Here is a 72,089-nt window from a genome sequence, read left to right as displayed (position 1 = left end):
GAACCTTCACCCAGCTGATACTGTGTTCTTAAAGATATCTGTACTCCCCCTGAACACCTATGCTCCTGTGTTATTCCCTTCCCCACATCCTGCATTTTCGTGTTTATAACCTCTGTGTTAAAAAGTAAAAATTATGGTTTGACAATAAGAAAAAAAAAAAAAAAGAAATAACACACAGTGTTCCCCTGGTTCTGCTGACTTAGCTCCTGACAATCTATTTTCTTGTTCTCAGAAATACTTTGAATTATAAAACGTTATTGTGGTTTTTGTTAGTATGCTGGGTAAAATGATTTTTATTGATTTCATTTTAAACTTGAAAGTTTGTAGTGAGTTAAAATGTCCTTCAACATAATTATAGGTCATATTTATTTTCATATTGTAAAATTCTAGTTAATCTGTTGAACATTTTTAAAAACTGGATTCATTTTGAGAATTTCATATATGAGCAGTATATTTACATAATTTTTCCCATTCTCTTCTTCCTCCCACTCTTCCCAACCCCCATACTTTTCAAATGCATCTTATTATTTAATAATTGTTCATATATGCATGTATATATATACATGTATAAGTATATACGTATATACAAATACTGATAAAGTGTTTTGAGTTAAAAAAATAGTAAAGCTTTTTTAAAAAATAGTAAAGATAAATAAAAAAAGTTTTTCAGTGGGTTAACTACACTTTGCCACAAAGTCTGAAGACCTGAGTTGGATCCCTGGGACCCACATGGTAGAAGGAGAGAACTGACTCATGCAAGTTGACCTCTGACCTCCACAGGTGCACTGTGACAGGCACATGCTCCCTCCAAGACAAAAATAAGTAAATAAATATAAAAAGAGTGAATACTGTGGTATACAATCTAAATCTCACAATTAAAAAACAGTGTATCATAGTGGATGACAGTGGACAGCTACAAATTTAATGAAGGCTAGTCCTGATTGCAGAGCCTGTGTTTCATGGACCATCTGTGCCCTTCCCCCAGGCCTGAGAAGGCCTGCAACTTATTTACCACAATAGACCAAGCAATAGTAGGACCTGAGATGCATTACATTACCAGCCTTGGCACCTTGGAGCCTGCTACCTGAGCTAAGAATGGACTGCCTGCTGAGCTAGCCTTGACAACTTCTGGACTGCTATCCCCTTACCCAGCCCCTGGGCTGAACAAAGAAGAGACTCTGGGGGGTGGGGTTTCCCCTCCACTCCAAGCTTGGTGGCCACTGTTTCCTGGCCCAAGCTGTAGCTCTGGTCTGCAGGTCAGGGTCTAGCGAGATTGAAAGACAGACAGAGAGAGAGAGAGAGAGAGAGAGAGAGAGAGAGAGAGAGAGAGAGAGAGAGGGAGGGAGGGAGGGAGGATAGAGGGGAAGAGACTCGAAGAATGGAGACAAGACAGAGGTTCTGATCAAATCTCAAGTCTCATTTATTGAAGGGAAATCTGGGGTATTTATACGCTTTTGCCACGTGCCTTGTAGGTGTTGATATGACGTAAGCCTTACAGGAGTGGATACCACTTGCACCTTATAGGCATGTATGGCATGGATAGCACATGGACAGCACGTGAACTGCATGCCTTGCAGCTGGGGGCAGTAAACAGCAAAACAAAATATGTGGGATATCAGAGTGTGCTTCAGCTGTTGTAGGCTGTTGAAAAACAAGTCTCATGTCAGGGTATATGGCTCAAGACGGCTGCAAAGCTGATAGCCGCTTTCTGCTAAAAGTCGGCTCCCAACAATCTAGCGCCCTCTTCTGGCTTGTAAGTGTACATGCAAAAAGAAAATGGTTTGCTTTTGAATTGATTTGAGTTTAATAATTTTCAAAAGTTGTTAAGAGATATTAAGTGGCTAAAATCTCATCTTAAGTTTACCATAGGAGGATTTAAACCTCTGTTTGATATTTTCAAAGGCATACAAGTCCTAATTCCCCTTGACAATTAACTAATAAAGGAGAGATAGCTTTACTAAAAATAGAGTAAGCTGTTAGTTATCAACAGATAAATTATATAGATAGCTTTGCTGAAAATAGAGTGAGCTGTTGGTTGTCAACAGATAGATTATATAGACTGATAAATTGTTGGCTGTTTGTGTTATTACTACTCATATGTCCAGAGCAGCCCTTTGACAAAAGAAACCATTAATGTGGATTTATTTTTCTATATCTACAAATAAAATTTAAACATCCTATTATAAAATTATAATTGTGTCACTACAAGATTATATGATAAAGTCCTAAAAGCATTTTGGATAAAAGGTTTATTCCTTATTCCAAAAAAACAATTAAATTGGTTATTGAATTATTAAATTTGGCCTATTACATGGCCAACATTTTAGGGAAATTTGAAAATCATTCGTTACAACTTTTCTCTATGCATGCCTTTATATTTTCTAAAATTTACTATGCATGAAGCCCATAGAAAAGATGTTTGCTATATTTACTATTTTTACAGATGCCTCATCTATTGAGAAGACAGTATATATAATTAAATCACATATTTTCTCGAGTTTCCCCTGCTTCAACACAAATAATTAAATTATATGTTGTAGTCACTATTTGAAATTCCCCCAAAAATCAAGCTTTCAATTGATATACTCATAGCCAGTATATGGCTCATTATTTATAATTGCTTAAAATTGTTCCTTTTTTAGATATAGCTAATTCTCAATTTTTATTTATAAAAATACAGCTTAATTTATGAAACATGTACTGTTTCTTAACTTTATAAGACATTCAAAAGCTCATTGGATTGCCTGAACCCCAAGGCAATGCCAGTGCTGATTTATATACTAGACATATTCTAGGCCTTTCAAAAATAAGTGGCCATACAATCTTATTCTTTACATGTTGAGGACCGCACTAGTCCCACGTTGGGGTGGCCAAAAAATGTCTCGGCCTGAGCAAAATGTTGAGGCCCGGGCCGACCCACGTTTGGGTGGCCACTGTATCACGGCCCAAGCTGCCGCTCCGGTCTTTAGGTCCGAGGTTCAGCAAGAGCGAGGGTGAGGCCAGATTTTACCTAATGTCTGAGATTCGTCTCTGATGATCCCCTGTATTCTCTGATCTCCGTCTATATTCTCTGATCTCTGGTTCTGTCTTCTATAGTCTGACTAATGTCTTCTATCGTCTCAATTCTGATCTGTTCTGTCTCTGCCTTTTATATGTCTCACTTCTAAGCCACACCTCTAAGTTACACCTTTAATCATGCCCTTAGGTCTGGTCTCTAACTTTGATCTCTATAATCTCACACATCTTTAATCTCAAGGTATCTAAACCAAGATTATCAGAGTGTTCTCAGCTGTTGTAGGCTATTGTAATTCAAATCTCATGTCAGGGTATATGGCTCAAGATGGCTGCAAAGCTGATAGCCGCTTTCTGCTAAAAGTCGGCCCCCAACATTTACAACATCAAAATAGTAATAGCTTAAGACAATAATTTGGCATTTCTAAAAAGTGTGCAAGTTAATTTGCAAAAACTTGTTCTCAATATCTTCCATTCTATCATAATGGTGTTAAGCCTTGAGGAGTTATGTAATCAATTTTGACAAACAGATGTTACTCATTTTTTATTTTAAAAAATTAAAATATGTACATATGATTTGACACCTTTTAGACCTTTTTAGTTGCAACTACTTTAACAAGAGAGCAACTAAAAATATAATTAGTTATTGCCTTTTCCTGTGCTTGGTGTTCCATATCAGACTAAGGAAGATAATGGAACTGGCTATTACACTTATTTGGCTACAGTCAAACATTTGAGATGTTTGTTGACAATTTAATATTACTGATATTTCCTTATTATCCTCAAGGACAAGAAATTATAAAAGAGAGATTATGAAACTTTTAAATAATATCTTCATAACTCTCTGAGTGTGGAAAATGCAGCTAGCTAATGGTGCTTCTTCCCTGGCTTTACAAGTTATTCTAAAACATTGGCTTTTTTAAACTAGAAAGGGGGAATTATACCCCAAGGTCACCAAAAGCACACCTTGCTTTTGTCTTATTTTAAATTTTCTGCAAACTGATGCTAAAGGTCAGTCTGCAGTGGATCGCCACTGGCATCCAGTTACTTCCAACTTATTTGCCCTGGCCTTTCCTTGTGGAAAGGCCCCTTAACAATACTTGGTGTGGTCCTGATCCTGTTCTAAATTGGGGCCGTGGGTCAGTCTACATTTTTCAGAAAAAGAAATTGGAGCCTGATGGCTGCCTAAAAGACTGGTCTGTCAAGTGGACACAGATCTTGAGCCTAATAATTATGATTCTAATGATAAAGATGGCTCAAAATCTTTATCAATCAACTGATTTAACTTGATATATAATCTCCACTCTTACTGAAGAGTGTTTTTTTAACATTACTTAAAGCCACCCACAATATATCTGGTGGCTAGACTTTGTGTCTGATCCCTGCTAATTAGCAGTTGGATTAGATACTGAAATACTTCCACTTCCAACCTTATTTTCTACATTGCTTGGATAATCATGTTGCTTTTAACCTTTGAACCTTGTATTTTGAGCAGATTGATTGCCCTCACACAGAATCACTCTCACCAAGCTCAGATATTCATCATGGAAGTTACACATTGCTGTGAAGATTTGAATATAGTGCATGCCCACAGGTCCTTTGGTCTGAATGTGGTCTGGGTCTAAAGAGTGTGCCAATGATGGCCGATTAGTCAATGATGGGTAAGAGGGTTTTGAGCTCCTATAAACCTAAGACAGAGGCATACATCATTATGCTCTGTATGTTTTCCTCAATGACAGGTAATTATAGGAGTAATTTTTAGCTTCTATAAACCTAAGGCAGAGGCATACATCAATATGCTATGTATGATTTCCTCAATGACGGGTAATATAGGAGTAATATAAATGCCAACCTAAGTCAGGCACGGTCGTCCGGCCACTCTAGACCCTAGATGGGATAAAATATTGTGCCCCGTCCAGATATTGGCACTGCCATTTTAAAATATTAAGGGGGAATCTGTGCCCTTCCCCCAGGCCTGAGAAGACCTGCAATTTATTTACCACAATAGACCAAGCAAAAGTAGGACCTGAGATGCATTACATTACCAGCCTTGGTGCCTTGGAGCCTGCTACCTGAGCTAAGAATGGACTGCCTGCTGAGCTAGCCTTGACACCTTCTGGACTGCTATCTCCTTACCCAGGCCCTGGGCTGAACCGAGAAGAGACTCTGGGGGGTGGGGCTTCCCCTTTATATGTGAAAGCATATTATTAAACTTTGGGTCTTGATCAGAATACTTTGTCTTGGCCCCATGTTTCTCTCACCCTCCATTCCCATTAATTCCCAGGCTTTGTCTCAGGAGAACCCGGTACTCATGGCTGCAGGCAGCTACAGAATGGTGCCCACCCATTGAACCTGAGAAGGGAAGACCAGCAGAGGAAACACTGTCTTGGTGGAGCTCCACAGAAAATGGAAGAAAAAGTAGAGTATCTGGAGCACTAGGTAAACAGGGAAAGCAATTGATGCTAGATAAGTTTTGGCTGTGTTTACAGGAAGTGTGAGTAAGGTGGATATGGGTCTAGAATTGAGTGAGCATTGACCGGATGCTAAACTAATCTAGGGGGTGACAGTGAGTTGGGGAAAGGAGAGTATTTGGCAGGCCCAAGAGAGGAACTGGGTTTAAAAGAATTTGAAAAACAAAAAGGGCAGAGCACTGAGTAGTATCCATAATTCTGCCTTCTTTGTTTGTCCCTTGGCGTGCCAATGTCCATGTGTCTCATTGTGTGTTTTTGCCCACATGTCTCATTGTGTGAATGATTGGAGGTCTATGTTTTATTATTTATGTTTAATGTTCAAAAGATCATTAAAATTGCTTGATCCAACCCTTGGTCTAGTTTAACTTGGTTTTCAAAGGCAGTTTTAATATGCAGAGCAGTGGCTGATAAGTTTGCTTAACACCTGTAGCTAAGAGTCAAGCTGAGCTGGAAAAGCTACCTTTAAAGGGACCAGAAGGTTTTTTGGATTCAATAAGGGAGTTAAGAGTTGTTTGTCCTAGAAAAATCTCTGTGACGAGGTGCTTTTATCTTGAAATTACAGCTAGAAAAAGCAAGAGATTTTGTTTGGTCTAAATATATAAGATGTGTTGTCACATCATTTTGTTTCTAATTGGTTTTAAAGTATAAATATGTTCTACATGTCTTGGTTATAGCGTTATGAAATTATAAAACCCAGGGCAGATTGGACCACACTCTCACACAGCTCCTATTTTAGTGGCTATTATCATCACCTCTGGCAATCTATTCTGACTATTTACACCATTAAGATAATAAATGCTGGCTCACATCCTTCTTTGTGAGCTGAGGCTGCCACATAAGGGGTTCTATACAGCTCAAAGAACCAGACAGGCCTGGGATTACCATTAGATTAGGAGTCAACTAGAGAGTAGTGGACACAATAACCAATTGTCAGGTGGAGCCGCCTCTGGCTTGGTTTGAATTCCAAGGGGTCCAAAAGCTCATGAGTGGAGTTCAAGTGAAGGTGAAAGCTGATGAGACTGGTTACGGTTCTCTGTCCCGTGTGTGGGAAATTGGATAGTCTCGATTCTGGATGGCTTGGAGCGTCCACCATGAGGAGAAGTGAGGTGCTCGCTGAGGAGTCTATTGTGTGCCTCCAGGAAGCTCTAGTTCACCTTTGGGAAATATGAGGATTAATTGGGATTCCAGAGGAGCATAGACTACAAAGAACCAAGGTTGTAAAGAAACATATGAAGGATCTTCTGGATAGAATGGCTGCTGAAGAAGAGAGCCTGTGGGAATGGCTTCTCAGAAGCATATTCATCTGTCATAGGAGCTGAGTACCCTGTGCAGTGAGTTACCAGTGAATCCATTTCAGGAAGAAAAAGGAACAACTGTCTTGCAACTAGAACAAGATTTGCCACTCAAGTAGAATGGGTGAGAAAACAGAAAAAGGAGAGAAAAGCAGGAACTTAAGCTACTTCAAGAACAAGATCAAGAACTCTGTGAAATTCTTTGTATTCCTCCCTGTGATGTGGACAGCACCTGTGTCCCCACCTTAGAAGAGCTGAACTTATTCCAACAGTGTGAGGCAACATTGAGGGAAAGAAAGGAATCGAGGCATGACAAGTTGTCAACATTAAGAGACAAATCATATTGTGTATGGAAGAATTAGAGCTAACTCTGCATACAAGCTTTGAGTGAGATGTAGTGTGTGAACATGAAAGTGCCTTTTGTTTATCACTGGAGAATATTGCAACATTACAGAAGTTGCTAAAGCAGCTGGAAATAAAACAGTCACAAAATGAAGCAGAATGTGAGGGGCTAGGTGCTCAAACCCGAGAGCTCTGGAATAGGTTACAAACACCTGAAGAAGAGAGAGAACCTGTAGCTGCAATTATGACTGAGTCAAAAACCAAAATCAGGAATGCACTGAAATTGAAATTGGATCAGTTAGAAGAACTGAAAATGCAAGACATAAAGCAAGTGATTGGCACAATTCGAGTGGAGTTGGTTCAGTTCTGGGACCAGTAATTTCATAGCCAGGAACAGAGGCAAGCTTTGCCTCTTACTATTCTGAGGACTACACAGAAAACCTGCTCCATCTTCATGACCTTGAGATTATACAGTTAAGAAACTACTATGATGTTCACAAAGAATTGTTTGAAGGTATCCAGAAGTGGTAAGAGAGCTGGAAACTTCCTAGAGTTTGAGAGAAAAGCTTCAGATCCAAGTCAGTTAACAAACTGAGGAAGAAATCTTTTAACACAAGAAAAGGAATGAGCAAAGTTCCAGAAAACACTTTCTAACCTGGAAGAGGGATTGAAAGCAAGGATTGAGCAATGGGAACAAGAGCACTCAACAGCATTTGTGGTGAACAGGCAGAAATTCACAGAGTATGTTACAGAACAGTGGGAATTACATCGGTTGGAGAAAGAGGGAGCCAAACAGGAGAGGCAACTAAAGAACAGAAGACAGACAGAGACCAAGACGCTGTACAGTACTGCTCCTGGGACACCTAGCAAAAAGACCAGCACAGACTCCCAACAAGTCTGGCAAAGTACACAAGAGGAACACGACCACCATGTCTAGTGCTACACCCAAGAGGAGCAGCTGGCCTGTCTTTGGTGGATCAGTGTACCATTCACCTCTGTCTCGACTACTCCCTTCTAGCAGCAAGTGAGCAGTCACTCCTCTGTGTTCTGGAAAGAAAATACCTTGGGCTGTCTGGCTTAGGGCCAACAAGGAGAACTTGGACCTCAATGGCAGCCTCCTGAGCGCGAGAACTTTCAAAGGCTTCCAGATCTGATGCTACTTCTCGAATCCTCAATTCAACCATCGTCCAGTGCTGAGAATCCTTGTCCAGTAAGCCACCTGTGGCTTTCTGTGCCCATACTGCCAAATACAGGGTGTCACTTCATATGTTTTCATCAGTTCACTTGCTTGAAACAACCTTGGGCAGGTTCTGTTAACTGCACCTAACTTAGACATGAGTTCGACAGATGGAAAGCCTTCACAGGCGTAATGATTCCACAGGGACTCGTTTGGTTCAAGAGAGTCCTTACAGGCTGTGTGTCTGTGTGTATTTGTAAATATATTAAAATAACATGTATATAGTTACATTTCAAAAAAAAAAAGGAGTCAACTAGATTCACTATGAGAACATAGACTTCTGCAGAGAAGGTAATTAAATTTAGGACATTGTTATTTTGGCTTATTGAAGAGCCAAAAAGCCAAACAACAGACAAGGAGACAAAGCACAGACCAGTGTCTGTTAGGAGCCGCTGCACCTCTCCAATGGAGAGACAGCAGGTGGGTGAAGCTGCCATTAACCGTGTCACAAACTGGCATTGCTAGATATCTAGTGTTGTGCTGCAGACTCGGACCATGAAGAAAGGAGCTGTTGGTGAGAAATGGAGACAAGGAGAGAGCAGAGGGGCTACTAGACATGCTGCTGCTGCTGCTGCAGAGGGAGGTAAGAACGGAGGGAGGGAGGGAGTGATGGAGGAGGGAAGGAGGAGGGAGAGACGGAGGGAAGGAAGAAGAAAGGGAATAAGGGAGGGAGGCAGGAAGTGAAGAATGGAGGGAGGGATGGAAGGAGGGAGGGAAGGAAAGATCAAGGGAAAGAAATACTCTGAGTATTCCTTCATTCCCAAACCCGCCTGGAAGGCATTTGGAAAGGGATCCTTAAAAATGTAGTTTCTTGAGTTAAAATCAAAGGGAAAAATATTTGAGAAGCAATTCCTGAATAATGGGAAGTTAAGTCTCCTGAGCCACCCTTTTGTGATTCAAAATGTCAGATATCTACTGTCCTATAAAATGGAACTGATGGACAAATGACTTGCCCCTCAGCCTCCAAAAGGACAACTCTGAAGTTTCTTACACATTTCATGCAGGGCTCTCTGTAAGACTGTGTCTCAGTTGCCATCAATGGTCACGTCCTTGTTACCTCCTGTATCTCTGACTCCCTTTCTTCCTGTCCTGTTCACAAGGCTCATCTTCCTCACAAAACCTGAACCCAAGACCCTTTCTTCAGGTAAGAATTTAGAATGAGCCAGGGCCAAAGATCTCTAAACAACGGGAGTCTAAGGATAGTGGAGAGAGGCAATTCAGATGTTGTTTTGGTTTTAGACAGAGTCTCACTATCTATGTAGCTGTGGCTGGTCTCGCTCTGTAGTGACAAGGCTAGCCCAACTCACAAAGATCCATTTGACACTGCCCCCAGACTGCTACAATTCAAAGCCAACCTGAATTAAGTTTCCCTAGTGGGTGATCAGGCACTTGAGCTTCCAGGTTCTGAGTGTTTGTACTGTATGGGAAACAGTGCCATCTGTTGGTCACCAGTTCAAGACAGCTGCTTTATCTTGTAGGTCAGCATGTGGTCTTGTGGAGCTTCAGCTTTCTAGTGATGTTCTAGTTACAGCTCCAGCAACCATTTCACCAATCTACTAGGTAATTTGTCTCAGATAACATCGTGTGGGAAGACTAGACAATTCCAAGGGCATGAACTTGTTTCTCTTGCTCTCAAATACAATTCTTGGTGGAAATAAATATTGCATGAGACATAATGACAATGACACATAGGATCATGACATCCTTTAGGTCCACAGATGGTGATGCTACAGAATCATTGTAGATGAAGAAAGAACAGAAAGTATCCATTCCAGCAAGGGAATTCTCTGCCCTGTCACTTACGGGAGAGGCCTAACATAATCAATGTGCCCTCTATGTCCTGAGGAGTGGTACTGGATCCGGGTTTTGAACTTGGCATGCTCAGTCTTCTGCCTCAGTGAGAGATGTCCATATGTTGATACCATGTATGCTGACTAGATTTATGTCAACTTAACAGAGACTAGCGTCAAAAGAAACACTTGTGTGGGCTTTACTAGGGCCTTGCTCTTGGCAAGTGACCATTCCACTGCTGACTCATACCACCACACCCTGCAAAGGTTGAATGCACAGTATGCAGCTGGGTCTGTGGCACAGTTGCTTTGCTATGAGCTACACCTGCACCTTCCTCTTCATCTCGTCTGCTGAGTCAGGTGCATCATGAAGGAACATTCTTTGCTTCATTGTCACTGTTTCAGCATGGCTCAGGGCTGAGCTGATCATCATAGTCTTCATGGCTCCCCTTTAATGAGATGGACATGAATTCCTTAACATATGTGCTATTTCTTCTTGTATTTTCTCCTTCGCATTGAGATCCTGACATGTGAATGTACTTTCTAAATTGGTTGTATATTGAATTAACATATTTATCATGAATATATGTATATAAAATACTAGAGTACTTATATGGGGAAATGTGTATGTATATATATATATATATATATATATATATATATATTCATAAAAATTTACTTTTAAAGCAGCAGTCCTTTCACTCTCAGAGTATGCATAGGTAGAGAATTATGTTTTGTCCCTTGTACCTATTCAATTATGGCCAAATGCAATGATTGCTAGTGTTATTGTGGTACATCTATATTAACACCATAAGTTATGGATTTGGTTTTTATGGTAGAATTTTGATAAGCCCCTGAGATCAAGTCTGTATTTTTTAGACATATGCAAGATATTTTTATCAGTGGTCTTGTGTCCTTAATAGGAAATGCCAGGAAGTGGACCTTTTCAGGTTTATAAACATATGCCCTACAATTTCAGTTACATTTATTTTAGAAAAAAATTACATTTATTTTTTAGCTTGTTTTCATTAGCAGATCACATGAATGTTTGGGGTTGGATGGCCTTTATGTGAATGTATGCATGACCGGACGGATGGCCTTTGTGGCTAGGATACACAGTTAATTTTACATGTTGAAGGTTATTTGAAATATTATGTTCATCAATATAACTATTACAGTGCCCTCAGACAAAGTAGGAAGTAGAGATGTGTGGAGAGCTGCAATGTGCCGTGCCTTAAAGATGGCGCCCTGCCCGATGGCGAGTGCTCTCCGAGAAAAACAACTCCTAATGTGGATGAGGCTGATGGTCTGTGCTGCTTCCGTTTCTGTGTGCCTATCTGCTGCTGCCACACAGCTTGCTGGGGTAGGTTGCTCCAGGAGTATTTAGCGGGGGTGGGTGGGGGTGGGGGTGGGGTGGGGTGGGGCGGGTGGCCCCCAGGAGGAAAAAGAAAGAAGAAGATTGTTCAAGGTTCCTGAGTAAACTGCTAAAAGAAGAGCTCTGGAGTCGTGTCTTTCTTGCTGGTCGAGAGGGACGCACAGAGATGGTCCCTTAATAACACCCTTTCTGTTGGGCAGTGGTGGCGCACACCTTTAATCCCAGCACTTGGGAGGCAGAGGCAGGCGGATTTCTGAGCTCAAGGCCAGCCTGGTCTACAGAGTGAGTTCCAGGACAGCCAGGACTACACAGAGAAACCCTGTCTCGAAAAAAAGAAAAAAAAAAAAGAACACCCTTCCTTTTTTGCAATATTATATGTTGTGTACATACTGTAAAACACCACTGTGGCATTGTACATACTCTGTCTCTGAATCTAACTGTGGTCTCTTGCTGATTTTTCTGGCCTTTGGCAAACACCATAGAGCTCCTTTTTCAGTGCTAGTGATTTTCTTTAGGGCTTAACATTCCTTTACTCCTTCAGACTTCTTAGGTTTAATGGGAGACTTTAGGAAATTGTAGTGTTATGTAGTTTCAAGAACAGAGAAGTGAGGAATTGCCCAAGTTTCACTGTGTTCACAAGGCTCTGAAAATCATTTGGATGCTGGCCATCCTGCACACTCAGTCAAATGCTCTTCTATCCAACTCATCTCATCTCATCCACATGGATTGAAATCATAACTATACTGACCATGTCACATCGGCTTTAAGTGTTCACTGGTGTCCTTGGTCTTCCAGAAGTGACTTTGGGAATCAGACAAGTGTACATGCAAATCAGTAATGAGATCAGATGTTTCAGCACTGAGCAGTGGTCAGCCTTCCTTTCATGTGATTCAGCTAACCTGTTTTTGTTGTGACTGCATTCCAGTTTCCCCTACATTGAAAAGACTGGGTTCTGTCCAGCATCATGAAAACAATGGTCCACCTCAAACAAAGAGTGTGCATACAGCAGAGAAGGCCTGTGGTACTCAAAACGGTACTGTGAAAATTCAATAATGGTTGAATTCTTAAAATCAACACATTAACTTTAGTGTGCTTTGCCTGCATGTATGTGGGTGAACCACATGTTGCATAGTACCAGTGGGGGCAAGAAGAGGGAATACAATAGACCAGAATTGGAGTACCACATGGTTTTGAACCACCATGCTACTCTAGAAATATTTCATCTCAATCCAGGGCTTCTATGCTGCCTTTGGCCATTCAGTTCCTGGATAAAAGAAACACAACCTTTATATTTATAATAAGCCTTAATCAGCACTGAAGCTGTGCATAGATCTACCCTCTATGCTATTAGAATCCATTTCCCAATCTATAACCCCAAGTTATAACTTGCCATGTTCCATGTGGGCAGTTGTTAACTCCAATTGGCTACCCCCATGGTTATATTTTCATGGTTCACCTACACCATGGCAGCTTCCTCCTTTCTCCACCTTCTCTCTTTCCTCATGGATCTTCTCTCACCCCAAGTCTGGGGAACTCCAAGCCCTGATAAAGGAAAACCTCTTTACAAGACTGTCAGCAATCACCGGGTACCATCTCCAGCACATGCATCATGTGGGGCTTGCCACCACTGTGTTTGAGGAATAAGTTTCAGAAATGCGCCCCACATACTGCATGACACACATAGTGAAGATGCTGCCATGCTGATAACCATCTAATCAGGTTTCAAGAAGCCTGGCTCTCTGAGGCTGCAGGAGCAAGCTGCTTGCTGCAGCTGCACTTCTTTTTTAAATACAGTAAAAAGCTTGGCATCTCTAGTTCCTTTTTGCAACTATGTCCTTTGCTGTGGATAATTTTCTCCTGAAATCACCTCATATTCCACAACAGTAGGTCTGATGCATGAGCACCTTGTGACAAGCATCAAAACCAGTGCTCAGACAATGACTTTCTTATGGACAAACCCTTAGCTGTGTTGGCTAGTTTATGTCAGATTGACAGAAGCCAGAGTCATCTCAGTGGAGGGAACTTTAGCTGGGAACCTGCCTCTAGAAGGGCTGTAGGCTGGCAAGCCTGTGGGGCATGTCTATAACTAATGATTGATGAGGCAGTGCCCCCTCTGTGCTCATGATCCTCAGTTCTATAAGAAAGCAGCTGAGCAAGCTATGAGGAGCAAGGGAGTAAGCAGTGTTCCCTTATGGCTTCTGCACCTGCCCCTGCCCTCAGGTTCCTGCCCTGCTTGAGTTCCTCCCTTGACTTCCCTCTGTGATGGACTGTTGTTGCCTGAAAGTGTGAGCAGAATGAACCCTTTCCTCCCCAAGTTGCCTTTGGTCACGAGTTTCATCACAGCAATGGTGACCCTGAGACACCACCTGAGCAATCTTGCAGTAATGATCAATCAGGCCTTGTGTCAGTGCCTTAGAAGACAGGGCTGATGCTGTGCCTGAGTTCCTGAGATAGATTTATTCACTGAATGTCTCTCTGTGCTTCAAATAATCTCCCCCTTATTAAACATAGAGTTTTTTCTCATACAATATAACCTGAATTCATTTTCCTTCCTTCTGCTCCTCCCAGTTCCTCCCCACCCTGTCTTCTGTCCAGATCCAGTCTCTTTCTGTCTCTCATTACAGAAGAGGCTTCTAAGAGATAATTACAAAACATAACAAAAGAAAATATAGTAAGAAAACAAAAACCATTATACTGAAGCTGGACAACCTAAGGCAACAGGAAAATAAAAGTGTCCCCATGAGAAGGGACAAGAATAGAAACCCATTCTTCATACTTTCCGGAGTCCCATGAAAGCACTAAACTGAAAGCTGTAGTACATATGCAGAGGACCTGCTGCAGACCTGTGTGGGCCCCGTGCTTGAGGCTTCAGTCTCTGTGGATTCATGTGAACTTTGCTCAGTTGTTTCAGAGGGTCTTGTTCTCTTGGTGTCCTCCATTTTCTTCCTGTTTCCCCCATTCCTGTCTCCTCTTCCATGGGTTTCCCTGAGCTGTGAGTGCACTGACTTGATGAAGACATCTTGTTCAGAGGTATGTGTTTCAAGGCCTCTCTCTCTCTCTCTCTCTCTCTCTCTCTCTCTCTCTCTCTCTCTCTGTACTATTTGGCTGTTGTATCTATATTTGGTCCCATCTCTTTTATGAGGAAGACTTTCTGATTATGGCTGAATAAGGCACAGATATAATCATTGTTGCTGGATCACACTGTGAACCCCAAGATTGTGTTATTTACTAGAAAAATTTGTTTCTAGTTGTTGGTGTGGCTCAGCCCTAGCACACACCTTGAACTCAAGAGCCATTTATTGTAATCAGGATTAAATGAAGTCAACCTTAGGACAGGAGGTGGAGCAATCAACCAGTTACAGCGGTTGAACATATGAAAAAACCAGGGAGAGCAAGAGGAAGTCAGGAGGGCAGATAGAGAGATGCACAGGAAGTAGAAGGGAGGGACATCGAGTTGAGGGATGTATGAGACAGCATTGAGAAGAACTGCTTTTCGGGATGTCAGCTGTGGAGGAAAGTCAGCTGGGTGCTTTCTCTGCCTCTCTGAGCCAGCAGGCTTTCACCCCAGCATCTGGCTCAAGGATCTTCATTTGTAAAATGTAATGTTTGAGATTTTGTTAAAAACAAATTATTATCTTATCTATTTGGTTTTGGGGAGAGTTGTTGACTGGTTTGTTGGGATTGCCACACTGTATTCCATGGCCTTGGTTTCTGGTAATGCTGCCACAGAGATAAACCCTTCAATACTTGGGCCTTTGGGTGAACATTAAAAATTCAAACTACAGTAGGTTGTGTGGATTTGCAGTAATGAAATCCCTAGTGACGTTAAGAATGGGCAGAAACCAAACTGCAGTAAGTCCAGACCTGAAGAGGAATTGAAGTAGTGGAGAATTCTTGTAAATTACAAAGTGCAAACGGCAGACTATGAAGGGAAAGGAAGACATGTTGCAGTGAGGGCTGCTGGCTGGGAGATTCTAAGTTGAAAGAGATTGAAGAAGTGCTCATCGGATAAGAGAAGATAATTAACCAGAGAAACAAGACCCTGATCCCATTTCTGTTGCACTACATTCTTTCTGCTCCCACTTACTTCGTTACCAATAGTGCCTATCATATAACTTATGATGTTTATTATTTGTGTTCCCTCCCCCAGGGGAGGATCTATTTTGTTCATTTATTTACTCTCAGCAAGCTAGTAGAGCTAAGGTGGCAGGTCCTTCAGAACTGTTGTCAAACAACTGAACGAATGGGTTTTCTAAGAAACCAAGAGGAGGGAGGACCTCCTCTTTTAGAAGGAGCCTTTGAAACAGGGTGCACCTGCTTCCAAAGCTCTGAGGTAGAGTCCAATGACCTATTAGTTTCCCACCTGTTGTTGCAAGAAAGGAGAGCCAAGTTAGCATCCCAGAGTCATCTGGCCGAAAGGCAGCAGGGAATACTCCCTTGATATTGTACCGTGATGGTCATAGAATCTTTATCATTTAGTTCAGAACTGTGAGTTAAATATGGGCACCTCTTGTGCTTATTGCTGTCTTTGAAGTAGCTTAACCCACCTGTTAGGTCTTTATAGTTGGATCCTTCCACGCCTGGCACGCGACACTGGAAACAAGCCTTTAGGTGGAGACGCAACTCCGCGTGGCTAAGTCCCATGTGCTTTTGTGAAAGATTACCACACAGACATTTCTTGAGCGGATCCACTAAGTCTTTAGTCTGTGGCCTGTGGTGATAAGACAGGCCGGAAGAAGGCTGAATCCACAAAGGAAGCAGTGCGGTCAAAGCCGGGGTGGAAGGTCAGTCCAAGGAAAAGCACAGCACTGGAGAAACGGACTTTCCTCAGCCCAGAGCAAACTCTTACTTGACTTTCTGCTTGAGAGCCAGGAATGAGGCGAGCTGCGCCTGCAGGAATGGACTGCCTAGGGGCGAGGCTAGGCCTCGTCGGGCGTCACGTGGTGCACCGGCCATCAGGCCCTCGGGGTCCTCCGCGGTCGCCCCGCCCCTTCCGGCCGGGACACTGGCCGACACCCGGAAATACGCTAAGCCGCCCAGGTTAGTGTCCACTAGGGGCAAACGTCGCCTCTACCCGGATGGCCGCAAGAGGTGTTCGGGCAACCTGTGTTGTGGAGCTGAGGGCACAAGATGGTGGCGCAAACCCTTCCACCTCCTCCCTCACCTGGGCGTGGGACCGGGGACGGGAGCCGCGAGGCCGACTGAGGAGGCCGAGCCGGGGTGGGGAGGGTCGAGGTGGCCCCGGGGCAGTGAGGGGCCTGGGCCTGGGAGCTCGGCCGGGGGCGGGACCGTGGTCGGGCCGGGGCAGGAGGCTGTGTCTAGGGCGCAGTCCTGGCTTCTGGAAGGTCTCTACTGCGGGGTGCAGGGGCCTCAGGAGCTGCTGCTCGCCTGCATTTGGCAGTTGATCACTTTCAGCATCTTTTCCTCCAGGGCTTTACCACACTTTCCGTGAACCTGATTCTGGCTTTAGCTTTCAAAGGGAAACAAGGAGGTGAAAGAATTGTTTTCCTTCCCATTTTACAAATGTTCAGTTGAGGCCTCATGTGCGAAACGAAGGCTTCTCTCACCTGAGAGCCTCTTACCTCAGTGTCCTGCCTCTGTACTTTATTAGCGACTCCAATCTGTTCTTGTTTGCAGTCCTGCTCAAAGACATAGGTTAGAGTCAGGAGCTGACTCCAGAGAGTTTGGGGCTTCTTAGAAAGCAGCCAGAAAATTGCCCCCAAGCCGCTCCTGCTGCTGCCCCAAAGGCTCCCTCTGAGAAGGAGAGGCTGCCTCTGAGGAGGTCCCACTAGCCAGTGGGCTGCCTCCTGCTGCTGCTGGACTGTATTTCTCAGTTGTGCCGCGTTATTATTGTCTGTGGAATAGCAATTCAGTATAATCATCTTTCCCAACAGAAAATAATTCTAACACAATAACAGAAAATAAATAGGAAACCTGGGGCTCAAAGATATTATTGCTCAGCCAGATCACTTGCTGGTGCTGTAGTAGATTTTTGATTTAAGATGGATAAGCACAGCACTGTCCCACCCTGCCCTGTGTTTGTGCTTTGTATTGGTATTTTTTCTGTTAAGCACGACTTTCTGCAAAATGCTTGCAGATTGACTTACAACAAACACAGCAAAATGACTTGAGACTGTCCATTGCCATCCAAATATCTTTAATACAAGAGCCATTTTAAAATGTTAGGTGGGAGAATATGTGGGTGGGAGAAAGTGTGATGTGGCTTTTGTCCTTTGGTTTCCCTCATTTGGATACAACCTGCATCCTAAAACCAGCAGAAGTAATGTTTCCACAAGGAACTGCTTCTAGTTCATCATAAACCTTCAGCAAATGCCCCGTTCGTCCTCTTTCTTCATCCCCTTGAGCTGCATTTGTATAATTCTGTTATTCTGCTTGGGCTGCTCTAATGGAATATCTTCGACTGGAAAGTGTATAAAAGTAGGGATTGATTTCTCACAGTTCTGCTGGGGAAGTTCAGATGAAGGTGGTAGCTGATCCTGTGTTTGGGGATAACCTGCTTTCTGATTATAGATGACACCTTTTATGCCTTCACATGAGGAGAGATAGGGATTGTCCTTTCAACTCTTTTAAAAGGGCATCAATCCCATTTATGAAGACCCTTACTCTTAATTACCTCCCAAAGTATTCACCTAATACTATCACTTTGGAAAGCTAGGATTTCAGCATGAATTTTGAGAGTGGCACAAACACTGAGCACATAGCACTATGACTAAATACCTGATGTGTTTATGTTAAAACCAGGGTTGCTCTATAAATGTTTCATAAATCATTTCAGTGCCTGGGTTCCCAAGGTGTTACTGTGTTACACAGATTTTTTTCCCTTTTCCTTTGTGCTCCATAGATCTTAAGAATCACTGAAGGCTGACCTGATAATGAAACTTTATTACTGCCTTCCTGAGTCCTATGTAGGAATGTTTCAAAGATAAGGAGTGGAGTTCTAATTCTTCTTTTCTTCTTTAGGCTCCTGCCTCAACCTCTACAACCCAAAGCACTTTTAAAGGAAAAGCAGAAATCCCTTGTGAATTACATGTAAATATTCTTGAATCACTAGAAATTGCTGGTGTCAGGGTTAGGGAGATTTCTCAGTAGATAAAATGCAGTGTAAGCATAAGGACCTGAGTTCAGTTCCCCAGCACTCGTGTAAAAGTCAGGCACATGGGAGCACATCTGCATTCCCAGTGCTGGGAGGCAGCGGCAGAGGGATCTCTGGGAGGCTCTTTGGCCGGCCAGTGTAGCTTAATTCAGTGAGAGACCCTGTACCCCCATTTTCCTACCAAAAGGTAGAGGGACTGGAGAGATGGCTCAGAGGGTAAAGCGCTTGACTGGGGTTTGAGTCCCACAACCCACTTAAAAGCCAGAGGTAGCAGTATACATCTGTAGCCCCACTAGAGGAGTGATGGTGGTTTTGACAGAGACAGGTAGATCCCAGTGCTTGATGATCAGCTCATCCAGGTGAAACAGGGAGCTCCAGATCTAGTGAGACACCTTGTCTTAAAAAACACAACAAAAACAAACAAGGTTGAGGAAGATACCCAATGTCTCTCTCTGGCCTTCACATTTGCACATGCATTCACAGACATGTGTTATCCCTTACTTTCAACACAGGCAAATGAAAAGTGACTGGAAATGAGTGAATGAGTAAACATCTCACATTAACTTTTGCCATCCACACACATGCATACCAACATACATATACATACTACACGCTGCTTTCATGTGCTAGGTTATATAAGAGTTTTCTCTAATGGTACAATAGAAGTATTGTGGAATTGTTATTTCTGAAGCTGTAGACATAAATTAGAAATGGCTGGAACTTGAGAAAAGGCTAAGAGGGCCAAGAGTATAATTTCCTTTTCCAGAGGCCCCAGGTTCAGTTTCCAGCAACCATATGATGGTTCATTCCCAGTTCTAGGGGATCATTACCAGTTCTGGGGGATCCAACACCCTCTTCTGGCTTCTTGTGCTTCTGGTCTTCTCTAGATATGCAAGTCATGAATAGATATATTTGTAGGCAAGCATCCATACAGAAAGAAGAATAAAATAAATTAAAAATTAGAAAGATTGTAAATGACTTGTTCAATAAAAATTAAGTTAGTGTTAGAATAATTCTTTTTGCATTTTTTAGTTTTTTTTCTGCGTGTTGTATCTTTTTTAAACAAGTGTTTTTGGCTCCCTCTTGCTTAATAGTTAGGTTTGTTTGTTTATTCATTTATTTTTGGCCAGGTTGACTAATCATCTGGGAAGAGGGATTCTATGAGAAAACAGGGAAATCCTTGAGGCATTTTCCTAGCTGAAGATTGATGTGAGATGGTCCAGCCCCCTGTGGGTGGTCTCGTCACCTTTGGGCAGGTGTCCTAGGTAGTACAAAAAAGCAAGTAAGCCAGCCAGGAACAAACTAGTAAGTAGCATTGCTTTGTGACCTCTGCTTTTGTTCCTGGGTTCAGCTTGAGTCTTACCCTGATTTTCCTTTATGATAGATGGTAAGCTTTAAGCTGAAATATGCACCCTCTCCCAATTTGCTGTCTTAGTACAGCAATAGAAAGCTGTATGAATTCTCTGATGAACTCTCAGGTTAACTTTGTGGGTAAAAAATTTGTCACATGCCGGGCGGTGGTGGCATACGCCTTTAATCCCAGCACTTGGGAGGCAGAGGCAGGCAGACTTCTGAGTTCGAGGCCAGCCTGGTCTACAGAGTGAGTTCCAGGACAGCCAGGGCTACACAGAGAAACCCTGTCTCGAAAAACAAACAAACAAACAAGAAAACCAAAACAACAAAAAAAATTTGTCACATTCAGCACATTTGTAAGGTTTCTGTCCTGTATGAATTCTCTGATGTACTTTTAGACTAAGTGTGTGTGTAAAACACTTATCACATTCTCTGCATTTGTAAGGTTTCTCTCATGTATGAATTGTCTGAAGAATACTGAGACTGAATTTTGGGTAAATCATTTGTCACATTCACTGCATTTGTAAGGTTTGTCTTCTGTATGAATTCTCTGATCCCTTCTCAGAGTAAGTTTGTGGGAAAAACCATTTGTCACATGCATTGTATTTGTAAGGTCTCTCTCCTGTGTGAATTGTCTGATGTACTTTTAGGCTAAGTGTGTGGGTAAAACATTTGTCATATTCACTACATTTGTAAGGTTTCTCTCCTGTATGAATTCTCTGATGCCTTCTCAGACTAATGTTTTGGTAAAGCATTTGTCACATTCACTCAATTTGTTAGGTTTCTCTCCTGTATGAATTCTCTGATGAACACTCAGATGAACTTTGTGGGTAGAACATTTGTTACATTCAGCACATTTGTAAGGTCTCTCTCCTGTATGAATTGTCTGATGTACTTTTAGGCTAAGTGTGCGAGAAAAACATTTGTCACATTCACTACATTTGTAAGGTTTCTCTCCTGTATGAATTCTCTGATGAATACTAAGACTGAAGTTTTGGGTAAAGCATTTGTCACATTCACTACATTTGTGAGGTTTCTTTCCTGAATAAATTCTCTGCTGACTTTGAGGATTGTTTCTCTGCATAAAGCATTTGTCAAATTTACTACATTTGTAACAGTTTGCACATCTGTTGTTTTGCTTCAGCAAGAGTTTATGTTTAGAGACAAAATCCTTATCAAATTCTCTATTTCTATTATCTTCTTTCTTCTCTTCATGGATTCCTTGATTGAGTCTAATGGTAGAACACATTTAGACAGTTTACACAGGGTTTATATTTGCAAACTTCTTTAGTGTTCTCAGTTTTATGCCCTGTTGGTTTGAGGATTGAAGAGAAGCACCATTGTGGTTAGATTTATATGGTGTACTTTTGGTAAATTTATGAATACTATTGGTAATCTCATTATATTTAAAAGACTTCTCTTGGATATTCACATGCTCATAGACAATGTGATGTGTGTTTTGATTCAAGTCCTTCCCGTACTTTCCACATATGGCATGATTTTCCACAAACAATAGATGGTTGTAATTCTCCAACATCACATCCATGTACAATGCCCTCTGAGCAAAATTGAGGCATTCTCATTCCTCCAGTGAGAATTCCAGAGCCACATCCTTGAAGGTTAACAGACCCTGAGACTTGTTTACCAGAGAAGCACTCATTCTTTTTGTTGTTCTTCTCCCAGGTTCTTAGTTTTCTCTTCCTCCTTAGTGACTGAGGTTGAGCATGTGATGAGCTTTCCATTTCAACACCATGGCTATTTGCTGTCAGGCCTCCCTGCCATGGTGGACGATTATCCTCATGTACCTGCTTTGGACCTTAACTGATCTTGTTTCAGAGTACTAAGTATGCACTTTCCCTTCTTGACATTTAAACTTTTACCTTGACTTTCTACTTGAGAGCCAGGAATGAGGCTAGCTGCGACTGCAGGAATGGACTGCCTAGGGGGTGAGGCAAGGCTTCTGCGGGCATTATGGCGGTCATTACTTGGTTGCCCCGGCCATCAGCCCTGCCTGGTTCTCCGTGGTCATTCCGCCCCTTCCTGCCGGGACACTGGGAGACGCCCCAGATTACTCTAAGGTTAGTGTCCACTAGAGGCACACGTGGCCTCGATACGGACGGCCTCAAGAGGTGTGCAGTCAACTTGTGTTGTGGAACTGAGGGGACAAGGTGGCAGGGAAACCCTTCCACCGCCTCCCTCACCTGTCAGTGTGACCTGAGGAGGGGAGCCACAAAGTTGACCAAGGAGACCGGGGTTGGCAGGGTCTAGGTGGCCCCAAGGGAGTGAGGGTCCTGGGCATGGGAGCCCGGCCCGGGGCAGGGCCAGTGCAGGAGGCTGTCTTTAAGGTGGAGTCCATGCTTCTGGAAGGTCTCTACTGCGGGGTGCAGGGGCCTCAGGAGCTGCTGCTTGCTTGCATTTGGCAGTTGATCACTTTCAGCATCGTTTCCTCCAGGGCTTTACCACACTTTCCATGAACCTGATTCAGCTTTAGCTTTCGCAGGGAAACAAGGAGGTGAAAGAATTGTTTTCCTTCCCATTTTACAAATGTTTAGTTGAGGCCTCAGGTGCGAAACGAAGGCTTCTCTCACCTGAGAGCCTCTTACCTCAGTGTCCTGCCTCTGTACTTTATTAACGCCTCCAATCTGTTCTTGTTTGCAGTCCTGCTCAAAGACACAGGTTAGAGTCAGGAGCTGACTCCAGAGAGTTTGGGGCTTCTTAGAAAGCAACCAGAAAATTGCCCCCAAGCCGCTCCTGCTGCTGCCCCAAAGGCTTCCTCTGAGGAGAGGCTGCCTCTGAGGAGGTCCCACTAGCCAGTGAGCTGCCTCCTGCTGCTGCTGGACTGTATTTCTCAGTTGTGCCACATTATTATTATCTGTGGAATAGCAATTCAGTACAATCATCTTTCCCAACAGAAAATAATTCCCTACATATGTACTAAAACTTATAGATTTATTTTAGCATCATATCGGAGAAGAGTGAGAGAGAGGCTGTGGACATTCATAAATAGGAAACCTGGGGCTTAAAGAGATTATTGCTCAGCCAGATCACTTGCTGGTGCTGTAGTAGATTTCTGATTTAAGATGGATAAGCACATCACTGTCCCACCCTGCCCTGTGTTTGTGCTTTGTATTGGTATTTTTTCTGTTAAGCATGACTTTCTGCAAAATGCTTGCAGATTGACTTACAACGAACACAGTAAAATGACTTGAGACTGTCCATTGTCATTCAAATATCTTTAATACAAGAGCCATTTTAAAATGTTACATGGGAACTTCTGTTGGTGGGAGAAAGTGTGATGTGGCTTTTGTCCTTTGGTTTCCCTCATTTGGATACAACCTGCATCCTAAAACCAGCAGAAGTAAAGTTTCTACAAGGAACTGCTTCTAGTTCATCATAAACCTTATCATCATGGCAGGACACAGGTAGACATGGTGATGGAGGAGATGCTGAGAGTTTTTACCTGATTTTTTTAATTTATTTTTTCGAGACATAGCTCACTCTATTGTCAAGATTGATACTGAACTCCTGGCCTCAAGTGATCCTTCTTGTTCAGTCTCCTGAGGATCTGGAATTACATGTGCCACTCACTCAGCTTCAGTTATTTTTAGTGTTTGTTTGAACTTTATCTTTCTTGTTAGAGTTAAAAGTTATTGTATACCATCACTATGGTTGTTTTGGTTTCCATGTGGTTATCACCCTTTCATTTGTTATAGGCTGATCTGGTGGTGATGAGCTTCCACAGCCCTTGCTTATCTGGGAGGATAGCAGTTTTAAATAGGGCTCACTGAGAAAGTCACGATTGGCAAAGACAGAGAGAGGCCCAGGCATAAACCTTTGAGGCCCGTGTCCTAAGAAACATAAAGAGGCCAGTGTGGCTGGGATGGAATGGATACTGGGAAGGAGCTGTAAAGAATGGGAGAGAGCTGGAATGGGCTAGGTGACTGTGAAGACTGGGTTTCACTGAGTGAGATGGGGTGGAGTTGGAGGTTTGTGAACATGGTCAATGCACTAAGAAAGTACAGCAGTTTCCCCATGCCTACATCATGTGCCATGTCCTACACGTACTTAAGACTCATGGGTAATGTTTTCACAGAGTCGTGTGTCTATACCACCGTGAATTTTGGGACATTTTGACCACCCTGAAAGATAACCTGTTTTCATTTAAGGTAACTTCCATTTTCTCTCTATCTTCTACCTCTTAACTAGATGGATTTAATTATTCTGGACAATTCATATAAATGAAATCATATAATATGTGATCTTTTCTAATTTTTTCACAATGTATAATATTTTCAGAGTTCATCTGTGTTAAAACATGAGAACTTAATTCCTCTTTATGGTCAAATAATTTATTGTATTGTTTGGTTATATCACATTGTGTTTAATAATTAGCTGATAGGCATGTGTGCCATTTTGATAATTGCTTAATCATTAGGAGCATTTGTGTTTAAGTTGTGTGTGTGCGCACCTGTGTATGTGCGCATCTGTGTGTAAAAGTGAGAGGGGGCAAGAGCACATATGTTTGTATTTGGGGTGTTGCTTTAAAACCATATTTGTTATAGTGCAGGTACCCGAGTCCAGGATCTCAAGCACACTAGGCAAGTGCTCTCCCATCCGGCCACACCCCCAGCCTGGAAGTGTATTTAAAGAGCATGTTCACTTGACAGAGGCTAAATGACCTAGGTTCTTAGAATGTTTAGTTTTGTTGCTATTTTCTTTTGTTCATTGGTACTTGTTACAGTGTTATGTACACAGACATATAGACACAGACACACACACACACACACACAGAGTCTTGTTTCTCTGTTTTACATGTTTTTGAGTGAAAATTTGACTAAATAGACTTCTTGAAATGTAAGGTTTGGGGTTCCTTCTGGTCTGGGCCCAGGAACTGAGCAGATCCAAGAAGGCAGCTCTGCCCCCAATCACACAGAACCCAGAAGAAGTGGGGCTCCCAGGAACTCTAACCCAGGCAGTATCTTAGGTAAGCAGACAGCAAGGCCCACCCCAAACAGGGAGTAACTGGGACCCACAAGGTCCCAGGAAGTCACTCCAGGCCCGGAGCACTGGTTTTTTTTGGTCTGGGCCAGAGCACTGAGCAGATCTTGGGCCGCAGCTCTGCCCTCAATCTCTAAAAACCCAGAGGAAATGGGGCTCCCAGAGCTCTAATCTGGGCAGAATCCTGTCTGCACTTGAGCACTAATCAGATTTTGGGCCCCAGAGCTTACCCAAGTAGTTACACCCACCCCACAAATTTCTGATACGACTAAGATAATAGGAAAGACAGGCTCCAGTCAGGGACAGGGCAGGTAGCACTAAGGAGATCCAGATGGCAAAAGGCAAGCCCAAGAACATAAGCATCAGTAACCCAGGGTACTTGGCATCATTAGAACCTAGTTTTCCCACACTAGAAAGTCCTGAATCCCCCATATCACCAGGAAAGCAAGATTCAGACTTAAAATCACTTCTAATGATGATGATAGAGGACTTTAAGAAGGACATAAATAACACTCTCAAAGAATTTGAGGAGAACACAGGTAAACAGGTAGAAGCCCTTACAGAGGAAACACAAAAATCCCTTAAAGAATTACAAGAGAACACAACTAAACAGGTGAAGAAATTGAACAAAACCATCCAGGACATAAAAATGGAAATAGAAACAATCAAGAAATCTCAAAGGGAGACTACGCTGGAGATAGAAAACCTAGGAAAGAAATCAGGAGTCACAGACACAAGCATCACCAACAGAATACAAGAGATAGAAGAGAGAATCTCAGGTGCAGAAGATACCATAGAAAACATCAACACAACTGTCAAAGAAAACACAAAATGCAAAAAGTTCTTAAGACAAAATATCCAGGAAATTCAGGACACGATGCAAAACCAGAAGACCAAACCTAAGGATAATTGGTATAGAAAAAAGTGAGGATTCCCATCTTAAAGGGCCAATAAATATCTTCAACAAAATTATAGAAGAAAGTTTCCCTAATCTAAAGAAAGAGATGCCCATAAACATACAAGAAGCCTATAGAATGCCAAATAGACTAGACCAGAAAAGAAATACCTCCATTACATAATAATCAAACACCAAGTGCACAAAACAAAGAATATTTAATGCAGTAAGGGAGAAAGGCCAAGTAACATATAAAGGCAGACCTATCGGAATTACAACAGACTTCTCACCAGATACTATAAAAGCTAGAAGATGCTGGACAGATGTCATACAAACTCTAAGAGAACACAAATGCCAGCCCAGGCTACTATACCCAGCAAAACTCTCAATTACCATAGATGGAGAAATCAAGATATTCCATGACAAAACCAAATTTACACAATATCTTTCCACAAACCCAGCATTATAAAGGATAATAGCAGGAAAGCTCCAATACAAGGAGGGCAATTATACCCTAGAAAGAGCAAGAAAGTAACCCTCTTCCAACAAACCCAAAAGAAGATAATCACACAAACAATGCCTCCACTGTTAACAAAAATAACAGGAAGCAACAATCTCCTCTCCTTAATATCTCTTAACATCAATGGACTCAGTTCCCCAATTAAAAGACATAGGCTAATGGGCTGGATACATAAATGGGACCCAGCATTTTGCTGCATACAGGAAACCCACCTCAGTGCAAAGACAGACTCTACCTTAGAGTAAAAGGCTGAAAAACAATTTTTCAAGCAAATGGTTCTAAGAAACAAGCTGGAGTAACCATTCTAAAATCTCCAGCCTGAGAACACAAAGGGGGGGGGGGACTCATGGCTCCACCTGTATAGGTAGTTGAGGGTGGCCTTGCCAGGCATCAGTGGAAGTGGACAGCCTTGGTACCTGGAAGTTTGGATTCCCTAGTGTTGGGGAATTGCAAGAGCAGGGAGGCAGGAATGAGAGGATAGTGGGAGCACACCCTCATAGTAATTGGAGTGGGGGAATAGGGTAAGGGGTTAGGCATCAGTGGAAGTGGAGGGCCTAGGTGACTGAAAGTTTGGATTCCCTGATGTTGGGAAATTTGAGAGCAGGAAGGCAAAAATGGGAGGATGGTGGGAGCATACCGACATAGAAACTCCCAGAATTATATGGATTAGACATGACAGAGACAGGCCGCCAGAAGACTAGACTCCAGAATTCAAACAATTATCTTGATACTAAAATTTGTTTTGAGAATTTTTATATTGCAGAATACATAGCCTTGGTGTATCTACTCATCAGGAAAGCTGAGCAGACCTGCTCGAACTTCTGATGTCCTGGAATTCCAGCTGGATGTAGTGAAGACACAGTGTCAGAGGCTTATCAATTTACTCTTCCCCCAACCCCTCTTATAATATCTCAACACCCATAATCAGCTTGAAGAAGTTAATGAAGAGTCAGTGCCCCTATTCCCTGGGCTTGGGGACTGAGGTGGTTAATATTGGGCTGTCTTTTTAGGGAAAAGTAGTGGTTTTGATGGAACAGGGAGGATGAGCTAGGATATATTGCATAGCCATAACCTACTGGTAGAAATATGTATAATTGTTATTAAGATGAAGTTATAATTTCTTAAATGGTACAGAATTTACTTTGATTTCACATTTAAGGTTTTCATTGGTATGAGCTTCTTATTAATATAAAAGTGAGATGAATATTGTTACTATCATAGGCATTGCGCCTGTATAACACATTTAGGAATACAAGGTTTAGATCCAGTCCTTCTTTTACTTTTTTAACTTATTTGAGATGGTTATCCTGTGAGTTAAGGGCCTATAGCAAATTCATGGCTTTGAGTTTATGTTAGGGTGTTTTCTATATTTTCTTTAGAAATAGCTGAGAGGAGTTAACAGACAACAGTCCAGATTGCCTTACATAAACAGTTGGTTTCCAAAACATCAGAAATCCACAGAATTTACATTACAAACATTTCTGTATTAATGTTCATTTTGATTGGAGACCTGCCTGCTCCTGAAAGCTTCCTGTCTTGGATTCTAAGAAGAAATTGAGCATCTTTGGAGTTATTCCAATTGTGGTGAGTCAGCCACTAGGCAAGAATTGCCTCTTTCCATCTACAGACACATCACTGTTCAGAAAAGGACACACTTGCAGAATAGTCGACTGATTATATATCTGCCAAGACAGAGTAATCAGCCCTTAATAATTCTGCTTCACTAGGTCTGTCAGATGATCCTGGGCCAGAAGGCTGAAGATCAGATGCTCCAACGTTCTGTAGTATAGGGACTGTCCAGGTGTTCAGCGGTCTCTATAAATTGGCTATGTTTTAGAAGCTATACTTTGTGCTTCCCATAATTTCAGTTAACTCAGTCATTCTGGATTTCTGATGGGGTTGAAAACTTAAAGTCTCATAGCCAATCCTTGCTATTTACTTTGAGAGAAAAGATTTGAGAGGATGGTTTTCAGCTGACATTCATTCTACAGCCAAGAAAAAAAAGCCAGGTTCAGAACTAAGTCTTTCATTTAGGAGAGATGACAGAGGTTCTGCTTAGTCAACAAAATGATGTACTGGGTATTAGGTCTATCTTGCACCTTACTGACATAAATTGGTATAGTTACACTCTAACTGTATTTTGAGAGAAAAGTTTTATATTAACAGGAAGGATGTTTTTGTATGTACCATGAGTGTGCCTGGTGTCCATAGAAATCAGAAGAGAGAGTTAGAGTCACTGGATCTGAAATTATGAATGGACCTGAACCTGAGTCCTCTGGAAAAGCCACAAGTTCCCATAACAATTGAACTTTCTCTCCAGCCCCCATTTAATGGAAATTCCTAAGGAGAGGCCACACATTACCTTCTTTATTAAGTTGAGTGAACATTATTTAAAAATGAAGTAGAATAGAGAAGGCAAAAATGAATTTCTTACAATAGGGATAAATATTCATGGCCTTTTTCTTTTAGTTAAACATTATGAATTGGATTAAGATATAACATGTGGGGCCAGAGAACAGCTCACCAGTTAAGAGTATCTGTTGCTCCAGGTTTGGTTCCTAGTAGCTACAGGGTGGCTTACATCCCCCTGTAATTCTAGTTTCAGGAGAGTGTGGAGCCTTCTTCTGGCCTTTACAGTACATATGCTTTGCACATATTATATATACATCAAGCACACTCTTGTACACATTAAATAAAAATAAACTTTCAACCAAGCATGTAAAATATGTATGTGTGTTTCGTGGTTAGGATTATAATAAAAGGAAGCCTGATGCCTCTGGATTAGGAGATACTATGCTTGTCCTGAAATTAGCCTTTTTTCTTTCCCATTTTGTTTTTATATTTTGGAGTATTAAGGTACATTCAGTGTGGAGTATTTAAAGCCTGTTGTATCCTGTGTATCTTAGCAGACAGTAAAATGTGGTTTTATTTATTTATTTAAGTAATGTAATGAGGAAGTTGGAAGATGAGAGATTTTTTACCTTTTAATGATTGTATATGATTTTCTAATAAAGCTATGACTACGGATATATGTATGTACTTACATACATATGTATGTATGTATGTATAAAATTGTTTTAATTGTAGGAATTATAACTCATGGGATTCTGTGGTAAATGATCTTGCTGGGGAAGAGAATTAAAGAATGATGGTAAGTTCATCGATTTTTATCATATTTATTTGTTTGTTTGTTTATCTGTGTCCACATGTGCCATAGTGTGTTTGTGAGGAGATCAGAGAACAGGATACAGGAGTTGATTCTCTCCTCTCATCACATGGGTCCTGGCGATCGAATGGGTCATTGGGCTTGGCAGCAAGTGCTTTGATTCACTGAGCTGTCTTACTAGCCACTATGATGGAGCTGTTTTTAAAACCAACTTTAGGTTTTCTCTGGCTTGTTGTTTGCTTCTCAGTTTCTACTTGTGTCACCTATCACTTTTAGCCTCGGTCTTACTGGTGTTTCAGGGACTGCTGCTGCCTTGGTCTGGTCTGACACCTGGGGGATGTGGGGTAGGAAAACAGATGAGAGCTGTCTTCCTGGGCTGGTTTAATCCAGGATGGCCATTGATGTAGGGGTCCTAAGAATGGAAGCAAACAGGTTCTCATCCCTTACACTTTTACAACCCAGTGTGTTCAGACACTTCTATATATGCCTTAAACTTCTCAAAGAGAGGCTTAGGTAGAGGGAATGCAGTCTTGCCCAAGTCCCTCCTTTGGTAGATTTGAAGAGAGGAGTGAGCCTCAGAAGTAGGTAGACTGTGGTCTGTGTTCTGAGTATTTGATTTCTTAGAGTGCATCAGGCAGGATTTGAATATAACTTAATGCTGATGTTTATTGCTTTTATTTGAAACATTAACTATTAGAACAAGCCTGTGTAAAATCTCCATGTAGCACTAGGTGGCACACTTTAACTTAGGTAATCTAAATGATACTGGTTTACAGTGTTACATTCTTGGGAAGCCTGAGAGTAAGTGAAGAAGAGATTTGAGAACTTTGTAAATCTAGAAAGCATACTATAACAAATTCCTGTGATAACTCTAATTAGTTAGGTAGATGCCTGTGGGATTTTCAGGCTAAGGCCAGAAGAGTGAGGGATATAAATATAGACATTAAGTCGAAGGTTGAGAGTTCTGGGAGGAGACATGGGTTATTATATGAGCAGAGTATTCAGATAGATGGAATTATTTTTTTCTAGTCGTTTGATAGTTTTATTCATAATAAGTTCATTCATTTGTGCACTGAAACTATTTTGTCACTCACCGATTTAGCAAGCATGTTTATTCCTTTTCCACATGTAACACATTTTCTCTACCAGATTCTTTCCATGAGCATAAAAACATGTTATCTTAAAAATCTCATTTTTTTTCTTTAAGGTAAAACTACACGAGAGTTTAGCTTTTGTGTCTTATGTCTATTTTCCCATTTTTTGGACTTTCTTTTGTTGGGATTTTAATTGTTACTCCACCCAGTAGACTTGTTATCTGCAAGATGTGGTGCTGGCATAGGTGCAGAGTGGCAGTTCTGCTGCTTGATGTAGCTGTTCGAACCCCAGACTGTAGTAGTTCTGGATGTAATTTAAAGTTTTAATTTTAGGGTTTTAAAACCTGAAAACAGACTTGATATCAGATGAACCACATTCCAAATTTTAGATGGATTTGTGTGTGCATGTTGTGGAGGCCAGAATTTGATATTGGATGTCGTCTTTTCTTTCTCTACATTGATATTATGGTGCATATTTGGAAATACACGTGTGTGTGTGTGTGTGTGTGTGTGTGTGTGTGTGTGTGTGTGTGTGTAGGACAGAAGTGGACCTTGGTGTCATGCTCTTGTTTTTCAACTTGTTCATGAGATAGTGTTTCTCACTGAACCTGAAGCTCACTTGTCAGCCTGGAGCCCTTGGGATCTACCTGTTTCTGCTTCCAGTGCTGGGATTCTGGTGTATTTCGTCATACCTAGGTTTTCTTGTTTTTGTTTTCATTTTGTAACCTGGGTTCTAGCGATCTAAATTGAGTTCCTCATATTTATAGATTTACCTTGCATGTTTATTTCCTTTATCCCATATAGCTGACAAATTTTCTCCATAGGATTCTTTCAGGGAACATAAAAATATGATATTGTCTTTAAATTTTGCTACTTTTTTGGCATCAGTAAGTATTTTATACGTTAAGCCACCACTGAAGCCTTTTCTTCTTTTAAATTTACTATGTATTTATTTGTGTGTTTTCACATGCACACATGCATGCAAGTGCCACAGCACATGTATGGATGTCAGATGACAAGGAGGGAAGTTGGTTCTACTAATTCTTTTTACTATGTGGGTAATGGGGATTATGCTCACGTCTTCAGACTTGTTGCCTGGAGTGTTTACCACTGAGCCATCTGCTTGCCCCCACCTTATCTTTTGACAGAGTTTCTTACTAAACTTGGAACTTCCTATTCTGACTCAACTGGTTGTCCGGTCTCCCCCTTCCTGTACTGGGATTATGGTTGTGTTCCACCTCACTCAGTTTATACATGGATTTTGGAGACTTGAACTCATTGTTTCATGCTTGTACAACGAGTACTTTATTCCAGTGAGCTGTCTCCCAAACCCCTAAAATTATATTTTAAGTATTTGCTTTCTGAATATGTATGAAGAAGAATGAATAAGAAATACATGCTAAATGGTGATTGATACCTAATAGTCTCTTAAACATTCTTATTTTAATATATCTAGGCTTCCTTCCAGTGCTCCAATAGTCATGACAAAGTGAGGAGAATTGTTGCTGAAGAGGGTCGTACAGCAAGAAACCTGATAGCCTGGAGTGTTCCACTAGAAAACAAAGACGACGATGGTATGTAGTGTAGAATATAGCATTTCATTTCATGTAAATATGGAAGATTGGAGGCATGAGGATTAGCCTTAGGAGTTCAAGACTAGCCTTGCCAATAGAACAAGGCCGTGTCTAAACAAAATGAGATGAAGCAAAATGTATAAGGATATATTTAGTTTTAGAGAGTAAGTTGATTTAAACTGAAAGTTCACAATTAGAATTCTTCAGCATGTTGGCATATTAAATAAAATTGATTTGTTACAAAAATAGTTTAAAAAGTGGTATTGTTCATTTGCTGTTTTTTAAAAATAGTTTAATGTATTTTAATAGCAAACTTAGAGGAACAACACAGAAGACAGACAACATTAAAAACATGTACTTGCATGTGGGACAACTCAGTTAGAAAAGTATAGTGAATGGATGGAATCGAATGTATGATTAAATGCTACAAACACCATTTAGTTGCTGCCAAGAAGAAATTTACTTATTCTAAGAAATCCAAATGCTGGCGTTATCCAGAAAATTTTAACAGTTTTATTTATAATTGTTATAAAGTTGAACTGTTGAAATGTGTTCACTGAAACATTTTGCTTGCATTAATGCCTTACATCTTGCATTTATATTAAAAAAAAATGACACAGAAATGAACATGGAGAAACTGCTAATACCTGATTCTGTCCCCTGTGTATCTACTGGCAATCATATACTTAGTACCTTTGACCCCATGGAAAAAAATATCTTACATTCACAGATACAGTAAGAAGACAGAAAAAAATTTTTCTTTGAGAATGAAATATTTCCCTGCATAGCATATGTGGCGTGCTAACTGGATATCTTTTGCCATACTTGTTACACATTTGTCATGGATAGCACACAGGTTGGTGTCTTCAGAAATGCCAACCAGCTAGGCCTCACTTGTCTCCTGTAAAGTACCAATACCTGCACTTTGGAAGGGCAGATCTGTTTTGAAGTCCTGAGCAATTTCTCACACCAGATGCTGAAAGGGGAGCTTGCAAATCAGACTTCTGATAGAGCCTGATTTCACAGAGTGTCCCAGTCCCAGTCCTGTAAGGCTGAGGTTTCTTCACCCCTCCAATAGAGGGTGCACTCTTGTGAGTGGCTTTTGTAGCCAAACAGAAAGGGAGGCTCCACCAGACTGAAGCCCTGGGAGGAACACAATTTCCAGATAGCAGGAGAATGATCCTGCTGCGGGGGTGGGGCTTCTGGTCCTGAAGCTGAGTCCACCCTGGGAGGCCACTTTGCAATTCAGGATATAGAATAAGGATGTGAAGAAGAGTTGTATGTCCTGCCCTGGGGACATAGTGGAAGGGCAGAATGTTAATTCAGGCATTTACTTTGGAGTTAGTGAGTACAGTGCTTACCATTCAAGTGTAATTGGAGACCCAGAACCCAAGGGGAAATCTGGACATGGTGGCATTGCCTAGTAGTCCCAGCACTGAGGACAGGGGGACAGAAGGGTTCCTGGGGCTCAGTGGCCAGCCAGCCCAGTCACACAGTGAGTTCCATTGAGAGGCCTAGTCTCAAGGTAGCTACTGAGGAAGATGTCTGAAATTGACTTCTGGATTTCAAACACACAGATACACACATACACACAGATACACACACAGATATACATACACTAGACAGACAGACAGACACACATACACACACATACACACACACACATACACACACATACATACATACATACAGACACACACACACACACACACACACACACACACACACACACACCACAGTGTCCAAACAAAATGTCATTTGAATTGGTAGAAATGGTGAGGCTTGGTGACTAATGCCATTCACATACTGACATTTGAAAAATTCTGACCCCATTCTACCAAACTGAGTCCCCAAAAGGATGGAGCTCACGTGTGTGGGTCATGCCAGTTAGTTTAAGCCATGGAGTGAAGAAGAGCTCCCCTTCAGCCCCACTCCACAGCCTGAGATTAGGAAGCTCCTGGCTTGTACATCTTACTTTTGAATCTTTGCTTGGGGACAGAGGTTCTGTCCTCTTAGGAACAAGAATGACATGAGGTGATGACAGAGGACAAATCCCAAAGCTTGGCTGGCCTCTGGTGCTCAGGAGATTAGTGATGGCATTGGTGGCCACTGGGTGGCTGTAGGGACAGGGTGGAGTGTCTGTGGCTGTGTACTCAGATGCTGTCCTTTCTGGGTAGGGTATGTGACACAGCATGCATAACAGTGACCTTCACTTGAGTGTGCACTACTGGGCCAGGTGTGTCTGAGGGCTGCCAGTGGCTGGGAAGCAAAGTGGGCAATTCAGCCTGCCATTTGCACTGAGTCAGAAGGTCTCATGGTGTGGTCCAATTCAACCAGAACTCACTGTTAAGGGTGCCAGCTCTAACACCTTCACCAAGAGACTCTCAACTTCTCTCCTCTTTTCTTTTTATTATGTGTGTAGTCATACATTTTAATGTGTGTTTTATATACCTTCATGTGTGTGTCTTATACATCTTTGTATGTGTTATGTGTCTTCATATATCTGCTTTACACCTTCATGTGTGGATATATGTTATACATCTTCATGTGTGTTTACATTTTCACATGTGTATTATACATCTTCATGTGTATGTATGCTATACATCTTTATCTGTGTGTTATACACCTTCATTTGTGTGTCTTATGCATCTTTGTGGGTATATGTGTGGGTATATATCTTCATGCGTATATGTGTTATACATCTTTGTGTTGGGTATCTTTCTTAGTGACTCTCCACCTAGTATTTTTCTAAGATTTAGTTATTGTATGCATGTGAGTACACTGTCACTGTCTTCAGATTCACCTGAAGAGGGCATCAGATCTCATTACAGATAGTTGTGAGCTACCATGTGGTTGCTGGGAATTGAACTGAGGACCTCTGGAAGAGCAGTCAGTGCTGCTAACCACTGAGCCATCTCTCCAGGCCCTCCACCTATTTTTTGAATCAAGATTTCCTGTGGAACCTGAAACTCACCAATATATCTGGGCTGACTTTCCAGCGAGCAATACACATCCCTCTGTCTCCAGTCCCCAGCACTGGGATCACAAGCATGTATCACCAGACCCAGATTTTACATGGGTGCTGGCAATCCAGTTCCTCAGGCTTGTGTGCCACACACTTTCCTCCTGAGCTGTCTCCCTAGCTCTGCCCTCCCATTTCTTTATCTTCAGTGATGAGGAGTTCACCTTTTCCCAACTCAGCCACTGAACAGCACCAACTCCATTGCAGACTAAAGTGTTTCACCGAAGGGAAACCTTCAGAGGAGACACCCCACACCCACTCACTCATGGGTGGCTCCATGAGTAGCTTCCACAGGTTGGAAACGCCTCCATAGGCAGGCTTTGCCCAAATCCCAGGCTGCTGCAGAGGAAAAGGCAGGCATAAGCTCTACCCTTGGGGAGCTTCATTTACAAGCTGCCACACCTGGACTTCACATGGCTGCCTGGGATCTGAACACAGATGTTTGAACAAGACAAGTACATCACCAAAGGCACCATTACCATCCTCAGCTCCTCCGCTTTAACTGATTAATCCAGTTTGTGTCTGACTGTGTAATTAGGCTGACCTCTTGCTCACTATGCTCCTGCCTCAGCTTCCCCGATCTGGGATTGTCAGAATGTGTCAGCACCTCTGCTGTCACTGAGGTCACTTACAGCCTTGCTGTAAGGCAGCAGCTCCACTCTCATATGCCCCTCCCTGTGCTCAGGACACCTAGACTCCATAGGACAGCCAAGCAGAAGCTAGGACTACTACCAGCCTAGGTCCTGTGTCCTTGCTCACTACTCCTCCCCCAAAGAGAGGTCATTTGGGAATCCTGGCAGTGGGCACATGTGAAAAAAGTCAACAGTGTGGCCTCCATTTCACCCCACCCACAGCTGTGCTCCCTCCACCTCCTCACCCCACCCAACCCATCTAGGGGACAACTGTGGGTGATGTCAGCTCTCCCACCCCACCATGTGAACTGAGGCCAATCAGGAAGACTAGGAGGCAGCTCTGTCAGGGGCAGCCTTGCTTATACAGTGAAGGCCTAAAATCAGCAATAGGCCTAAGTCAACTGCTAACACAAAGTCTTGGTCTCTGTGGGAAAACACTGAACAGATGGCTATAAGATCTTGTAAACAAGTTGCCTTGGTGGAAATTTACCAGCCTGGCTAGTCATAGAACTTGTGGATAGGTAGCCTTGGTGGCTAGTGCCAACTTAGATCAGGACAAGTGATTCGTAGACAGTCATAGTGACCTGTTCCCTGAACCTTCACCCAGCTGCTACCCTGTTCTGGAAGATATCTGTACTCCCCCTGAGAACAGCTATGCTCCTGGGTCATCCCCTTCCCCACACCCTGTCTTTATGTGTTTATAACCCCTGTGACAACAAGTAAAAATTACAATTTGATCAGACTATAGACAAATCATCATACTTTGCGTTCACCTGTTTTCCCCCATTCTCTCTTCTAGGTCTTCTTATCCCAGTTCCATATCTTGTGGGACTGGTACACAGCTGCAGGTCAGTGGGTTAGGTTCTAGGGAGAAGTTCAGGGAAGCCTTCCATCTGGAAACCCTACTGGGAGCTTCATCCTAGTCTCCAGCCTGGTCTCCTGGGAATGGCAGTGGTGTGCAGGATGACTAAGGATGACTCAGGGGCACTACATACTGAATCCCTGGTCCCAGAAAGCCCTGTGTGATAGTATTGTCAACTTGACAGGGTCCAGAAGCACCCAGGGACAAGCCACTGGGCACATCTGTGAGGGAGTTTCTAGACTGGATTAACTGAGGTGGAAGACTCTCTGCAAGTGCCTGTGCTACAGTGATGCAGTAGGATCTTGGACTAAATAAGAAGAAGGCGAAGGCAAGCTGAGCACCAGCGGTCATCTCTCTCTGCTTCCTGGCTACGGATATGCAGGTGTGTGTGTGTGTGTGTGTGTGTGTGTGTGTGTGTGTAGGTAGGTGTGTTATGTGCATGTATATGCAGATGTGTATGTGTATCCAGGTATGTGTGTGTGCATGTGTATGCAGGTGTGTGTGTATGTGTGTGCATGTGTATGCAGGTGTGTGTGCACATGTGTATGCAGGGTTGTGTGTGCACATGTGTATTCAGGGGTGTGTGAGCATGTGCATGTGTACGCAGGTGCACTCAAATGTTACTCCTCAGAAGCTGTCTGCTTTGTTATTTGAGACAGACTCTCTCATTAGAACTTGGGGCTCACCAATTAGGCTGGCCTACAAACCCCAGAAATCCACCTGTCTCCACACTAGAGTTAGAAGCACATTCCACCATGCATAGGCCATTTTTTGTAAACAAAGATTCTGGATATCAAACATAGATCCTCATACTTGTCTGGGTAGCACTTTACTGACTGGACCATCTGCTGAGGCCCCGTGTACCCCATTTCTACAGATGAGAACACAGCTCTTAGAGTTAAGGAATGAGTGCAGGTTTGTAAGGCAGTGCTGGGGTTGGGAGAAGCTATGTCTGACTTTAGTATCCCTGCACAGCCTTGATGCTGACCGGTGCCACCTGATGGTTCTATAAAGAAGTTCTACTAAGTCCAAAGCTTAGCCAGACTGCATAGAAAAAAAAGTCCAATTTGTGTTGCCCATGTACTCACTGGAGCATAGCCAAACTTAAGGCATCCAGCTCCTTAAGGAAAACTGAGCCCTTCCCTCCCAGACCCCAGCCAGAAGCCATCAACAGTTCTGGAGAGCTACACTTCAGCATTCTTATCACAAGTGTAAAAAGTTCTCTTTAATGGCTTTCTGTCTAGGCTGTTACTTATCAGGTGCAGGGGTCAGAGTTGTCCCAGAAACTTTCTGTGTCTTTTTCTGTGTCAATGCCATGGAAAAGTAGCTTCCTTGCCCTTTATAGTTAGCAGGAACGTGGATCACGAACTTACATGGGGTTTCTGGTGACAGCATGTACCATGGACAAGCCACTGATCTCAGCATGGTTTCCTCTGCACAAGCCATAGACCATGACAGCCCTCAGCGGCAGCACAGGAGAAGGACATCAAGATGACCTCAGGCAGCAGTGCAGGCCACTCACATGGCCCTCTGGGTCAGCCCAGCCCATGGACATCAACATAGTTTCAGGCTTCAGCACAGACCATAGACATCCACATGACCTTCTGTGATAATATGGACCATGTATGTAAACACTGACCTTGGCTGCACATGGCTAACACACTCTCACCTCAAATAACTCTGAATTAATACTTACTAAATCTGTATTTTATCTTTGCTGCCCTAGACTCTGCTGGGTCCCACCCCTCCAGGCCCCCAGGGCCACTTTCGCCTTGCACCTACATTCCTGAATTTTCCTGTCTGGTCTGTCTTCTATCCCCTTGGTGAGGTTTGTCTCCTAGCCCCTTGTCATGACTCTCCTGTGTTTCTTGCCTGGGAATCCTAAATGTCCTGCCTCTGTCTCCCTGCCCAGCCATTGGCCACTGGCAACTTTATTTCCCTGTCAGAACCAACTGGGAATAGGCTCCCTTTACCCTACATGCAGGACATTCCAAGTAGGTTTGGGGGTAACAAAATTAGCATGAGAACTCGAGCCACTACAGATAACATGTACAATAACCTCTTTGTTTTTAAAAAGAGTATTAGTTTTTGGTGCTTATGTATGTATGTATTTAGTCCAGGTGAATTGAAGGTTTATGGATGGACATCGATACATAAAGTACATAGAATCCTAGAAGACAGCCTTTGAGAATTTCACCATGGGTTCTGATAATTAAACTCAGGTCATCAGGCTTGTGTGACACTCCAAGCACTCCAGCATCTTGCCAACCCACTAACCTAGTCATCAGTGTGGTCTTGAACTTGTACTAGCACACTTGCCACACTAGCAGCTGATAGCTGTTGCAGTATGGATTGTGACCTCAGTTCTGTGACACAGTGTTGTCATAGTTATGTGAGTACATGTCCTCATGTCTCAGGTATGAGTCTCAGTCTAGTAGAGACTGCTGAACAAGCAACATCGATACTAGAACGTGCTCTTTTATTTGTGGTAAAGTTTAAAATGGGAAGTTTTTGCTCCCGTCAAGGTAAGATATTCACCATTGAATGTTGTCCTTCAACTGGACTGGTTAATATTTTACTTTCTGTAAAATATATTTATTTGATTGTCCTGTAAAGCAATTTGACTTTACCTTTCAATATATGTTTTATTCATGGTCTCTAAGGAAACAGAATTGATAGAATGAACACAGGCGCACCCGCGCGCGCACACACACACACAGACACACAGACACACACACACACACATTTTAAACAGGGATTCATAAGATTGGCTTTTGGAATACTACTGTCTAATTAGTTCAGAAAAGGCTGTCTCATGCTTGAGAGACTGAAAACCTAGTAGTGGTTTGATCTAAAGGCTAGTTGTCTCAGCAGCTTCAGTCTACACTGGAGTCCTGGAGGTTTCCTAATCTTCAGTCTACACTGAAGTCCCAAAGAAGTTGGTTCTAACCCCAGTGAAGGAGCACTGCAGCAACAGGGATGATGGTCTTGCCAGGGAGAGTGAGGGCAAAGAAGCACAAAGCAAACTTTCATAATGCCATGTCCTTTTACCTGGGCTGCATCAGAAGGTACAGCCCAGACATAGGGCGGAGCTTTCTGATTCTAACAATCGAATCAAGAAAATCCCTCACAGGAATGAATGCCCAGCAGCTTGGGGTATAGTCAAGTTGACAACCAATATGAACCAGTGTCTGTGTATACATATGTGTGCATAAATTCCTATTGTAGTGTATGTTGCTAGTCTTTTCTTACTAGGTGATCCACGGTGTAAATAACTCTTGATTATTTTGATAAGATTTAGGCTACATATATTTAAATTAGTAATCTCAGGAAATTGGAATGAGTAAAAAATGTTGGAGTTGTTTTAAGGCATTTTATATAATAAGTGTGTGTGTGTGTGTGTGTGTGTGTGTGTGTGTTTAAACACACATTCTCTTCTTTTTCCTGAAAGGTGTATTTTATTCAGAAAATTACGGGCATGTGTTTTCTATTTATGTGACAGTTCATAGGAATGTGCACTTCCCATATTTTGATCTGTATCTGTGCAGCCATACCACACCATGAAGACAAATGGAAGGAAGATCAATAGAACTACATGTGTGTGTTTCACTTCTTAGACAGTGTACCACCATCAGCATCTTCTTCTGTTCAGCATCTTATTGGTTTTGAAAGGATGAGTGGGTGAATATAATTACATTGTGTACCTGCTATCAAACCTAGTTCCCTAGTATACTGTGTAGACTACTGAGTTTAAATTTCAATTTGCTTAATGACAAATGAAAATTCTGCATATTTCAGGTTGTAGGCATTGACATAGGTTCGAGAGATTCCTTAGAAAGTGTCAATCTTCCTGGGCTTCACAATGGCCTGAAGACATGTTATAGGTCCTATGTTACCTTAAGATTCATTTTAGTTCTCAGCCCGTCCAACATGGGTTGGCGCACATTTCCTTAGAGATTACTCTCATTCCTGAGAGAGGCCAAAACTCTTGTCTCTCCTCCATTCTCCAACTTTCCCATCAGAAGGGATGGTCTAGCAGTAGTTAGATCATGCTTTTTAATACACTACATCCATTCAGTTCAGCCATGTAGACTAAATCCATAGATCTTTGTCCATATGAAGGAAAGATCTCTGGGAAATTACAAATTGTTCCTTGAGATGTTCTTTTGTGTTCTATTTTTTCCCCAGATGACATACAGGTAGTACCTGTAAGACAGGAGATACCTCCCCAGGAAGAAACTGTTAAAAGAGAAGATTTGGCAGAGCCAGTTAAGGTAAGTTGGCCTGCACATTCTTCAAGGAATTTCCAAGCGATTTCACAGTCCTTCTGTTTTTAGGAGATACCATATTGGAATAATAAAAATAATCATACACACACATGCATCACAGTGTTTACTTAGGAAGTGAATGAAAAGAAATCACACCAAGTTATCCCCTGACTTGATCCCTGTGGGTATGTTTTAAGAGGCCTTTTCTTCTGAAGGTATTCCTCTTTATAGTTAAAGTTGTCTAACTTTTACTCACAAGATAATAGGTGAAGCTGGAGCAATGATTCAGCACTTTTGAGCACTTGCTGCTCTTCCAAAGGACTCAGGTTTGATCCCGTTGGTGGTCTCACATTTTCCCTGACTCAGCTCAAATCAGCTCATCCTATCACTCTGTCAAGGGTTCCAGATGCTACACTGTCTGATGGCATAAAGCCTTTATAACCATCTGTTCACAACCATCTATACCTCCAGTACTAGAGGACTTGACATCCTTCTCTGGCCTCTGTGGACTCCTGCACACATGTGGTACTGTGGTGGTTTGAATCTGCTTAGCCCAAAGGAAGTGGCACTCTTAGGAGGTGTGGCCTTGTTGAAATGGGTGTGGTCTTGTTGGAGGAAGTGTGTCTCTGTGTAGGCAGGCTTTGAGGTCTCCTACTTCTCAAGTTCTGCCCAGTGTGGAAGAGAGCCTCCTCTTGGCCGCCTGTGGAAGACACACTTTTTTGGCTGTCTTCAGATCGAGATGTAGAACTCTGGGTTTGTACAGCACCACGTCTGCCTGGATGCTGCCATGCTTCCAACCCCGATGATAATAGATGGAACCTCTGAAAGTGTAAGCCAGCCCCTGTTAAATGTTGTCATTATAAGAGTTACCTTGGTTGCTCTTTCTGCCATCTTGGAGCCTGTGGAGGCCTGCTGGGAACAGGACTTCTAAAACACAGCAAGTGTGTCTGAAGGTTGTGGTGCAAGGCCATTTTTGCTGGCCACAATTGAGGTCTCCAGAACCAAAAGAACACACAGCTCTTCTTAAGATGGAAGGTGTTTATGCCCAAGATGAAACTGAGTTCTACTGAGGCAAGAGATGTGCTTATGTGTACAAAGCAAAAACCAATACAGTAACACCTGAAAGCAAACCAAACAAAACCAGGGTGATCTGGGGAAAAGTAACTCAGGCCCACAGAAACAGTGGTATGGCTCGTGCCAAATTCTGAAGCAACATTCGTGCAAAGGCCATTGGACTCAGAATGTGTGTGATGCTGTACCCATCTGAGATTTAAACTAATGGAGAGTAAATAAATAAAGTAGACTTGTGCTCTTGTAACAAAAAAAGAGTTGCCTTGTTCATGGTGTCTCTTCACTGCAAGAAAACCCTAAGGCAAGTGCACACTTAAGCACATATACACAGCAAATAAATATTTTCAAAGGTAGCTGACTCATCATTTATGAAAAGTTTGTATTTTCTGTAAGTGTTGTCTCTGCTCTCTCTTGCAAGGTTCTGTGATTTAGATGATATGAGCAGGTTTCTGAAGAATTGCTGTTCCAGAAGTTTCTTATGTCAATTATAGGAACATTGAGGTCACCAGACCTTTTAAAACATGAAATTTAGTATGATTAATTGGGACATGAATGCAACCCCACCCTTTTTAATGTAACAGAGTTTTTTGATTCTCTTAGACTTTCACATCATGCACCCTGATCACACTCACTTCCCAGTCCTTCCATGCCACCCCCTAAAGAAAACCAGTAGAAAAAAATAAAAAAGCAAGTCCAGTTTGTGTTATTTATATACTCAGTGGAGCCTGGCCAAACTCTCCTGGAGTGCCCCTTAAGTAGTACTGAGTCCTCCCCTACTCCATAGGAAACCATCCAGTGTGAACAGCTCTGCTTCAGCATCCCAGCACACTTTTAAAAAGAGATCTTTGGTCACTTCCTGTCTTGGCTGTTAGGTTTTGGCAGAGGGTGGAGGTAGGGGTGAGAGCAGGGGTTGTCAGAGAAGCTCCCAGGTCCCTTCCTCTCAACTGTGCCTCTGCAGTCATCCAACTCACAGCAGAGTAGCCTCTTTCTTCACAGCCAGGGGGTGCACAGATCATCGGCCCTGGGGGAACTTCTTAAAGGGGACTCCTAAGAGCAGGTTGTTATACAGTTTCTTTGCCATGTGTCAGTGTAGCATCCGGACTTCTTACAGGATGACAGTGAGTTCTTATTTGGGCTGAATTAGCAAACATGGGAAAAATAGTTCTTTCACAAAGTATCCAGGATCAGGTGTTTTCACAACAAAATTGTATGAATAATACAGAGGCTTTGATTTGACCATTCTTTTCCATTCTACTTACCATGACCTAAGTATGAAGAGAGAAAAAAACCTGTACAAGTAGAACTCACCATGTTCTGGACTAAGAGTGTTTGTTTCTTCTTAATTGTAGGTGGAGCCAAAGAAAAAACACTATGGTATGTATTGAGGAGGTACTTTCTTAAGACCTATCTTAGATAAGAGTGGTAGAAGTACTGCCCATCTTTGTAAGGTGTACAGTTTCTACCACCTGCTGGCAATGAGTATTGAGACTTTTATTTAAAGAAAAAAACGACACCAACTTCCCCCAACTAACCTACAAACTGATATCTGTATTTCTACCAGATAGGAAACCCAATTATTTAAACTCAATTTCTTTTCATTTTTTAAAGGCTTATTTATTCATTTCATGTTAACGAGTAAATTGTAGCTGTCTTCAGACACACCAGAGGAGGGCATCAGATCCCATTACAGATGGTTTTGAACCACCATGTGGTTGCTGGGAATTGAACTCTGTACCTCTGAAAAAGCAGTCAGTGCTCTTAGCGCCCGAGCCATCTCTCCAGCCCCTAAGCCCAATTTCTAACATCAGTTTTCTCAATGAAAATAAAGTGCACACTTTGCCTACATTTAGTTTAGCCCTCATCACAGCCTCGCAGGCTGGCTCTATTTCTTTGCGTAGTGCTCCAGAGAAGAATCGACCAAGATACAGAGGTAAGTGACTGAGTTGTCACTTACAGAGGTGAAGATCACCATTGTGTACACAAACATGGGTCCAGTATCAGTGTATGAGATCAAGCTTCCACTTACTACCTTATCAGGACACCAGTAGTCACTGTGGATGAGTTCCAGCCCCTAGATGGACCTGGTACAAGTCACATCTGCAGAGATACAAAGGAACAACATAAACCCACTTTAGCATCCATGTGCTTGGGTGCAGACTTGCACAAGTGTGAGAGACAGAGAGAGCCCACAGATGCTGGAAAATAGCTCCCATAGTTAAGTGCCTACCTGTGATGCAGGAGGCCCTCAACTGGATCTTCAGTGTCACACCAACCTGAGTGGTAACATTCAAGCCTGTGATCTCAGCACCCTAGAGGTAGAAGCAGGGGATTGGGAGTCCACGGTCATTTCCAGTCTGACACTTTCTGCTCATCCTGGGCTATACAATGAGCCCATGCCTAACAACAATAACAAAACAGGAAACAAAAGTGACAAACAGGGAAAGAATGAGCTGCCCTGCCTAGTGAGAGCATTGATTGTAACTATGGAAGATCCAGCAAAGAAAGACAAACTGCATGTGTGTCCCAACTGAATTTCATCTAGACATAACAGATCACAGTAAGAACTGGCGACTAGCTTTAGCTTGTCATCATGAGCTCAAAGCAACACACAGTTTAGGGCCCAATTCCAGTCAATACTGTTATAGATCTAGTCGCAAACATTCTTTCAACAGGCCACATTTGAAGATGAGCTAGACTCTGCTTCAAAGTATTTCCTCACTGGAAGTCAGTCTCTGTGTTGAGTAGTAAATAAGACCTCAGGGAACCCATCCATTGGGTGTGTGTACGGAGCATTGAAGATGTGGCTGCTTGTCAGACCAAGGTGTGTCTGCATGTCCAGGCATGTGCTAAGGAGGGTTTGCAATCAGGGGAAACAGGACCATGTATTCTGTCCCTGGGTAGCCAGTGAATGTAAAGACAGCTTGCATAGTAGAGACTGGATTTCACTGAGGAAGGAGTGACCAGGGCAGGTGCTCTCTCAGGGCTAGTGCAGCCACCGTCCTTGCTAGAGGCAGGCCTGGCCTGGATATAGAGATTGTTGCTGATGGTAATGGTCATTGAAAAGTGGGATGCACATACTCAGGTGTGTTGAGCCACAGTGATCGAGGCATCTTGTCCTGTCAGTTTATGTTGAGGGTTGATTTACTTTCAATAAACTGAGTTGATCAGTTGAAAGATAGTGTCACTTCCCTGCCAACACCAAGTGACAACTGGGTTAGCATGACTTGTCATCTGAGTTATTGTGGTAGACATGGAGAAGTGGTCCCATGTCCATGGACTTGGCAATTACAAACCACTGAAAGGAAGCATGAGGGTGGTGGAGTAGGGAGGCTCACACACCCACAAGGTCTCTAGATTGCTTCTGTTGCAAACTCATATTTTGTGTTAGGGATTCAAAAATAGACCATCCCTCCCTATCTTAAGTTTTACTTCTGTCAGGCAGTTTGGTTACAATGACACCAATAGCTTCTGGTGAAATGTAAGTAATGTAATATAACGTTGTACACGTAATATATAGCCCACTGGAGGTGATGCTATATGTTCTCCATGATCTGCAAACCATCAGGCTGACTTAATAAGAAAGAAGAGCAAGCAACCAGTGTCCACTGGCCTGAGGCCATGCAAACACCCTCTCTGTATGCAGCCCGTCTAAACGAGGTGCTGGGATTTGTTTGTTTTTTTTGTATTTAACAAATGTCATGACATTTTTGCGATGCCAGTGCCAAGTGACATTGAAGGAGGCATAAAAGTCCCATTATTCTACTGATGGTATTATGGTAACCCATTGTTTACATTTTGTGTTAATAAAACTTGTATATTTTATGGTATCTTCTCTGTGAATAAGATGAAGATATCTTCAAAGTTCTTTTGATATGGGAAGTGTTAATTTCCATAACCTATAAGGATGAGTATAAACATGGGACTTAAAAACACATTTAAACTTCTATTGTGGTCCTCACTGAATGATGAGACCAAAAGGAAAGTTGAGATTGTTCTTTTTCAATGCATGTTTAACCCACTACAGGTACCAATATGTGAGTGACTCTCTCCACTTACTTTCTTCTAGATACTGATGCTTCGGGTGGCAGACATTATCCCACCAGCATCACTGGTATATCACCTAGTGCCAACAGGGAATTGAAGGAATTTTCTAATGGTAGGTAATGACATTCCTGGTCATATGAGATGGTCTAGGAACAGTCATGTTATTCTTTCTCCATGGTTGATAGTCAATTTAAGGGTCTTTCAAATAGGCAGAAGGACCGATGAGGTTGTGTGAGTAAATCATTATGCTCTTCTCAATGTTATGAACAGACATTTTATTATTCTTTCTTATTCTTTCACTATTTGTGAGAAGAAAATGTACTCCTTAGACAAAGAAATGGCCATGTCATCTGGTCTGGTGGTTAATGTAGTTTGTTACTGTCATCTAATGGTCAAACCAAAGTGGTTTCCTTCCCATATTGCTGTCTTGCTGGTGCTTTCATGAATTATTTTCGTTATTTTCTGTGTTGTACATCTTGTCAAAGGCACATGTTATAATTTGCTTTTGCTAGTATGATAAGTGTATTGTGCAAAAAGTAACTTTGGGAGGAAAAGGCTCATTTCATCTCTGAGTTACAGTCCACCATCAAGGAAAGTGAAGGCAGGGACTCAAGACAGCAAGCGGGAGGCAGCAACATAAGCAGAGATGATGAAGGAATGCTGCTTACTGATTTGCTCTCTCTGGTTTGATCAGTCACTGTTCTTACACAAGACAACCCCATCGGCTTAAGGGATAACACCACCCATAGTGGTCTGTGTCCTCCTGTGTCAATTAGCAGACAGGTGCATACCCACAGTTATTTTCACAGGCCAATCTAATGGAACAATTGCCCAGTTTTGATTGTCTTCCTAGGTGTAGAAGTAGCTGATGGTTAAATAGCACTATTCAGTCTTGTCAACTTGACATGTAATTGTGCACACAAGCATGCCAGTGTTAAATCATAGCCTTGCCTGGCTTTCTTCAAGATCTCATGTTCATATAAAATAGTGTACAATGTTCAAAGTCCTCAAATAATGACAAGCATTAGAAGTTTAAGTTCAAGTCCAATCTCTTAACTGTAGTTTCCTTCAAAAAACAAGTTTAAACAAGTTACATTTTGTTCACAGAAGCAATAAGAAGGCTGTAGTGAAAAGAAAGGAAAAGAAAACAAAAACAACAACACAATCGTCCAAGAAGCTCCCTGTCTAACATCTAGGAGGTTCTCATCATCTGCATTTAAACACTTGCAGAGCTGCGCTTCCCAGACAACCACCCACAGCACACACGCCTCCTGCTGGAGGGTCACGTCAGCTCCACTCCCAGTTCACTGCTTTCTGTATCCTGTCATCTCCAACATGCAGAGGTCTCCCTGCAACTGAGCTTGGCTTTTCACCAATGGCCTTGCTTAGACTCTCTAGGGACTCTGACCCATTCACATGGTGCCATACCTCAGCTTCTTTCCATGTCCCCTCCAGTCCTCTAGCTTTTATGCCACCACACCAAAAAGCACATAGAAAACTGACACATCACCAAGTCTGAGTGTCAACTTGAGATTCATCTTTGCCCTCTGTGAGACACAGCCTCTGTGTGCTGACTTCCAAGGACATCCTTCTTGGAAGATTTCCCCTTAGGGACCATGCTGGTTCCCAAGTCATCTGAATTCCCAGCCGTGGCTACCCAAGAGCCATTATTATCCCAGTAGAGCACAGGGTTCTCTTCACAGATTCCTAACCCAAACTTCACTCAAGTAGCTCCAAGGAGACTTTGCTGCTCTCTGAAACCCCACAAACCAAGCTTTCCTTGCTTGTCTGTCTTGTAGCATTATTTTCCAACATCCTGCTCATAAGCTTATTACATTTTAACAGTCAGTGGATCTTCTGTGTCAAAGTTCTACATTTCCATAATCCTCCATCCAGGAATGTGGTCAGGTCTGTCACACCAATGCCCAACTTTCTGGTGCTAATTTATGCATTGGTTCTTTGTTGTTACTATAATAAAATACCAGAATCAAAGTGGAAGAAAAAAACCCTTTCTTTCGGGCTTATGTTCCAATGATGCAGTCTATTTTGGGAGAGGCTTGGAATAGGTAGGACAGAGAAAGAAGCCAAGAGATCCCAGTTTCAACTACATCCAGCAAGCAGAACACATCAGGTGGAAGTGGGATGAGGCTACAAACTTGCACAGCCCACGTGTAAGGATGTACGTCTCCAAGTAAGGCTTCAAGTCTTACAAGTTCTACAACCTCCCCCACACATGATCACCACCTATGGAATCAACACATTCATGAGCTTTGAGGGACGTTTGTGATCCAAAGCACCCTATTCTCCCCTTGGCCCATAAGCATGCACATCAGCCTTGTCACAGAAGCCTGCCACCGTTGAATCATAGTCTTGCCTGTTTTTCTCCAAGATCATAAGATGTGATATAAAATAGTGATATAAAATAGTGGTGACAGTGTTAAAAGTTCCTCAGTCTTCAAATAATGCCAGCCATATAAAAGTTCAACTTCTCTTTAAAAGTGCAGAGAAGCAGTAAGAGGCTTCAGTAGAAGGACATGACTGTTGACATGTGATAGAGAATAAAGCAGAAAAGTCAGGCAGCACTACTGATTCTATGGGAATTCTGTAGTCTGTTTCTTATGAATAGCACTTGTGAGTATTCTACATCTCTGTGAAAAGAATGGAGGTGTCTTGCAGTATTTTTCTGGCTACCGTGTACAAGTTCAGTCACACAATGTAAAAACATTTAAACGTTTAGTTTGGTTCTGATTGCATGGCATGAACCAAAGGAAAGCTGAGCTGCTTCTTGTGGAGGCAATGTGGATTCACCTACTGTAGGCACCTACTATAGACTCACACAATGTGTGAGTCACTGTCTCCACTGACTGTCTTCCAGATTCAATATGGAAGAGGCTGAAAATTACTTAGGTTACAGAGAACAGCCTTCAAAGTGATGATCATGGTGTAGGGGTGGATATTGGCATTCCTAGTCAGAGCCAGTGAGAAGGTCTGGGAGTGGTTGGGTTGTTTCTTTCTTGGGTGGTGGAGAAAGAGAGAACAGCAATTTAAAGGTCTTCCAAATGGGCAGAGGCGATGACTGGACCGTTCTGTATTAGCTGCTTTCCTGTTGCTGCCAACATACCTGACTGAAAACTTGGTAAGATCCTGGCTTATAGTTCAAGGGGATCATTCCACCACAGTGGAAAAGGCACACAGAAATTGTAGCAGCTGTAGTGGCTACTTTTAAAATTAACACTATCAGTTTCTTTAACTTTTTAAATAAGTCATCATTGTATATAAAAAGGAATACTTTGGTGGGGGGGCTGGAGAGCTTGGACATAGTCAGAAATGTTTGCTACTCTTCCAGAAGACCCAGGTTCAGTTTATAGAGCCTAGATCAGATAGTCACAGCCATTTGTTACTTCAGTTTCAGGACATCAAATGCTCTCTGCTAACTGCTGATGTCCTCAGGCATGGAAGTGGTGCACATATATACAGGCAGATAGATAGACATTAAAGAAAAAGAAAATATAATTAACCAAAGCAGAAAAAAGAAACCAAAAATTTACCCAACATGACCTGTTTTTGATTTCCAGATTTCATATAAACGATGAAGGAGAAAAGAAATTCCACAAAGTTGTCTTCTGGACCCACATAATATATAGCATTCCCAAACACACACTTCATTTACACTCATACACTCACACTCACAATGCTAAGATGATATATAATTAAAAACCCTATCTGGTTAATGCATGCAGAATCTAGATGCTGGCCACTGGAGATAAAAGAGGTCTGAGAGACACCCAACAGAAGTACCAACTGTCCTGATTTCAAAGTAGTTGGAAGAAGTAGTAGAAAGCTATCATTAACAGTTATTTCATTGTCTCCTCAATGTAACATTTTCAGATATTTTTAGATTTGCATTCTATAAAAGAGCAAAACTTACCTTTCTATTTCTCGAGGTCTCCTCTTAAATTTTCCCCAGCCAAGAGGGTGTTCTCACATCAGCACCAGTATATTTATTAATGAACTAGGTGCAGTAAGCCTACATGTTTAGACTAAATCCATAGAATTCTGTCCACATCAAGCCAAGAGCCCCTGTTAACCCAATAAGTTGTACCATGAGCTCAGAGCTGATTTTTGCTCTTCTAGGTTTGTCTGACAACCGCCAGATGAAGAACACACAAGGAACGGAGACAAACCCACCAGAAATGGAGGTAAAATATCCTTTTCCTTTTTCTAAAACACTGAAAGGTAAGTTTTAGAATTCCTTTATATTCTATTTTATCACACTGAGGAATAAACTGATAGCCTACACTATAGGTATTCAAGGATTTTCTTAGTAAAAGGAAGAACTAGAACTGGATCCTTGATGGAGGGCTCTATACAAACAGACCAGTGCCAGCCTCTACAGATGGTGTTTAAGGGAGCCTTTCTTTTTAAAGGTTTAGTTATTTATTTAATTATTTATTTAAAACTAATAAAATTTATTTTAAAATATACAACTCAGTATTGACATGTTTAAGTCATCAAAGTAATTTATAATAGTTAAATACCTCTTAAATATACATGATATCTTCTGAAGCTAAAAGTAATGTGCACTCAACCAGCTTTTAAAATCTGTTTGGAATATTAAACATGATAGAAGTAGAAAAAAATCTCTTATGAAGTCCTCTATGAAAGGAGATTATGACAAGTTCCTGCTTAGACAGAAACCGTTCCATCTTCCCGGGAGAATATGCAGTGAAACGGTGGCTTCATAGAATGAAATGGGTGGTGCTCCTTCTGTTTTGAGGAATCTTCCTTTGAAGAGTTATTGGCATTAGGTCTTCTCTGGAGGTTTGATAAGATTCTGCACTAAAGCCGTCTGGTCCTGGGCTTATTTTGGTTGGGAGACTTTTAATAACTGCTTCTATTTCTTTAGGGGTTACAGGACTGTTAAATGATTGATCTGATCCTGATTTAACTTTGGTATTTAGTATCTGTCTAGGAAATTGTCCATTTCATCCAGATTTCCCATATGTTGAGTATAGTCTTTTGTAGTAGGATCTGACGATTTTAAAAAATTTCCTCAGTTTTTGTTGTTATACCTCCCTTTTCATATCTGATTTTGTCAGTTTGGATACTATATCTGTGCCCCCTGGTTAGTCTGGCTAAGGGTTTGCCTATCCTGCTGATTTTGTCAAAAAAAAAAAAAAAAAAAAAAAGCTCCTGGTTTATAGTTCTTTTTGTTTCTACTTGGTTGATTTCAGCCCTGAGTTTGATTATTTCCTGCCTCTACTCCTCTTAGGTGTCCTTTCTTCTTTTTGTCCTAGAGCTTTTTTTTTTTTTTTTTTTTTTTTTTTTTTTTTTTTTTTTTTTTTTGGATTTTCTTTTCTGCTTCAATCTATTTGGAGTTCTATAGGCCTCTTAAAAGATTATGGGCATCTCTTTCTTTAGGTTAGAGAAGTTTTCTTCTATAATTTGTTGAAGATATTTCCTGATGGCCCTTTAAGTTGGGAATCTTCACCCTCTTCTATACCTATTATCCTTAGATTTGGTCTCCTCATTGTGTCCTGGATTTCATGGATTTTTTGGGGTAGGAGCTTTTTGCAGTCTTCATTCTCTTTGACTGTTGTGTTAATGTTTTCTATGCTATCTTCTACACCTGAGATTCTTCTCTCTCTTGTATTCTGCTTGTAACTATGACTCCTGATGTCATTCCTCGGTTTTCTATATCCAGGGTTATCTCCCTTGGTGTTCCTTTGTTGTTTCTATTTCCATTTTTTAGATCCTGGATGGTTTTGTTCAATTCCTTCACCTGTTTGGTTGTATTTTCCTGTAATTCTTGAAGGGATTTTTGTGTTTCCTCTTTAAGGGCTTCTACCTGTTTATCTGTATTCTCCTGTATTTTTTTTTAAAAAGAGAGTTATTTATGTCCTTCTTAAAGTCTTCTATCATCATCATGAGATGTGATTTTAAATCAGAGTCTTGCTTTTCTGGTGTGTTGGGGCATCCAGGGCTTGCTGTGGTGGCAGAACTGAGTTCTGATGCTGCCAAGTAGTCTTGGTTTCTGTTGCTTATGTCCTTGCCCTTGTCTCTCACCATCTGGATAACTCTGGTGTTAGCTGGTCTTGCTGTCGATGACTGTGGCTTGTCCCTCCTACATGCCTATGTGTCATTACTCCTGGGAGACCAGTTCTCTCCAGGAGGAATTTGGTATGGAGAGCTCTGGCACAGGGTCAGCTCCAGGGTATGGATGGAAACTGGAAGGGTCTAGTCTCCCTGATTCTTTCTTGGTTCCTGTGTCCTGATGGTCCTGGGAGGGTCCCTGTTGGGGAAGGAATTTTAGAAAAAGTGGTGGTTTTACCTGTGCTCACAGGTGTGTCAGAGCTCCTGGGAAACCAGTCCTCTCCTGACAGAATTTGGGTATAGAGTGCTGTGGCACAGAGATCAGCTCTAAGGAAGCCTTTCTTCTAACAATTTTTTTTATCTAGATTAAAACTTGAGTGATCTTCACTCAAAAGTTGGCTTACATTACCTGTGATAAGTTTGTTTCTAAGTGTTTTCTTATCTTTCTTCAGAACATTTGTAAGATTTGGGCAGTTGCAAATTATTTTTCTAAATATTGATGTGGTAAAAGATTTTTATGTTGACTATAAGGTCAGCGAAGCATTGAGATCTTTAAAGCATGAGGTTAGGGTAAATAATCCAGACACAGAGGCACCCCTTAATAGGGATTCCTCTCACAATACCAGGCTGTCAGAACAGTTCTCTACCATGTGCCAAGAAAGCTTTAAGGAAACTTCTTAGTATAGGACAAAGAGATAAGATTGTCTGGTCAGAGCTAAATGGGCAGAAGTGTGAAAAAATACATTTTTTACACAGTACTGAGCCTCAGGTACTTTGTAAGAGTATCACACAATAAGACTAATATAGAATCATTCACTTGGCCCCTTTTCCCAGTCCTGGCTACCATTGCTCTAAGTTCACTAGAAGAACCAAAGACAAACAGAAGTCAGTATGATCTGAGCCTAAGAGTGTTCTCTCTACATTGCAGGTTGATTCAAAGGATCACGGATGCTGTATGTATTCTAGAATTGCTTTGTTAAGTCGCATTCTTGATAAAAATTAAGCACTTACTGCACCACTCTTTTCAGAGTGACCTGATAGCAGTGAGAATATCAGGCTTGGTTTAGAACAACTGGTATTCCAAGAGACACAATCATAGTCATGTGTCTTTAGTTCTATCATTTATTTTAGTCACCTTGTGATTTTCCAAAACAAATAATATCTACATGTGTTTCCTTCCCCCCAATTGTTTGGCTCTATTTTCCAGCGAATTTCCAATGTCAATTATGTCAATGAAAAAAAAATGGAGAGTTCACACTTTCCCCACAGTAGTTTGTAGCTCACCACAGACATCCTTGATTGATTTGTTTCTCAGTGTATATCCTGCTGAAGAAGAACCTACCAGGACAGGGAGTCACGTGACACAGGGAGTCACCTGACCCAGAGTGTGAGCTAGAGTCTAGGAGAACAAAATGTGTCTCCAGATAGGAGGTGTGAAAGTAACATTCCAAATTATAAACTGTGTTTTTTTTATTCTATCGAGATTTGGGTAGAAATTATGGAGGAACTCTAGCTTTCCAGAATAATTCCAACAAACAGTGAACTCTGAACTGTACTTTAGCTGTCTCATTGGTCAAAGGTGAAGGTAGCATCCATGCATTATGCTGGAGATACTAGTTTCAAAGCTAGAGACAGCACAGGTAGGCTCTGGTTGTTTAGCTCACAGAAAACTAGGCTACGATGCAGAAGGCATTGGGTTCAATCCTCAGCACTGCATTCCTTGGGGAGTTGGTATACAGTTTTGTAATCCCAGCACTGTAGAGAGGAATGCATGGTGAGCAGTCTGAGGCATTTTCTGGTCAGCCCAGGTTGTGACATGAGACCCTGTCTGAGAAGAGTAAAACAGCTGCCAGAAACAACAAAAACCAAAACAACCCAGAAAAATAAAAACCTTTTTGCTTCTTATCAGAAAAATGGGAGACTCTACATCAGAAAGCATGGTGGATGGGTGTCATCATTGGGTTTACTTCAACATGGCTTATTTTAGAGAAATACTTTAGTGCTATAGATGCTATTAGTGTAAGTCCAAAGAGCCCCACATTTTATGGCTCATGTCAACTAAGTTACTAATATGGTCTCATTATTTTGAGCTACACTTTGTGTCTGAAGGCTACATCCCCTCACTAGTGCTGTTCCCATGTTGGCTAATAGGAAAGTGTAGGGAGCCTATACACTTAGTGGAAGTATATACTCATTATCAAACAATATGATTTCATGTCACTATTTTAATATGCCTATGAACGAGGGAATATCTATGGATTGTTGCTCTTAAAGGCAAATAGGACTGTGTATCTTGTTCAAGCCTGGACTGTGGATAGTAAAGTGTGTAGTGTAGAAACTCGACTTTGTTGTGGAAGAATGAGCAGGAGAGGTGTACACACTCAAACCTAGTGAAGGCTGTGCCCTTCTCTGGGACTACTCTTAGTTCAGGCTTCACAGAGAGAGTGTTGGTGACAGTTGTCACCTAGAAAGTGGTGTGCACAGACACATCCATTAAATCACCAAATCACTAGGTTTACATGCATCTTAATGGCTATCTAACACACTGAGTCCCATTGCTTCTCTGTCAATACTGTCATTCCCATAAACTGAGGCCTTACTATGCCATACTTGTGTTAAATGGACCCTGATGTTGTGATATTCCAGAAGCAATTCTCTGTATCAGATGAGTGTGCTTGAAAGTCACTATTGAGATCAAAGTCATACACAGAACAGTTGTTAGATTTTTTGGGTTTTGTTGTTTATTTTTAAAATTCAACTGAGCTGACCCCTATTTTTTGTGAATGCATTCCAGTTAGTTCGATCTTGACAAAGCTGAGGCGTAGGCCCACCAACTCCTCGAGGGTCAAACCCGAAAGATCACCTGTGGATGTGAAGGCCTGCGGCCTTGGTAAAGGTACTGTTGATATTCAATAATTAGTTTGATTTATTAATAGTCATTGGTGGTAACACTTGTATTACTCACTTTCCTGTTGCTGTGATCATACACTAGGAAGAAAAGCAGCTTATAGAAGAAAGATTTTGTCCCATTAAGATCACACAGGGATCAATGTCAATCATGGTGATGAAAGTCATGGCAGCAAGCAGCCTGAGAGACCATGATTTTAATGGCAAACAGAAAACAGCCACCTGGAAGTTGGGTGAGGCTGTGAATTCTCAAAGTCTGCCTACAGTGGTGTAGGTTCTCCAGTGATGTTCGACTTCCTAAACATTTCACAAGTTTTCCAAACAGCATCAACTACCAGGGCACAAGGTTTCCATTATAGGAGCCTGTGGCTGCCCCAGCACATTGTACTTCTGGCCTCTGTAGGCTTATGACCATATTATAATGCTAAATGCATTGCGCTCAATTTGAAAACGTCTCCACAGGGTGCCAAGCCTTAATTGATACATACACAGCATAACTCCTTCACCTAAGGTTCAGGGAACATCAAGGAAGACTGAATAGAAAAGTTGTAAAAACCAGAAGAGCAGGAAATCTGCTCCCAGAAAAATGACAGGGAAGCTTCACCAAATGATAGCTCAACAGTATGGCTGCCTACACAAGACCTGAAGTAGATACAATACCAACAGAGAAGCTAACATGGAAGAGGAGAATCTCACTGAGCCCCATCCCTAGGGAAAGAAGTGTAGACAACTGGAGACTACTGAGAACAGGAGAAACAGTCTTCTTCAGAGATGAACTCCTCCCCCTCCCCCAACCCCGTTATCCAACAGTGAGTGATCAACCCTGAATCATATACAAACAAGTCACATCAGACAGGTTACTGAACAGGTTGCATTCACATATTCATTCTGAGAAGTCCCATGTTCAACCACGAACTGGAAAGAGAGAGAATGAACAGGAGTTAGGGGGAGGCTAAGGGCTCTTCAAACCCTTTCGTCAGTAACATCCTTCAGCAAGGCTGTCCCCTAAAGGTTCCATGACCTTCCCCATCAGAGCCACTATCTAAGGACCAGATGTATCTGAACATATAGGGGACATTTCTTTTTCAAACCATAATACTATATCACTCTTTAAAAATACTAAAACTATCTTGCTTAATTTTAATGTGCCAAGTGTTCCTTTCCATAGCCCATCAGCAGAGTGCAACCATAGAATTTAACAATGTAATTCAATGGCCATTGTGGTTCTCACTGAATGATATGAACCAAAGGAAAGCGGAGCAGGTTCTTGTGGGAGGCAGTGTGGGTTCACCTACTACAGTCAGTAATATGTAAGCCACTCTCCACAGACTTGCTTCCAGACATTAATGTCATGAGTGATGACAACACTGAAAATGAGTTTTTTTCTGAGACCAGCTTGAATTGCAAAGACCATGGAAGGCACTAGCACTTCTGGTCAGATCCAATGAGAGGGTATAGCAGCAGTCAGCAGTCAGGTGATTCCTTCTGCTTGGGAGGCAAAAGAAGAGAGAAAGTCAATGTAAGGATTTCTGAATGGGGAGAAGGAATAAGGCACCTCCATGACTCAATCATCATGTTTAGTTGCTTTTCTTGTTTCTGTGACCAAATAACAGAAAAAAAATTAATGAAGTAAGGGTTTATTTTGGCTTATAGGTCAAGGGTACATTCTGGAAGGAAAATGTCTCAGCAGGTCTATGGCGCTGGCTGGTCATGTTGCATCTTTTCTCAGGAAGGAGAGAGTACATAGAGTTAGTCTTAAGTCTTCTCCAGTGACTCACTTTGTCCACAAAGGCTCCTTCTTCTACAAACTTTCTTGTGCAGGACCATCAGCTGGGGCTCTGGGATGGGGGGCATTTATAAGAAAGCCAGACACACATTCTGTGCTTTTGGCCTTGTGTAGAGTGATCATCTCATATCACATAACCTGGACTCGAGGTAAAAATACAAGAACCTGCTTTCTTTTTGACTCCTTTGTCATCCTTTCAGATAGGAAGAGAGTATGTTTCACATACAAAGCAGTGACCATGCCATCTGATCAAGAGTTAATATAGTTTGTCACAATCTTGGCAGCTGTCCCGATGTCTACTTGCTTTCCTGTGTCTTTAGCCTGCTGTGTAAAAAATAAGTATTTTAGTAATTTCCTGCGTACTGCCTTTTGCTGAAGCCACACAGCTGATAGAGGGAATCTGTTTGGACACTGGGCAAGTTAGATAACATGAAAGCATATCCTAGAGACACCTGTGTAGACTTCACGTTATTGTGCATGCCGGGTAGTGTAGAAAGCAAATGGAAAGACTTGATTTGCTATGTAAGATCAGTTTTTCACTAGGAACGATTTCTTCCTGTATCTTTATATCCTTCTTGCTGGTTAAGTGACTAGCTCAGTTAATAAAGTGCTTGCATTCAAGCATACAGACTTTCCCATAACTTGACCAATAGCTCAAGGAAGACAGGGGCATATTTCTGAGGCAGTTGTAATATAAGAGAGTGGATTTTCTAACTTTAAGAGTTCTAGACATTTAAACAAATAATGGTAACCAAACCAGTCTTTTATAGTTCATTTTATTCAAGCAGGATCTTCTGACTAGTCAGGTGGTTGGGAGTTCCTGAAGAGTAACAGTGATTTTACTTTCACAAGTGGATGCTAAATATACACTCAGGCCAACACAGGAATTAATTTTAAAGTTTTATCTGTTGCTGAGCAACAAAAGTCTGTTTTAAAGTATTACAGTGAATACCTTTGGGATAAACAAAGATATATCTGAGAACAGTAGCTTGAGAATTGACTCTAGGTCAACGATACATGTGTACTGAATGCTTCCTTAGTGATGATGGCTATTCCCTGGATGGAACTGGAGAGGCCTGATGATGAATAGACCCTAGGTCAGAATGTTGCCAAGGAGGGAGGCAGGTGTGTGGCCCTGAGGCTGAGGTTGCAAACTGCTGACCTGTGCTTATGTTTAGGCTATGAGAACCTTCACCATTGTACAAGAGTATCTCTTCTGTACGAATTTCCCTGTTGCTGAAGCAACTAGAGATCCAGGGGGCAGATGATCAAAATTCTCAGCCTTAATGTGATTTGGGGTTACTGAACCTCAACATCCACCTTACAAAAGGAATACAAAGCATGACCCAGCAAAGAAAACCTAGCAGGAGACAAAAACAATGTGTGGTGGTTATTATTTAAAATGTAAAAATGTCAGTATCTTGCACTCATCAATAAGGTATTATGTATCAACGAGTAAATAATTTAGTGTCATTTCATCATGTGCCTGATACTACATTAATTTTTCTTGAACATGTATACATTTTCAAGATCAAAATTCTATATGCTAGGGCCATAGTATTTATAGTACATATAGTAATATGATTCAATGACTAAGTGTATATTTCTTACATTTCTTGGGACCTGAGTTGACAATTCTCACATCAATATGAAGGCAGAGGGAGAGAATCAACTCCACATCCTGTTCTTTGACTCCCGATAGATGCTACATAGCATGCATTCTTACATAGACACTGTGTATGTGTGCATTCACACACAGTAATGAATGAGCAATGTCAAAACATAAGATCATGGTAAAGGAATACAGAATCTGTGTATGTTGATCTGTAGTGGCTGAAAGAGGTTAGGAGAAATCTAGAAAGACTTGAAATCTGCTGGAAAAAGGGATAGAACTCTCATTTATCACAACCTTTATCCAGTGTTGACCCACTGGGGAATAACATTCCATTCTCATTTCTCTTGAGGTCTTGCATTGCTCTCCTTTTTCAGAGCTGTGAGAAGGGTCTTGCAGTGCTTCAACTATATTTGTTAACTCTATGCATCTAGGCGAGGCATATAGACTCAATCCATATGTCACTGTCACTGCCAACATAAAAACCCTTGCCCATGACAAGTGATGTCATGAGCTGAAAGTTCTTCCTGTCCCCCTAGATTTGAATGAGGAAGATCGAAGGAAGATTTTAGGAAAAGAGGCAACACTGCCACTGGTCTCAGGAGAAGAGTTAACAAGAGCATTGACTCACGTAAGATGGCTTTTCCTTCTTTTCTCAGATAGAAAGGTTACTTTCATGATACAATTTCTAGTGTAGATGAAAACAGGTGTAAGAATTTGACAGGCTACTGTATAGGAGAAGTTTCTGTTTCTTCTACAACTGTCCTCTTATCTTTCTGCCAGGGGTCTCCTAAGGTTAAGACAGGTGGGTTGAGTTTCCCCAAATATTGATGTAGCAGAAGATTCCTTTGTCCATTAAGGGACATTGAGGCAGAGACACCTTTAAAGGATGAAGTTAGAGTAGATGATTGGGCTGCAGGGGCACTCCTTACAAGGGATTCATCTCACAGCACCAGGTTGCATAATGCTTCTCTACCAAGTTTCAAAGTAGCTCTGAGGGAAGTCTTAGCAGGGGACAAGGGATTAAGTTTGCCTGATCTGGGCTAAATGGGCAAAAGTGTAAAAATTACTTATTTTCTTCACATAGTACCCAGCTTCAGGTGTTTTATAAGAATGTCACACAACAGACTAATATCAAATCTTTGACTTGGCTATTCTTCCTAGTCCTGTTTACCACTAACCTGAGACACTGAACAAACTATAGACCTGTGCAAACATAACTCATTATGATCTGGGCCTAAGAGTGTTTTCTCTAAATTTCAGGTCCAGTCTCGAAGGAGAAGATTCAGTATGTATTCTGGAATGGCTGTGTTAGGACACACTGTAGATAAGAACACTACACTTCCTCATTGTCGTTGTCTAGTTCTCCACTCTGTATTGGTTTATAAACATATTTATTTCCATTGTAAAAAATCTTCATGTTTCCCTCTCCCATTTCCCTACAGCTCTCCCCCACTGTCCCACCCATCCAAGTCTGTATGCTTCTCACTCTCTCCTTAGAAAACAGACAGGAAAAAAAAAAGAAATAAAACACAGAAAAAGCATAACAAACACACACTCTGACTCTCTCTTTCATACACACACACACACACACACACTATAGAAATACAGAATCAGAAACCATAATATACAAAATATACAAAAATATTAGTAAGATAGAACATTGAAATATGAGACAAAAACAATCTATAAAAATGTTAGTTAGGTTGTTTTTTGTCGGCTCTACTGTTGGACACAGGATGTACCAGAAATGTGGTTTATATACCCAGTGAGAATCCACTTGAGAAAACTCATGTTTCCTTTGTGAGTGGGTGTCAGTTGCAGACAGCTTCTTGGTTAGCAATGGGAGCCCATGTTTACTCCCCGTCATGGCGTGTGGACTTGTCTGGCTTGAACCTATGGATGCTGCCACCAGCTCTGTTGGGTCGTGTTGGTTTCTCATTCTTTTCAAAGCAACCTAATGGCAATGAGATTGTGGATTTGGGTAAAACAGCAACTCATATCTGAAGAGACACATGATGATCATGTGTATGTCGTTCCCTCATTCCCCTTAATGGCCTTGGGATTTCCTGTATCAAAACATGTCTTTATATGTTTTCTCCCAAAAGATATTCCAATTACCCATGTTAATTTTGTCAATGAAAAATACCAGAGACCATGCTTTACCTGTATCACTTAGTTAGTAGCTCATCACAGCAATGTCTGGTGGATTCAATTCTCAGTAGACCCTGCTACAGAAGCACCACCCAGGACAGGAGGTGAGTGTCCAGGTGGACAGCTAGGGAGTACAAGATCAAAATGTGTTCCCTGATATCTGGTATAAAAGTGACATTTTTAGTTATAAACTCAACTTATCTCCCCACGGAGACAGGAGCTGTCATTTCACAAGGACACATTCAGCTTTCCAGCTTGTCCCCAGAAATACTGCTGCCTACAGAGAATGGGAGCAGTTCCTTATCTGCTTTAGTGATCAGAGACCTCAGGTAGCAGCTGGGGATCAGGTGACAGTCATTCACAGCTGGGAAGGACAGAAAGCTGGTTTTGTGGTTTTGTTTGTGTTTTTACTCTGTCATTGGAATACCAGACTTTGACTCAGGGGTTTCTGGGTTTGATATTTAATAGTGCATAAAGTGTGATGGGTGTACCTAGGTTTGTTAACCTAGCACTCTAGCAGGGGATCCTTGGTTATCAGGAACTCAATCTCATCTTCAGTCGCTGGCCTTTCCTAGCCCATAAGACAATGCCTGAAAGACCCACTGAGAGGAGCTGGCCACGAGAAGTTGTGGGGGAGGAATGCCACATGCCATGGTCCCTTACACTACTTCTTTGGGAGGAATGGTGACTTTCTGTAGCAGGGATTGAAAATGGTTTTGTTTGTCAGCGACTTTGTCACAGTGACATTAGTAGGTAACTAGTACAGTGCCTTCATGTCAATTCGTGTCAAAAGTGGGAGGTGTAGTAAAGGTGTCGTAATGCCTTTTGTGTAGGTCATACTGCTGTGTCTGTGAACTGTAAAAGTCGCATTGTGTAAATAATGAAAGAAACAACCATATCTCCTTTCCAGAAGCCATCCAAATATGGTCTGTGGTTCTAACCATCACCATCCAGCTGATTCTCTGACATCAGCAAACACCATATAGGACCTTTGTGGCATCAGTGTTTGCTGTTAGGGGCTTTTTCTTCATTTGCCTTTTCAGCTTCCTTAGGGTTAATGTGCGTTCCTAGGAAACTGTAATGTTATACATCAAGATTCAGAACTGAACAATTGCACAGATTTCAATGTGTTCACATGATTCTAGAGTGATGTGATGTTGGCCATCTCACACTCACACTGCTCTGTTGATACTGTCCCATCCATGTGAACAGAGACCTCACCTACACTACACAAATGACCATGCCATATCTCTATTGAGTGCTCACTGATTTCCATGAGTTTCCAGAGGTGACATTCTGAATCAGACAAGTGTGTTTGCAAGTCAGTAATGAGATCAAATGTTAAACACAGAAGAATTGTTAGTCTCTTGTTTGTCTCTAATTAATCCCGTGGACCTAAATGTTTTTGTTGTGTGTGCATTCCAGTCACTGCTATGCTGAAATTATGTGGGATTCGCTGGTCCATTTCATTCACGAGTGCTGTAGCACCTGCGCCTTCAGCAGTGACAACAGTGCCATCTACAGTGACAGGAGTAGAAAATGAAGCCGGTACTGTAGAAATTCAATAATTACAGCTATTACCAGTAGTTGTAGATTATACTGTATCTCCACTATAAAAACAAATGAAGATATCTTGCAGTAGTGTTAGTATGGGAATTGTTCATTTCCCTAGCCCACTAAGTGTAGAACTATAAAACCACATTTAAACGCCTCTTTTGGTTCTGATGACATGATAAGGAACCAAAGGAAAGCTGAGCTGGTTCTTCTGTGAGGCTGTGTGGCAACAAGCACTCTGTGTGAGTCCCTCTGTCACCTGGCTCTCTTTCAGACTTAGGTGGCAGTGATGAAATGTCCAACTCATCTTGTCATACCTTTCTGAAGTACAAAGACACAGTTTCTTGTGGGTAATGGCATCCTGGTTGGATGCAGTGTAAGGGCCTTCTGGATAGAGAGAAGCCATGATGCAACTCTTATGGGATCATTTTGTTTGTTGTTTTCCTCCTTGCTATGACCTAAGAAATAGCACTGAAGGAAGGAAGTATTTTCTGCCATGTTTGAATCCCTGGCACTGTCAGGATCAGTGTGGGTGGCCTTGTTTGTAGGAGACCACTTTGTCCCTTTGCATCCACATTGAGGAGGAAACACAGTAAGCAGAAGTGGGCCTGGGCTCCAGAATCTGAAGGTTGGCCCTTCATAACTCGTTAACTCCGCATAGGCCCCAGACCTTAAAGTTTCTGCTCTCTCCTGGGGTAGCATCACGTGCAGGCCCAAACCATGACACACAGAGATATGTAGATTGCACATGTCATGTCCTATAAGGTGGAGCCTAGGTAGAAATCTAAGGACCCTCTTTCTTTTATTGCCTCTCTGTCATCTTTCCACAAAGGAAGACAGTAAATTCCAAGTAGAAAGAAATGACTATATTGTATGGTCAGGAATTCAGTTTTTTTAAAAATGTATGTTAGCAAACCAGAGTCCATGTTCTCTGCTGCTTTGTCCTCCAATTGCTTTCATTAATGATTATTTTAGTACTTTCTTTCATGCCACGAGTACGGAAAACATGCTTATGGACAGAGACTCTATTTTGACAAAGGTCAGGTCAGAATGAACATATATCACATAAACAAAGTCTGTGGAATCTTAAAACAATTATTGTCTAGAGGCATGGAAACAGAGGCATGGAAAACTTGTGTGTTGTATAAAAATCAATCTATCATGCAAAATAATGACTCATATGTCCCTTTTTATGTGGTTTTGAGGGCCAAGGGCATTTAATTTGAAAAGATGCTTGTTTTGCAACCCTTCATCAATTGGCCCCCATCTAGAGGGAGTTGCCATCCTATCAATGAGGCCTTAATAATGTAAGCCAGAATTTTTTTTAATTTCACAATACTGGAAATCATAATATAATGTTAATCCATCCAATGTTCTGAGGTTCATTTCATTCAGAATGAAGTCTATGGACCTCAGGCAACTAGAACCTTCTGTTGGAACCATGCTAGACTGACTGTAAGAATAGATACCCTTGCCAAATAGGAGTTATTTTTAAACTTTTATCTAGTTCTGCCAAACCTGAATCTGTGTGAAACTAAAATTAGTATTTTGCAGGATAAGCAGAGATAAATTGAAGAACAGCAATCACTGTGGTGCACTGTCTAAGCACCTACAGCACACTGCTGTGCTCCTTAGATCACACACTAACATCACAGACACATGTCCTTCAGTTATGTCATGCATGCCCCACCGGGAGTCAACCAGCGATACTGAGACACATACCCAAGCTCATGATGCTTTTAGATAAAAGGGCCAAGCTGGGAATCAGTGTGTGGCTCTTAATTCTCAAGTTCTAAACTTGACCTGTGCTTATAATTCAGGCTTTGTGGTCATTAGCTACCATTCCAGACAGGTCATTTTATGTGTAAATTTCTGAAACCTATAGAAATACACATGAAAAGGTGAATCCAAAGCAACCTAGCCCAGGGCATATTTTGCTACTGAAATGCCCCAGTTCACCACTGTCATGATGTTCAAAGCCATAGGATTAACCAAATGAGATAAAGATTGTGGAGGCTCACCATTTGTGATGCTCACATTGAGTACTTGGTCACTCCTTTCCTCTGCCCCAGAACTCTTTAAGAATGGAGACAAAGGACAGTGTAACTGTGACCTTACAAGTTTTGCACCTCTGTGAACTGAACACTCTGAGAGAGTGACATATAATAATCAGAGAGGCAGTTCAGTGTTAACTGATGGCTCACCTTTGTGGAAAGTCTCAATCCTCAGTGGCCCATGGGTGCCACATCACCATCCTTCCCCCACTTAGTGTGAGCTGGTCAGATGAATCTGAGCAGCTGCTTCACACAATGAATACAAGTCATGACATGGTAAAGGGAATACAGAGGGAGAAATAAATGCTGAGCTATGTACTTTCTTTCAAAATGTAATGAAATCAGTATGTTGCACTACTCAATAAGATATTGTGTATCAAGAAGTGAATACTTATGTATCATTACATCTCCAGGATGATACATTCCTATACCTTGAACAATGTGTATGCTAAAATCACAATCCTATGTGCTAAGTTTGGCAAGAAGACTGACTGGGTAAACATGTTTGCTTTTCAAGGATGATAACCTCAGTTTGATTCCAAGAATCCATATAAAAATTGAAGGAAAGAAACAACTGCCAAAGTTCTTCTCTGACTCTCACACACGTTATGAAATGTACCACCACACATATACATCATATGCACACATATGCATAATAATAATAATGTAATTTTCAAAAATACATATTTATTTGATACATATGAGTACACTGTATTTGTTTTCAGAGACACCAGAAGAGGGCATTATATCCCACTAGAGATGGTTGTGAGCCACTATATGGTTGCTGGGAACTGAACTCAGGACTTCTGGGAGAGCAGTCAGTGCTCTTAATTGTTAAGCCATATCTCCAGTCTCCAATAAAAGTAATCTGAAAGCTAAAGTCATGTATGGTTAATGAATATAGGATATATTAACATTGGTCTGTGGTGGGTAAAATACATTTTGTGGATACCTAGAGAATAGCAAATTTTTTTTTGAAAATGGTCTGAAGAAGTGATAGAAATCTGTAATTTAACATGACATTTATTGCAGTGTTTATGAAGTTGTCCTAGGTATTTTTCCACCAATGCCAAAAGCAACTTGGTGCAAAAAAGGTTTATTTAGCTTACACTTCTCAGTAACAGTTCATCATACAGGGAACACATGGCTGGAGTTCAAACAGGAATCAGGAGGCAGGAACTGAAGCAGAGAGCATGGAAGACCATGCTCACTGGCTTGCTTTTCCACACTACCAAAGGAGTCTTTAGAAACTGTTGGTTCTCTCTAGTGGGACAACCAGCTACAGCTACCACCAAGCCTGGGAGAGAAATTAATTTTTACAATTTCTTCTTCTCCAAGCCACTTGTGGTCCCACAATGTTTGTTGTATATAATATGTATATATGTAAAACATGACTTCATTTTCATACATACATACATATACATATGAAAGTTCCTAGAAAGCCATTCATCGTTTATCATAGATAGATAGAGGCCTGGAAACACTGGTTCTATTATCAGGGAGGGAATGAAGAGCAGCATCAACAGGGCATATCCACACAGTGGCAACAGAGAAGCCATGCTGCCGGCACACTGTAAAATACCTTCCTCCTGCCATCCATCCAGCTTTCTTTTTAGACTGCTATCAGAGGAGGCACTCTCCTAATGCTGGGTGGATCTGCTGGCCTTAATTAAGGCAATCGACACAAGTAATTGCCTTAATTAAGGCAATTCTTTAGGTGAAGCTTCCTATTCATGTGATTCTAATTTGTGACGAGCAGGGATTAAAATCAACCTTAATACTGATCCAATTCAATATCAATTCAGTTTGACAGTGCTTTAATTCTCATTGTTTAGAAGGACAGCCATAGTTGTTCTAGTATAGACTACAGCTATAGTCCATTATGCATATCAAGTTAATAACTGTTGACTGTGACAAATGTTGCCAGGAGCTGAAAGTTCTTTCTATTCCTATAGAATTGCACAAAGAACAAATGAAGGCCTCAGGAAGACAGGGAACATCACCATTGCCTGAGGTAAGTTGGCTTTCTTTATCCTCAGACAGAAAGGTTACTCTCGTGATACTTTATTTTTATGGCTCTCACATCTCTGTAATAAAACTGCTCACACACTACGGGTATTAGAGTACTTACAAGGGAGGAGGACAAAAGTCACCCATGATAAGACACAGCATGAGAGGAAAGTATAAATCATGTCAGGTTCCACAGTGCATGTCAGGAAGCTCCTCTTCTGCAGACATTTTCCTGTTTAGATGGAAACATGAGTAAGAAGTTGACAGGCTACTGTATAGGAGAAGTTTCTGTTTCTTCTACAACTGTCCTCTTGTCTGTCTGCCAGGGGTCTCCTAAGGTTGACACAGGTGGATTGAGTTTCCCCAAATATTGATGTAGCAGAAGATTCCTTTGTCCATTAAGGGACATTGAGGCAGAGACACCTTTAAAGGATGAAGTTAGAGTAGATGATTGGGCTGCAGGGGCACTCCTTACAAGGGATTCATCTCACAGCACCAGGTTGCATAATGCTTCTCTACCAAGTTTCAAAGTAGCTCTGAGGGAAGTCTTAGCAGGGGACAAAGGGATTAAGTTTGCCTGATCTGGGCTAAATGGGCAAAAGTGTAAAAAATACTTATTTTCTTCACATAGTACCCAGCCTCAGGTGTTTTATAAGAATGTCACACAACAGACTAATATCAAATCTTTGACTTGGCTATTCTTCCCAGTCCTGTTTACCACTATCCTGAGACACTGAACAAACTATAGACCTGTGCAAACATAACTCATTATGATCTGGGCCTAAGAGTGTTTTCTCTAAATTTCAGGTCCCGTCTAGAAGGCACAAATACAGTATGTATTCTGGAATGGCTGTGTTAGGGCACAGTGTAGATAAGAACACTGCACACACTCCTGTTTGTCTGGTTCTCCACTATTTCAAAGCATCTTTCTGGCAAGATTGTGAATTTAGCTTAAAACCACCAGTGATACCCCAAGAGATATACCATGGTCACTTGTGTCTCATTCCCTCATTTACCCTCATTGCTGCAAGATTTGAATTATGTGTTTTCTCCCCAAAGATAGCCCAATTGCTCAACCCAATTTTCAGCCAATTTTGCAAATGAAAAAACCTGAGAGCATGCTTTACCTACATTATTTAATCAAAGCTCATCATAGTGGGGTATGATAGAGTCATTTCTCAGCATAGCCTGCTACAGAAGAGCCAACTGTGATCAAATGCTCTTCTGTCCATCTCCTCTCATCCACATGGATTGAGATCATAACTACACTGACCATGTCACATCAGCTTTAAGTGTTCACTGGTGTCCTTGGTCTTCCAGAAGTGACTTTGGGAATCAGACAAATGTACTTGCAAATAAGTAATGAGAGCAAATGTTTCAGCCAGGGCAGTGGTCAGCCTTCCTTTCATGTGATCCAGCTAACCTGTTTTTGTTGTGACTGCATTCCAGTTTCCCCTACATTGAAAAGACTGGGTTCTGCCCAGCATCATGAAAACAATGAAAACATCATGAAACCTCAATCAAAGAGTGTGCATACAGCAGAGAAGGCCTGTGGTACTCAAGACGGTACTGTGAAAATTCAATAATGTTTGAATTCTTAAAATCAACACATTAACTTTACTGTGCTTTGCCTGCATGTATGTGGGTGAAACACATGTTGCATAGTACCAGTGGAGGCAAGAAGAGGGCATACAATAGACCAGAATTGGAGTACCACATGGATTTGAACCACCATGCTACTACAGAAATATTCCATCTCAATCCAGGGCTTCTATGCTGCCTTTGGCCATTCAGTTCCTAGATAAAAGAAATTCAACCTTTAGATCTACCCTCTGTGCTACTAGAATCCATTTCCTCATCTATAATGCCAAGTTATAACTTGCCATGTTCCATCCTGGCAGCTCTAAAGTCCAATTTGCTACCCCCAGAGTTAAGTTTTCATGGTTCACCTATCTGATGACAGCTTCCCCCTTTCTCCACCTTCTTCTCCCTCTCCTCGTGGTTCTTCTCTCAAGCCAAGTCTGGGCAACCCCAAGCCCTGCTTCTCTCAATTCTGCCCACATGGCTACAGGTTATACTTGTAGGCTATATGCTATAGCTTTAGGCTGTAGGCATCTTTACTCATCAATCAGGGGTAACTTGGAGGGCAAGGTTGCATAGTGTCACTTGGGTCTATGTGCAGATTCTCTTGGCCTTGGGGACAACTAGGCCTTGGAGGCTAGTATTTAGCAGAATAATACATAGCAAAAGACCAAACTTCAAAACCATGTGGGTGCTGGGAATCAAACACTAGTCCTCTGGAAGAGCTGTGCTGTTAACTATAGGGCCATCTCTCAAGTTCCTAGTTCACTATTAATAATAGGAGCTGTAAGTAAGACTGTATCTCTGTGTCACAAGAATTAAGATGTTTTGCAGTATTTTTAATATATGAGGTGTTACTCTAGCTCATTAGGAGAGTGTCTATTGTGGTTCTCAGTGACTGATGTGAGCCAAAGGAAGTTGAGCTCATTCTCATGTGAGGCAGGGTAGCTTCAGCTATTATGGTCACTAAGGTAGGAGTCACTCACTGTCTCCATTGATTGTCTTCCAGATGTTGATATGTTTGAAGATAGGACTGAAAATGACTTGGGTATGAGGACCAGCCTCTATAGCAATGACCTTGGTGGTGGTATGGTAATGGTAATCCTGGTCACATCCAACTCTTCCCTGCCTTTCTTCCAGATACTGGTGATTTGGATGACAGTGATGTTGTGAATGAGTTGGGTAAGGAGAACAGCCTTCAAAGATGGTCTTGGTAGTGGTAGGTCATTGCTGGTAAGATCTCGTTCTTCACTGTGTCTGTTGGTTGCTCTGCCATTTAAACAGGATCTTTGCCAGCACACCTGCTTCCTCCTGTTTCCTTTGTTGTGCTTAATGAAGCTCTTGGCAATTGTGTCCATAATAGTTTGACTTTGGGAAACTGACCTGTGACAGAGGGAATCTAGCTGGTGGGACAGAACTCTTTCATGCACACTTGGCACAAACCTGGAGACAGGAATCTTACAGTTGGACCACCAGTACAAGACGAGCAGACGTCATTGTGCTCTGTCCATACACGCAGAACCATATGCAGGTTTCTTTCTCTCCTTTTGGTCCTTTTAGTCCCACTTTATAGGACACACCTGGAGCAAGAGCAGGGCACTCTAGCCTTTGCTCACTGTGGCTTCTGGGAGGTGAGCACAGAACTTGCACTTCATTTACAGCTGGTACTCTGCACACTTGAGGGGCTTGTAGGGGTGCCAGGCAAGGGGGGTTAAGAGGGTGACCTGTCCATTTGGGAGTCTCCCACCTAGTGAGCTGATGGGGGATATGGCTTTTGGCTCCTGTTTGGCCTGTTTTTCAAATATTCTCTCTTGAGTACATACGAGGACGAGGACTGGATATTAAATATCTCCCACAGCTATGGCAGACAGTTAATAGAGCTAAAACACATGGACACTTGGCCGCCATCTCTTTGAAACTCTGGAGCCATAGAGTCACATATGCCCAAACCTCACTTTCCTACCCCTATCTTCTACCATCAAGTTGTCATGGCTACCTGAGATCTCTGGTTGTCCCCAGATATCCGTGGAGTTTCTGTGTGTTCTGCTTGAGAGAGTACTGAGGTGTTTCTTCAGTTCTGTAGGCACTAGTTTGAGCTAAATATTCTTTCCTCCATTGCCTTCCAAGAAGCCTTTGAGGCAATGCCACAGCCTTTGCTTATCATAAAGTGTGATCTCTCATTGTCTGTGCACTGAGTCTCTGTTCTGTGTCCTGCTCAGCTCCCAAAACCTGCTTCCTTGGCCACATCCTGCAATCACTCTTTCTCTGAGTATCTCTTACCCATAGTCCCTTCTTCCTTCTGTTTCTTTAGGCTATGTTGGCACTGGATTCCCTGCCTGACATCCTAGGAGACTCTGGGATCTTTTTCACCTGTTACCTTGCTCTTGACCTGGTGTCCCTAGTCCCACCAGCCACAGAACTGAGTGTTTTATTAATAGTTCTTCACTTACCCACTATCTCTCTGTCAGAGTACCTTGTGCCTTATGAATTATGGCCCTAGTGGACTCCCTTACAAAGTTGCTCACACAGACTTGATCCCAATGGTGAGAAGAGAGAACTGAGCACTTCATAGGAATATTCCTAGGGAGACAGACATTTGAGACTTAGTATGCCACCTCAGTTGCTCCTTTTACTGGGTAGCAGATATGAAGTTTGCTGATGACCAGCTGTTCAAGTAGGAGAACTGTACCAAGAGGGAGTAGTTCAATGCCCTGAGAAGTGTTATTCCCAGCATGAGAATAGACATAGGGAAAGAATCAAAACCAGCAGCACTTTCCCCAAACGTGGGGCATAGCAGGAAAGAAGGCACCTCAGTGGTCACTTTGATCTTTCCAGGGAACTGTGACAAGAATTTTGTCAAAACCTCATCTCTGTCTCTTAACTAAATTAATTTCTGTTTCCAGATTCAGAGACGAAGGCTGTACCTGTTCATCCTCCACGTCGTGCATGGGAGGACAACAGGAAAATCAGAAAGTGACCTGTCACAGCAGGAGACATGGCTGAGCCATTAAAGGCTAAGCTCACAACCATAAAAATATAAGTAACTGTTCCTCCTGTATTCACCCCAGATGTAAATATGTTAAGCTGATTGTTAAATTGTTTTAAAAATAAAATGTTGATAAATATATTAGTATCATTAAATTGCACTTAAAGAACAACTCTGGAAATGTGGACAAATTAGTGAGCTGGGAAACAAATGCAGGCATAACTTAGGTCTACAGGTAAGTGTGGGTAAAAGGAAACCATCGAAACCCCCACTGGAGTGGAACTGGTGACTGTCCAGTGACAAGGCAACAGTCTAGGACCTCAGGTCCTCTTGTGCTTCCTCAAACAGGAGGATAAAGAGAAGGATGTGCTCAAAAGGAGCAGAGTGGACCCACCTGCCTAAAAGACCCCTCTTCTGTGTCATCCAGTGCAGTGTTGTCATCAATCACGAGGCCATACATCCGGATGTTGTACTCATCCCATGTCACAGTACCATAGCTGTTCTTATCACATTCGATAAACTGCTGTTTGGCTTCTTGCATAGTGTAATGCTTAAAAGACATATGAATCAACTGACTGAGTTCATCTACAAGAATTTCCCATAACACAAGAATATTTACAAGAATTCCAATCTGAGTGATGATTTTTGACCGTTTTTGAAAAAGTAACTTCAGTGTTTGAAAAAACAGAAAACTGGCCTATTAGTATTGATAAAAATAAGGAGGTGGGGAGAACCCGAGAGTCCAGGGATTTTGGAATTATTCTGTCTCTTAAGAAGCATAGAGAATTGAATGGCTACTTATCTTACTATGCTTTAGAAAAAATTATGATTTATAAAAGCTTTAAGTTTTTCTTTAACTTATAAGTTTAAAAAATAAGCATGTGCATACACATTTTACACACACACACACACACACACACACACACACACATAATATGTGCTTTTTTTTGAGACAAGGTCTATGTACCTGGATTGGCATAGAACTTACTACATAGACCAGATTGGCCTCAAACTCAGAATCCTCCTGCCTCTGCCTTCCAAATGTTGGAATGGATTATAGTTGGGTCCATCACACCTTAATCAAGATGTGTTAGTAGACATGGTTTAAACTGTGAACAGTAGTCAGGCCCCTGAAGGCAGAGAAGTGCTGTTCTGGTAGAGTTCCTTTAATCATCATAGCATGTGGAAGAAATTTTAACAAAGCAGTAATGATAATTTCT

At 41.8% G+C, this 72,089-nt stretch overlaps 1 protein-coding gene and 1 pseudogene across 1 annotated transcript; both read left to right on the top strand.

Annotated features, from left to right (window-relative positions):
* The first annotated feature begins 6,323 nt into the window (after positions 1 to 6,323).
* Positions 6,324 to 8,271, top strand: LOC143438882 (protein regulator of cytokinesis 1-like; annotated as a pseudogene).
* Positions 8,272 to 39,183: 30,912 nt separating this feature from the next.
* On the top strand, positions 39,184 to 67,628 carry LOC143438759 (uncharacterized). The gene is made up of 13 exons (XM_076924459.1): positions 39,184 to 39,274; positions 40,938 to 41,023; positions 43,438 to 43,462; positions 46,155 to 46,244; positions 50,267 to 50,331; positions 53,154 to 53,178; positions 55,020 to 55,121; positions 59,070 to 59,161; positions 59,794 to 59,818; positions 62,110 to 62,232; positions 66,248 to 66,306; positions 67,110 to 67,196; positions 67,623 to 67,628. The coding sequence occupies exons 1-13, from the start codon at positions 39,250 to 39,252 to the stop codon at positions 67,626 to 67,628; spliced, it is 810 nt and encodes a 269-aa protein (XP_076780574.1). The 5' UTR covers positions 39,184 to 39,249.
* Positions 67,629 to 72,089: the final 4,461 nt, after the last annotated feature.

The sequence above is a fragment of the Arvicanthis niloticus genome, chromosome 26, assembly GCF_011762505.2.
Source record: "Arvicanthis niloticus isolate mArvNil1 chromosome 26, mArvNil1.pat.X, whole genome shotgun sequence".
NCBI classification, from domain to species: domain Eukaryota; kingdom Metazoa; phylum Chordata; class Mammalia; order Rodentia; family Muridae; genus Arvicanthis; species Arvicanthis niloticus.
This window is presented reverse-complemented; position numbering and strand designations above follow the sequence as displayed.

Coding starts and splice junctions, on each gene's coding strand:
- LOC143438759 (XM_076924459.1), top strand. CDS start 39,250: ATGGGAAGTTTTTGCTCCCGTCAAG. Junction 46,245..50,266: donor ATTGAAGGAATTTTCTAATG/GTAGGTAATGAC, acceptor TTGCTCTTCTAG/GTTTGTCTGACAACCGCCAG. Junction 55,122..59,069: donor GGCCTGCGGCCTTGGTAAAG/GTACTGTTGATA, acceptor CTGTCCCCCTAG/ATTTGAATGAGGAAGATCGA.